This window comes from Vespula vulgaris, chromosome 3, assembly GCF_905475345.1.
Source record: "Vespula vulgaris chromosome 3, iyVesVulg1.1, whole genome shotgun sequence".
Lineage (NCBI taxonomy): Eukaryota > Metazoa > Arthropoda > Insecta > Hymenoptera > Vespidae > Vespula > Vespula vulgaris.
The window spans coordinates 12,227,990-12,293,345 of record NC_066588.1 but is presented as its reverse complement, the minus strand read 5'-3'; the positions used below and the strand labels follow the sequence as shown (position 1 = coordinate 12,293,345).

General features: G+C 31.9%; 5 protein-coding genes and 1 long non-coding RNA gene across 21 annotated transcripts in view; 2 read left to right on the top strand and 4 right to left on the bottom strand.

Annotated features, from left to right (window-relative positions):
* LOC127062265 (venom dipeptidyl peptidase 4) overlaps positions 1 to 2,876 on the bottom strand; it is a 14,207-nt gene extending 11,331 nt beyond the window's left edge. The window contains exons 1-2 of one of the 3 annotated variants that reach the window (XM_050990156.1): positions 2,641 to 2,876; positions 715 to 1,216 (exon numbers count right to left, since the gene is read on the bottom strand). In XM_050990156.1, the coding sequence (XP_050846113.1) occupies positions 715 to 717 (3 nt within the window). In that variant the 5' untranslated portion in view covers positions 718 to 1,216; positions 2,641 to 2,876. The remainder of the gene's footprint in view (positions 1 to 714; positions 1,217 to 2,640) is intronic. The other 2 variants (XM_050990154.1, XM_050990155.1) reach the window with 2 other exon arrangements.
* A 1,806-nt stretch (positions 2,877 to 4,682) lies between these two features.
* On the top strand, positions 4,683 to 24,154 carry LOC127062267 (MAGUK p55 subfamily member 2). 7 transcript variants are annotated; one of them, XM_050990158.1, is made up of 8 exons: positions 4,684 to 5,402; positions 10,054 to 10,169; positions 18,566 to 18,865; positions 19,868 to 20,104; positions 20,500 to 20,974; positions 21,286 to 21,620; positions 22,283 to 22,357; positions 22,495 to 24,154. In XM_050990158.1, the coding sequence occupies exons 1-8, from the start codon at positions 5,261 to 5,263 to the stop codon at positions 22,669 to 22,671; spliced, it is 1,857 nt and encodes a 618-aa protein (XP_050846115.1). In that variant the 5' UTR covers positions 4,684 to 5,260; the 3' UTR covers positions 22,672 to 24,154. The 7 variants fall into 7 exon arrangements, with proteins under 7 accessions (XP_050846117.1, XP_050846115.1, XP_050846121.1 ...); XM_050990159.1 differs by lacking the exon at positions 4,684 to 5,402 and adding an exon at positions 6,978 to 7,999; XM_050990160.1 differs by lacking the exon at positions 22,283 to 22,357 and having other exon boundaries at positions 4,683 to 5,402.
* Positions 24,155 to 26,779: 2,625 nt separating this feature from the next.
* On the bottom strand, positions 26,780 to 40,184 carry LOC127062269 (homeobox protein CHOX-CAD-like). Of its 2 annotated transcripts, XM_050990167.1 has the most exons (4): positions 38,850 to 40,184; positions 37,407 to 37,481; positions 27,374 to 27,519; positions 26,780 to 27,155 (listed from the first exon to the last, which is right to left on the bottom strand). In XM_050990167.1, the coding sequence occupies exons 1-4, from the start codon at positions 39,598 to 39,600 to the stop codon at positions 26,997 to 26,999; spliced, it is 1,131 nt and encodes a 376-aa protein (XP_050846124.1). In that variant the 5' UTR covers positions 39,601 to 40,184; the 3' UTR covers positions 26,780 to 26,996. The 2 variants fall into 2 exon arrangements, with proteins under 2 accessions (XP_050846124.1, XP_050846125.1); XM_050990168.1 differs by lacking the exon at positions 37,407 to 37,481 and having other exon boundaries at positions 38,850 to 40,177.
* Positions 40,185 to 50,384: 10,200 nt separating this feature from the next.
* Positions 50,385 to 63,361, bottom strand: LOC127062260 (phosphatidylinositol 4-phosphate 3-kinase C2 domain-containing subunit beta). 7 transcript variants are annotated; one of them, XM_050990131.1, is made up of 26 exons: positions 62,590 to 63,361; positions 61,793 to 62,037; positions 61,514 to 61,726; positions 61,195 to 61,432; positions 60,993 to 61,037; positions 60,512 to 60,773; positions 60,221 to 60,441; positions 60,035 to 60,140; positions 59,807 to 59,968; positions 59,494 to 59,723; positions 59,317 to 59,416; positions 58,822 to 59,241; positions 58,529 to 58,730; positions 58,276 to 58,449; positions 57,360 to 57,620; positions 57,103 to 57,291; positions 56,684 to 56,915; positions 55,312 to 55,458; positions 54,990 to 55,238; positions 54,478 to 54,914; positions 54,259 to 54,415; positions 53,402 to 53,637; positions 53,119 to 53,319; positions 52,228 to 52,424; positions 51,885 to 52,132; positions 50,385 to 51,763 (listed from the first exon to the last, which is right to left on the bottom strand). In XM_050990131.1, the coding sequence occupies exons 2-26, from the start codon at positions 62,035 to 62,037 to the stop codon at positions 51,590 to 51,592; spliced, it is 5,346 nt and encodes a 1,781-aa protein (XP_050846088.1). In that variant the 5' UTR covers positions 62,590 to 63,361; the 3' UTR covers positions 50,385 to 51,589. The 7 variants fall into 7 exon arrangements, with proteins under 7 accessions (XP_050846088.1, XP_050846087.1, XP_050846086.1 ...); XM_050990130.1 differs by having other exon boundaries at positions 60,035 to 60,143; positions 62,887 to 63,361; XM_050990129.1 differs by having other exon boundaries at positions 60,035 to 60,143; positions 62,590 to 63,358.
* Positions 52,505 to 53,260, top strand: LOC127062272 (uncharacterized). The gene is made up of 2 exons (XR_007781111.1): positions 52,505 to 52,655; positions 52,798 to 53,260. It is a non-coding gene; the product is annotated as an uncharacterized LOC127062272 (long non-coding RNA).
* Positions 63,362 to 63,906: 545 nt separating the features above from the next.
* Positions 63,907 to 65,356, bottom strand: part of LOC127062268 (probable cytochrome P450 6a13) — a 5,114-nt gene continuing 3,664 nt past the window's right edge. Inside the window, exons 3-5 of the mRNA XM_050990165.1 lie at positions 65,279 to 65,356; positions 64,929 to 65,180; positions 63,907 to 64,288 (exon numbers count right to left, since the gene is read on the bottom strand). The exon at positions 65,279 to 65,356 is cut by the window's right edge and continues 144 nt beyond it. Coding sequence (XP_050846122.1) covers positions 64,113 to 64,288; positions 64,929 to 65,180; positions 65,279 to 65,356 — 506 coding nt within the window. The 3' untranslated portion in view covers positions 63,907 to 64,112. The remainder of the gene's footprint in view (positions 64,289 to 64,928; positions 65,181 to 65,278) is intronic.

Below are 65,356 nucleotides of genomic sequence, written 5' to 3'. Positions count from 1 at the left end.
ACATAACATCAAGTTCGTAAACGCATCGTAAACCAACGTGACTTCCGCGATAATGAAAAAGTACGATTTTTGTTCTCGTTTCCTTCTTCTTTTTCCTTTCTTTTTACTTTTGTATGTTTTTTTTATGAACAACTTTATTATTCGCCGACGTTATTATTCGTCTAATAGCCATGTGTCAGTTACGATAGATCGTACGAACGTTATTCGTGATCGGACTCGTCCTTGCCATAATCGAGAATACATATGATTGGCAAATAAGGAAACACGACAACGGGATCTAAAAACAAATTTGGTCGTCTCCGGAAATAACCGGATTGCTATGAAAATAGAATGCGAGACTATACGCATACAGTTAATCGCGATAAAATAATTAAAGGAGTATATAACGTACGTATTATAACGTATACTTACATAAAAGGACTTTGCGTACTACTATCTATCTCCAACGTACATTTATCTCCAACGTATACTTTCTGATTAATGTTTTACATAACGTAATTGAATCTTTCTTTTTCCTTTTTTTTTTCAATTTACCGAAGAACGATAACCGTTCGCCGATGGATTATTGACTCGACAAATTTAACGACGACCAATAGCCTACCTTTTATTTTTCGTAAATATCGAAAAGATGTTTCCCGAAGAATTCGAAGGTAAAAGTATACGAGTATAAAGCAGAAGTAATATAGATATTTAACTTAATGTACGTTCACCTACCATGTTTCTTAGGGATAAAGGAGAACACACGCGTGTCGATTGCGAGGGATCTTCTTCGACGATGATCGAAAAGGCCGACGTTCCAACAGATCCCAGGAGAACGCTGGAGGAAGACTGATCGATCAAGTATTTTGCCGACGTGTTTGTGTTCTCGTGTGCTCCCACCTACTTCGATAAATCTTGTTTTCTTTTTTTTTCTCTCTTTTTCCTTATGTTTTCTCTTCTCTTTCGTTCTTCTTAATCCCTCTCCCTATCCTTATGTTTCCTTACGTTTAGTCGTATATATCGTACGTAACAAACCGATAACCCACATGCGTGTTCTTTCTCCTATTTCTCCCACCCTTTTCTTTTCCTCCGTCTTATCTTCTTCTTTTCACTTGCTCTTCCTTCCTCTTCAAGTTATTTCATAGCCGAGTTTCGATTGGTCGGATCGACGACACACGAGTGACGACCCTTCTACTTTTAAAACTCCTATAAGTTCCTTCTTTCGACGAGAGGCTCTCTTAAAATGAAAAAAATAACAATCTTATCTTCTAGATACCACATCCACATCCGACAAGGCTCGACATTGTCATCGGTGATATAAACATTACGGTTTACACGACTATTTTTCTATATTCGATTTTCTATTGTTTTAATTAAACGATCGTAAAGGCAACGAGTGATAGATATTATGAATTAGAAATAATGATGATCTCGTTTTAATCGTCTTAACTACCGTAATAATGTTTCGCAAGTTTCGTTGAACGATTTATTTATTCGGTTATTCGATCGTTGACTATGACAACAAACGTAGTAAACTTTCACTCGTCATAGCTCATTGTATCTTCAAACGTGGAGCATCAAGGACAGCTGAGTTATCTTAAACGATAAGGGACACGCAACTTGTTCGTCGAAAGGTCTTCTAACGTTTTCAAGGCTTTTAATTATCACTTTATCGGTCACGAAGTGTTCGCATTCGTTTGCTACGTTGAAATTCATCAATTCGTCGATAAACGATTCAAATATTTAGTTTGTTGAAGTTATTCGTTTTTTGTTTTCTGGTTAAACTCCGGCGATATCGTTGCTTTACATTCGTGTGCGTGCGCGTGTGTACTTTTGTGTATGTGTGTTTATATATTTTTTTTTTGTGAAGAAATTAAAAAAAAAATAAAAAAAGAAACAACATGCTAGAATTTAGATTTCCGAAGTTTTTAGGCTCAACGCTTTTATCCAACGAACATATCGTCGTTATGACGAAACGACGATCGTTCATAGATCGTTTGTGGTTTAACGATTGGCACATGACGACAATGAAAGCGAAGTGACTTTATTATTCTCGCGGGTATACTAAATAAAGTTTTACGTGAGATATTAATGTAAACAACTATCGACTGTTATCTCTATTCGTCAATTTTGTAATTATCTGCGATCGTTAATGTTTTAACGCTAAGACCAATAATCGTTCCTGTTACCCGTTATCTGGTTACATTTAACTCGAAGAGAAAAAAAGGAAATAACGAAAGGCCAGCAATTATCAAATTTTTCTAATTATCGGGTTATATTATTACAAACATCGATCGCATGGAGATCGATATTTTTTAATATTTTAATTTAATCTTGCATATAAATGTGAATATAAATATATATTTTTATATCTAACTTTTAGCTCTGCTTTTCGTTCGTATATGCATAAACGAATAAATGAAATTATCGGTTACACTGATAATATTAATATTCCCATTAACTATTCCTAGAAATTTTAATACTTTTGTATATAGACTTCTTTTTCGAATTAATATCAAGCATCTTTCATTGAGGATTTACGAAACAATATCGCTATCATGACATTTATTTATAAATTATGGAAAAGACAGGAATAAATTTTAATAATATAAAAATATATTCTCGTTCTTATCGAAGTGTCTAAATTTATCTGCACCTTACATTTCAAGTAACTTTGATCGAAATTTTTCCGAGAAGATCTTTCTTTTTGCATATCGTTGATCTTAACAATGTCTCGTATTAAAATTGAAATGAACTTCGTACTAGAATTCGTACAACAATCATATCAAAAACACATTTATCGAGTTCCTCACTTTTTACTACGATTACGTTGTAAAAGATGAAATAATGCAAAGGAAAGTCGCGATCTTCGCATCCTAAAGTCGACCTATGAACTGATTCGTAGCTTACTGACCCTTCGTTTCGCTTTCTATCCGTGACACGTGACAAAGTATAAGAGGAGGGGAAAACTTACCAGCCGTTTCATTCCTGCTGTCATCGTTGAACCTATTATCACCGATCATCGTTATCATCGTCGTTGTAACGTTACGTATCAGAGTTGAACCTTTCACAAGTGCAATTGAAAGTCAGCGGCGAAAATGTCGGTCAAACGCATTACGCAATCTATTAATTATTGTGAATAAATTGTAAATGATAACATTATTGGATCATTGATCGTCAAATCCAATCTGTGAAAGTAATCGATTATATTGATATTAATCGATTAAAAAAATATTCTTATATGCATAAAGATTCCGGTCAAAGGTTTAACCGAACTCAACGAGTATATGCTTAACTCGAGTAAACAAATTGGCTCATTACTCTAGAAGCCTGCTGATTTGATTAAAAATGATGTTGCAATGCAAATAGATTCGTTATGGTCTGCTAATGCACTCGATTATCTATTTGGTAAGCACAATGTATGTTCGACAAAGCTAATTTTCTGTCAATCATGAATCATATGGAGCATTATAATTATAAACATGATTATCATTAGTTTTTAACGATTGATAAAAAAGAGTTGAAATAAAAAATAGTGGGTTCAGAAAAAAATGCTATAAAACTATATATATATACATATGAATAAAACTATAAAAATATACATATGTATATATACACAAAATACAACGTAAATGCCCCCTTTAAATTCTATAGATAGATTGTAAAATTTATAGGTTTTTAAATGAATATCATCTATTTTAAAATAGACCGGAAATATAATTCTATAGATCAATTCCATCAATTGTAATAAACGAAAAAAGGCACTACTGCCATCTTGGCATCATAAATCGAGCTATTAAAAATGATCATCTAAAACCAGTTACCGATAGGCCTTAAGCCTCACGGTAGGCAACCTGTTCTCCGTCTTCGTCTGCTACGTTTAGTTTGCCTTACTTACCACAAGATGGCTATACCTATAAAACGAAAGATACATTATATTAAACAAGAAAAGATAAAATAATAATCGTAAAAAAATTATTAATTAATTAGTATTAGTTAATTTCCAAAAACAGTTGAGCGTACTAACAAAGAAAATAATTCTATGCTCTTTCACGTATTAAAAAAACGATATTAGAGCCAAAGCAAGATGTTTCCTCAAAACGATAAATAAATAAATCTTTAAACTAGATCATCTGATCGAAAATCTTTAATCAATCTATATTATAAAATAGATCACTAAATAAATAAAAAAAAAATTTATAAAAAAAGCATAGATACTTGATAATAATAAAGAAGATCGTACAAAATTAAATGCAAAATTTTGAATGAAATAAAAAACGTAGATCAAAATTTTAGTTGTTTCAAATCGTAAGATAGTTCGAAAAATCGATCCTTAGCACACGCGGATGGTCCGAAGTGTTATCGCGAGGTGAAATCGCTAGAGCACACACAAGGAAGAGGTTCAAAAGGCGAATATACGGATTACGAGCAGCACCCTTTCGTGGTCGCGTTTTACTATCGATCGATCGTGAATGGATATAAGCAGGTATTCACGTTGCCACGAGTCGAGGAACCACTAGCTTGCGTGAAACAAGGAGATACAGTATGAGAGAGAAAGAGAGAGAGAGAGAGAGAGAGAAAGAGAGAAAGAGAGAGAGAGAGAGAGAGAGAAGGAGACAAAGACAGAGGGATAGAGAAAGAGAGGGTGGAAAAGCCACCCCCTTGGTAGCACAACGTAGAGTACAAGTGCTGACAGAGAGTCAACGAGTACGCGCGGACTGATTCGATCGTTCTCCTTCTCGAACACCTTCTTTTCTTTTTCTTCTTCCTTCTTTAGCTTCTCTTCGAGATCAATATACCTTCTCCTATATTTTAATCCTTCCGTTCGTCCTTCGTATTCTATTTCTTTTCTCTCTCTTCGGCCGAAGAAGAAGATTTTGGAAACTACCACGAAAAGACGAAAATCTTCGAAAATACTTGTTCGATACGTAACACGTCACGGAGGATCTATGAATAGACCTCGATCTTGGACTTCCGCCATTTTCCGACACGCTTCGTACCATTATATACGCACTCATTCGAGCTTTACGTCGTTGTCGTCGTCGTCTTCGTCGTTTGTTGCTTCTGGTTGATCAGTGTTTCATCATTATCGCGAATCGAATCTCTTCGCGAATTTTCGGCTCGGTTACCATCGGTACAATATCCATCGAAAGGTCATCAAAAAGGAAGCTGGCTGTACAAACGGTATGAGGATGTTTTCGAGTGACCGATTTCTCAAGGAAACCACGAGATCCTTTAGAATTCGAATGGATCGTTCGAGTAGCATCGAGATAAAACGGTGATGCCAATCGACTCACTCGACAAACTTATCGAGCGAGAAATGACGTCAAAAAGAGACGTCATCGAGGATATCTGCGGATGTTCCGCGATATCCTCTATCGTGCAAAGGAAAGATAGTCTTGGACACTTCAAATCCACTTCGGGTGAGTAATTTCTCTTCTTTGAAATCCGAATTCTTTAGAGCTTTTTATGCTTTTTTTTTTCTGCACCTTAGTAAGAGGATTTTTCGATCGATTGATCTTTTATTTCTTGTCCTTTTTTTTCTTTCTTCTTTTTTTCTTTCTTCTTTATTGGATTCTTTCTCTTTTCTTATTATTTTCTCAGAAAAAGAGAGAGAGAGAGAGAGAAAAAAAAAAGGAAGGTACCAATGGTTCTAGTACGATAGCGAAACAACGATGATTAAATTTATTATACGCAGAAGAAGTACTGAATATTCTATAATAATCGCGTAGATCTTCAAGGTCTTCGACACACTAAGTTGTCTATAGTGTCGGACGATCGATATCCATGCACGTGTTCTCTCGCGAATTGAAAAATCGATTGATCAGAAAGAGACCCTTGTTGCGAAACGCTTCTACCGTATTTCAATCTTGTTCTAATCGATCATGTCACTTTGTTGAAAAGAAATTCTCGTTAGGATAATATTTCGTTTTCTCTCTTTTTAATTTCATTTGTGAATTGTAGCTTTGTGAATCAGATTACAAAGTCTTGGATTACCTAGTAACTATATATTTTTTGATATGTGTAACCTATATACCATATTTTTTTGACGATACCATAGAATGGTACTGTCAAAAATTGATATCTCTAACAAACATATCGTAGAATTTTTTTAACAGTTGAATCTTGAATCGAATTTAGCTTTAGAATTTATGAAATATCGTCGAATGGTTTACCCTCGGTTGAAAAGTGGATTTATAGAAGAATCCGCAATAAAATACCCCTTTGTCTACATTCTCCATGTAAAATAAACATAGCCTTCGTTTTGAAACCCCGAAACGTTCTACTATGTAATCTACCTTGGTTTACTAAAAAAGAAAAAAAAAATTTCCGAAACTATGCTTTTCATAAAACTCGATGAATTAAACAATGCACGTTCGTATGTATACATAGAGATCTAGAATACAATTATTTATGTAGATAAAATGAAATTCATAAATGTTGTAGATATTTTATAAGAAATATTAATAAATCAATCGAATTGTAGAAGAAATGAAAAAAATACTTAATGGTGTTATTCAAAATTCACCTATATATGTATATATATATATATATATATATATGAGTTTATAAATAATAAATATATATATTTATATATCATATATATATAAATGTTTATATATATTAATATAATATATAATATATATATATATATTTACCTGTTATTCGACAAAATTCTTTGTTTTCATAAAACAAGCAACGCGACGCGTAGATCGTATTTCTTATTAAAATTCGAAAAAAAATTGCAATAACCTTGAAAGAAAAAAATTTCGGGTTATTAGTGAAACAACATAAGAGAAGATTTCTTTTCTCTAAAGGCAAAGCTCTTCGTAGATTTTAAACGTGTACGAGACGTCTGGCTTTTCGTGTATCGTTTCTATCACTGTTTCCACGATGTTTCTCTTCCACCTTCTCCCCCTCTTGTCTTCATTCTTTCCTTCTCGATTTATTTCTCCCCTCCAAAGATATTCAAAGAGCAGCTGCTTCGTTTCCGAATCCATCGACCCTTCTCGCAGTCTCGAATCTCTGTCGGCAGTTTGAAGCCGGTGGCGCTTAAGGTTTCATTTCTTTTCGAGCCTCTCCGAAAATAATTCTATTTTCTTCAGTTTTTGTTCCTCTCTTCTCTTATTTATCTTTTTTTTTATTTCTCTTATCGTAAGCTGTCAACAGTGCAACGAAATTCCATACGGTGAAACTTTTGATATAAATGTCGATTAAAATTTGTATAATTTTTTTCTTTCTTTTCTTTTTTCCTTTTTTGATATAAATAATCGCGATGAAAGAGATCTATGTTCGAAAAACGTGTGACGAATTGGTGTCGATCACAAATCGATCGACACGCGATGGGTTTTTGTTGATACCATCTTTATAGTGTCCGATGCGCGCGCGAACTTTCTCAAGGTGCACACACTTCCGTAGGGTGTCGCTTTCAGTCCTGGCGCCTAGACCACGGGGCCTCAGGCCCAGTCAGGTATAAGACAGTCTCTCCATTCACCGTAAGGAGGTAACGAGGAAAGCAGTGGCAGAACAAAACGTCGTTTCTTTCAACTTCTCCCACCATTTTCTTCTACTCGCAAGTTCTACTACTCTTACTTACTCGATGTTTTCATTCTCAAGAAGATGAAAGTGATCGTTCAAAAGGATTCGATAACAGAGATTGATCATGGAAGAGGACAATTTTTTTAATTAAGAAGTGACGATTCTTTTAAAAGGAATTTCAGTGTCCCGGAACATGTGGCAGTCGTAATTTTAAGTGACATATTTTATCAAAGTATGAAAGCAATGATCGATAAATTTGAACTATAGCTTCGTTAAAATAACGATTTATATGCGTATTTTCTTTTATGTGTTGGCACAACGTATATACGCAAGAAAACTGAATATAACAAGTTTATGTTAACCTGCAAGGTGAACATCTCCAAAATGGTTTTCTTCGGGAGGAAAGAAAAGATCGAGGATCGTCGATTACTGGCTAGCATGGATGCCGTCAATGGCACGAAAATGTATCAAGTCGAAAACGGTAATATAAATAACTTCGTAGAAAATAAACATTATAAAATGTCATTTAATGTATCATAACATCAAAATGACTTAACGAACGCACTGAAAAATTCTAAAAACTCTAAAAGGATATATCTATATATACATATAATATATATATATATATATATATATATATATATATATATATATATATTGATATATATATATGAATGAAAAAGATAATCAGCAAAATAACGCAATCGTGATTCTCTGAAATCAAAACCATAAAAATATTTCCCATAACTTCCGCTCGACGCACGTTCTTCGAACGAAGGAATTTCTTTCTTAAATATATCGTCTGGGTGTGGAGTACAAATATTATCTTTGGTCTCATCTCTATCATTCTATTTATTCTTTCACCTTCGTAAATATATTTCTCTTACAATCAGTCTTCGATCGAAGATCGCAATAATAATAATTATTATTTTCGGTCATTCCCCGTCTACTTGTAAACGTGAAAAATAAGAAAGGAGCTTGCTTCTTGTAGATGTTATCTCGAGCTAACGTATATACCTAACATTATTATCGTCACGAAAACCAGGTCGCTAGATTATGAAACACGAACATGCGATACGAATATGCAATACTAGCATGTGCATAATACTTAAGTACTTACTTACTTACTTACTTACCTATCTCGGGTTCATCGATGCACTGTATGTATGTACATCGGTGCGCTTTAATCATTCATACGACATAAGATATATAAATATATCGTTGCTCTTTTCTATAAAAATATTCTAACGATTCATTTCCATGAGTTTGCTATACATTACTTCGAAATATATTTTATTCAACTCTACTTCCACGAATAAAAGACAATCTCATAAGTTATTTCACAGCGTGCTTTTATGTAAGGCATACCATAAGAAGATTGCATAGAACTTTAAACGATTTAAATTCATCATGAGAAAAAAGAAAAAATATATATATATAAATACACAAATATAGAAAGATAGATGGAATAAGAAATTTACAATAATCCTAATTGCTTATTATCCGATAGAAACAATCAAGATATGATCCTCCTAGCGTATATAAAAAATGTATGTATATGAAAATGATCCCTCATAGCGTATATATGAAATGTGTTTGAAACGGGAAACATTCCTACTGTATGAACTTTAATATCCAGATAGGTAAAGTTAAAAAAAAAAGGACGAAATACGATAACGGACAGCGGGAAATTTTATCCCGTTACTCCTGAAACACCTTTCGAGATGTATGAAACCGTAGTAACACTAGAATACATAGTACAACGAAAGAGTTAGGTATAAAACATCGCCTAAGGTTTCCGTCCTATCGTTTTCATTACCATAAACAACAAGAAATTAAGTTATCATATTTCGAAGGGAACCGTTCTAATTAACATCTCGTTGCAACCTCCTTAACTAGTTCTATATACATACATATATCGATAATCGAAAACAAAGCTTCGTACGTCATACTAATGCACTCACTCGACAGCGACATAACACGCAATGCTAATAGAAAAGCACTTAGAACTCTATCATTAGTATATAGCACAATACTTGAAAGACCTTGAAACCTTGATCCAAATACGTGCTAATGAGAGCTAGGAAACGCTTCGAACGTATATATTCGCTATCTTGTCTTCTTTCTTAAAAAGAGATAACAAAAAATGGGTGATCAATAACGATCAAAGAGAAAAGAAGAAAAAGAAAAAAAAACAGACAGAAATAAAAAATATCGAGCGTTCTAATTCGAAGAATAAAACGCGTGGTGCCTTAGCCACCTGTAGCTATTCTAATATTGATCCTTGGTCCGGAAGATGGCCACGCCCGAGGATTGGTAAAGAGGGGTAGAAAGAGAGAGAGAGAGAGAGAGAAAGAAAGAGAGAGAGATATTATCGTTGCGATCCCCCATTTTCCACCCTCTCTCGTAGCTGCTGCTACTGCTGCTGCCACCCTCGTTGTAGCTGCTGTCGCTATTGCTGCTACTGCTACCATTATTGTCTCGCACACATAACCTCGAAACAAGTTATGGAAAAGTACGCGGTTACTGTTCCAGCCGCGTTCATGCACGTACGTGAAAATCTCGAGGAACTGGGAAAAGTGGCCAACGACACGGATCTGCTCTTTCTTAAGGGTCTCCTCGACAGCCCTGTTGTAACTTCTCTCGTTAAGGTGAGTCTTCATCTCTGATGATTTCTTTTTTTGTCCTTTTTTTTTTGCCGGCGATCTTCTCATCCGTGTATGTATATATATACATATATATATGTATGTATGTATGTATGTATGTATGTATGTACTTATCGTTTAATGTTCCAAAGATTTCTCAACAAAGTTAATGATTAAGATAACGAACTATTGTTCCGAGGATACCTAATTATCTAGGGTCACTTCTTTTTTGTTTCAATTAACGAAATGTCACGTTTAATCAGCTTATCTATATTAGAATTAATCGTTGGTCTCATGAGTGTTGTATTTTAAGATCGTTGAAATTATTTTTACATTCGGGATGATGACTATTTGTCGACGTTTTTGATTGATTACGTGATGCTTTCTATCTCTTCCTGTGATTGATTAAAACAGGATAACCGATTGACGCGACAGTAATCATCTTTCTTTGTATCTATTCTTTTTTTTCTTTTTTGTTCTTTTTTAATCATTCGAAATTTCCTTTACCAGGTGAAAAGTTGATTAATTAGTGATTCCTCTGTTCAATCAGACAAACGTTTAGACATATCATTGTGTCAGAAGTATTTTCTTTTTGAAATCGATTTGCTTCATCATTCTCACGCTCAATCGATAACCCGCAGTGTCCATTTTCAAAAATAAGTATAGTAAAAGTCGTAGTATAGTAAAGAGGACACGAAACCTTTTTTTCAAAAAATCAGTATGATACAGTTAGAAGCTGTCTCGAACGTAATCGTTTTTTATTCTCTAAAATATTTTCTATAATTCTACATTCAGTAATCGATGATTCCTAAATTTAAATCTATTTCAACAGAACGAAAATTTTGACTTAATCATTACAAAAAATGATCACATTCGAAATGTTGAGAAATTATCCTAAATTTAGATGTTACAAAAATAAACTAGGAACGTAGGATGAAAGACAAAACAGAGAAAGGAATACGGCAAATGTGAAAGAAACTCGTGACGAATTTAGTTCAACATAAACACTGTCTTTTTTATTTTCTTACTCTTTCGAATTCCACGGAAAACGGAAAAGAATGCTTATGTACGTCACGAGAGATACGCGTGGCAGAAATTTTTTGAAGCGTCGAGTGTTTCTCTTTTCTTTTTCATTTTTCTTTGCTTTATAACGTACCACTATTACAAGAGCAGTTTTTCACGTTATTTCAATCACGACACGCTTTAGGGAACTCCCTGAAAAAGGAAAATAAAAACCATCAAAAGTTTCTTTTATTAAAAACTATTACCGCTGACAGAAATCCAAATATCGTTTGATAGCCGAAAGAAAATTCTAAATGAATGAAAGAAAATATACATATAAAAATTTATGAGGATGGTCGAGTTAAAGAATATCATCAATTTGAAATAACATACCCCGACTTACTCGTAAAACGTAAAAATTACGATCTATTAAATGAAACGGTAAAACGAAATGGATAGTATACGGAATAAACCATGCAACTTGATTACCTTTAGATGTGTAACCATTTCAACATTTGAGAAGAAAAATTTTGGTTTATGTATTACGAATAGTTAGCGACCCTGTTTATTATATAAATAATGTAAAACGCAAAATGAAAATTTATTGACTAAAGAATTTAATAAAGAATCGATATTTCATCAGTAACGAATCGTTTTTTGATGGAAACTATTCGTCTCAAACTCGTTTAATTTTCAAGCACTACTCGTAAATTGAATTTCCATGAATTTTATCGCGAAAGAGACATTACGTTTATTAGCTTGGAACGGCATCAAGGAAGAAATAAAAAGGAAAAGCAAAAAAAAAAAAAAGGAAAAAGACTAGAAAAGCTCTCAAACGAAACATTCAACGTTGTTAACCATGGTCTACCTCGTATTATCACCATAACCATAGTTTGAAATTTAAATACACAAACACTCGGAGAATACTTTATTATTTTTAAATCCTCATCTAGAATCCGTGTTATCGTGAACGCGAAACAGACGATATTTTATTTAGCAGAGAATTTTCAAGAGATTTCTTCTCCGTTTTAAGTTTATTTGTGATAATGTAACATTAACTTTCTAGTCAACCTATAATATAGAAGATATATATATATATACATATGAGTGTACGAGTGCATACATCTCACCCATTCGAAAGTTTTCTCAAGAGTCTTTTTAAAGACGAGCTCACACGTTTCTTCGAGTCACCTGTCTCGACGTCGAGTCCACCACATTCCGAAGCTCGTACCTGCTGTTACGATATTCAAAAAAAAAAAGAAGCAGGTAAAAGAAAAAGAGAAGCGTCCGATGCGTGTCTGGTGTTAAGAAGTCGTTAAGTCGGTTCTCCGTTTCCGAGTCTAACCTGGGTTAGTTTAACAATGAAAGGGCGTTGACGAACTCGGCAGGATATCAACACACTTTTGCCGAAAAGTCATCGAGATATTCGAAAAGCTTTTCTTCCATTTTGAGCGGATAATTGGTTAAAAGCCGAGAAAGAAAACAAAAAAGAACTGCCGAAAGTGAGACATAATTTTTCTTTGATCTATCCTGTCGACACGTTTTTCTTCCATTTTCTAACAGAATTACTCTACATTTTATTCTTATATCGGTGTATATCAAAATCTCGATAAAGATTTAATTCGATCATTATTAAACAGGAATTACGTTTATTGTACTCTCTATGATAATTTAAAAAAGAGTTTTATAAATTATGTGAAATTTTACATATTACACGTATATTGTAGAGTATTTCCTTAGTAAGTGCCAACTGTATCTTGATTATTGGGTAACGACGGAAAAGAGAAAATGGATTACTCGTGACGTCAGAATAAACGTCCGCTAATTAGAATAATTTCGATCATTATAACAGAATTCTCGGGTAATGAGAGAGTAAAGTTAAGTTCAAATGACAGGAGTGAAAGTTTCATATATAATTATCGGACATAATCATTCTCCGTCGTTCTAACGAAATCATTGACATTCTGAGGCCGAAATACAAATGGAAATGGACAGGAAATAAGTCCCCCTCGATGCATGGCGTGCGGTGAGACTTAAAAAAGAGAAAAAAGAGAGAGAAAAAGAGAAAAACAGAAAAAAAAGAAAATGAAGAAAGAATTTCAAGCTTATATTCTCTTCTCGAATTTTAACAGATACGTTTGTGCTTGATTCTTATTTGATAATATTCTTATTTATTATTCTTTATTTTCTTTATTCATTCGATCTCTTTATTTTCTTTATTCCTCTTTTTTTTATTAGATTATTTTTTAATTTGATAATATTCTTATTCGATACCAAATATAATATATATCAAGGTATTATCGAATAAGTCGTATTACGTCACGCGGTTAATTCAATCAAAATTTTTCTTTTTAATTCCTTTCGATCGACGAATAAAAAAATATCTCGATTGAAAAGAATATTTGTTTCCAAATTAAAAATTCTTTAATATCTTTAAAGTTGCAGATAAAAAATCGCGTTGCTCGTTCTCGCTAATATCCGCGTAATGTGATCTGACCTCGTCAACTTCGTCACATGGTTAATTCAATCAAAATTTTTTTTTTAATTTCTGTCGATCGACGAATAAAAAAATATTTGTTTCCAAATTAAAAATTCTGTAATATCTTTAAAGTTGTAGATAAAAAATCGCGTTGCTCATCCTCGGTAATATCCGCGTAATGCGATCTGACCTCGTCAACTTCGTCACATGGTTAATTCAATCAAAATTTTTCTTTTTAATTTCTTTCGATCGACGAATAAAAAAATACCTCGATTAAAAAGAATATCTGTCTCCAAATTAAAAATGCTTTAATATCTTTAAAGTTGTAGATAAAAAATCGCGTTGCTCATCCTCGGTAATATCCGCGTAATGCGATCTGACCTCGTCAACTTCGTCACATGGTTAATTCAATCAAAATTTTTCTTTTTAATTTCTTTCGATCGACAAATAAAAAAATATCTCGATTAAAAAGAATATCTGTTTCCAAATTAAAAATGCTTTAATATCTTTAAAGTTGCAGATAAAAAATCGCGTTGCTCATCCTCGGTAATATCCGCGTAACGCGATCTGACCTCGTCAACTTCGTCACATGGTTAATTCAATCAAAATTTTTCTTTTTAATTTCTTTCGATCGACGAATAAAAAAATACCTCGATTAAAAAGAATATCTGTCTCCAAATTAAAAATGCTTTAATATCTTTAAAGTTGCAGATAAAAAATCGCGTTGCTCATCCTCGGTCATATCCGCGTAATGGGATCTGACCCCGTCAACTTCGTTGATTGACCCGATCGTCTTAGGCGCCTATTCCGCGTGGCGTAGGCGTTAGTTTGCTCGCGCGCGCACGAATTTAAAGAGAACACGACATGCGCACTTCTCATGAAAGACAGATAGATAGATAGAGAAAGACAGAAAGAGGGAGAAAAAGAGAGAAAGAGAGAGAAAGAGAAAAACAGAGGGAGGTTGGGAGAGAAAGAGAGAGAGAGAGAGAGAGAGAGACACGTGTACATGTTCTCTTTCTTTCTCTTTCATACACACATATGTAAAAGAGTAGACGTGTATACAAGACGATGTAATTTCAAGCGAAGAGCCGGCTTTTGCAATCACCGATGGAGAGCTATGGGGAGAACGTGCGCGTATGTAACTTCCTTCCTCGATTGTATTTGTAACAGGAACGTAACTACTCTGTCATAGTGCCATAGGTCAACATCTTCTCAAACAATAAGAATTGAAACAAATTTACGTTTTTTGAAAGAAATATTAAAAAATTGTCCTCACGCTTATAGATATCATTGAATTTCACAAATATTTTCCTATCGTCGCTTGAAAACTAATTTGATCAAAATGATTGACTTCCTCTCCCCTCTTCCCTGTCATCTGAAAAATCTACACACGTAATCCTGTTTTCACATAGAATGATATACATTTTCACGAACTTTGGTAATAAAAAGTAAAAAAAAAAAGAAAAAAAATCGCTCTATACAAAGAAAATTAAAGTTTTACTCGTGCGGCTACCTGTTGTTCGATCTCGTCGATATCGTTCTCTCTAAACGAACGATATTAATGGCAACGTAATTAGTTTGCAAAAAGAAAACCAAAAAAAAGACATAAAAAATTGAAGAAGATCATTTAAAATTTTCTCTTGAGCGAAAGAAAGGAGAAAGAAAACAGAAGAAAAAGAAAAAGAAAGAAAACGTAAAAGAAAAAGAAAAAGGAAAAGAAAAAGAAAAAGAAAAAGAAAAATTCGTAAACCATCTCATGGCACTGGAGAATATTTTATACGTCCCTGTTGTCCATGTCGTATGCGAACGTAGCGGTGCGTCGCATGCCAGAGAGTCGTGGCAAAGCAGGAGAAGAAGAAGGGCCCCCACCTGTTTCAGAAAGTCGAACGTACTGAACGGGCTGCCTACGCGGAGGGGAAAAACGTCAGTAGTAGGCGCGGCAGTTTTCAGACGCTGCTACCTCAGCGTACACCTCTTTTACAAGACATTCTTTTCTTTCATTCTTTCTTTCTTTCTTCCCTTGCTTCCTTCCTTCCTCTTTCTCGTTTCTCTTTTCTCGTACGAAACCCTTTTGTCCTCGAAACGAAAAGGAGACCTTTGTCCTGGTGTTAAAACAGTGTACTCTATATAGTATATACTCTATAACGTGAACGTTAACTCGTCCTATCTACAAAAACGACGTCGATCAATATCAACGTTGTACGTTGCTCTTCATCGAGGCCACTGACTCGTTTCAACCAACTACGTCCAGTTGAACGAAGACCCAACGTTAAAGAAACTTCCCAGGATATCCGCAGTAGTCGTTTCGTTTTTCTCAAGTGAGCGCGTCGGTACATTAGAAGCGATCATTGTTGATTCGTTGGATAGAAGAGGTAAAGAGAAAAATCATTCGAGCGAAATTACAAGAGAAATATCGTATATGATATATCGTGTACGGTAAAGTATATTACAGTAAATACGGAGATGTATGTACGTACGTATCGTGAGATCATTTCCGTGGCTACGTGCAATAATGGCTGGTGAACAGGGAATAGAATGAAAGTTGTATCTAGTGGATTACGATCAAACGAATATCGCGAGTGAAAAGTTTACCAATCCAAGAAACACGTGATATACATTGTGTCGAGCACGATGTTTAGTCAAAATGTTAGAACGTGCTTTTACTGAACGTTTAACATTGTGTAGGAGGATTTTCAAATGATTCGGAAACAACGAAAGAAGGATGGTGAAAGGCAATGTACGGAAATAAGAGAAGGATAGAGAGACGTTCTAAAGTTCGATTGAATAGTATTTCTACTTTTATATATATATATATATACGTATGTATATATATGTTTAAACGCGAAAGATACGAATTTAATAAATCGATCGAGTTATAGAGACGCTATGAATTCTATGAAATTATACATTACAAATTCTATCAAATTATTTTTAAAAAGAAATTACAATGATCCTCGATAAATCAAGTTCAATGATAAATTTGATCTCGTTAAAATTGGCAAATCCAGCAAACATATGTCTCGCATATGTCTCGCATACCGTTTCTTCGAATACTTGCATATTCGGTTTACCTCGATCGTCTGACAAAGCGTTGGAACGACATTAACGTTTATTTTGCAACCACGAATAAATCGTGTCGATGAATTCCGTGCACCACAATTTGATTTATGTCGAGAACCTCAAACCTCGATTTCCGTGGGCCAAATTTCTAATGAACGACCGGTAACACGTATTTAGTGATTTTGAAATCTTTAGACGCCGTTTATCTTTCTTAAACTAAGAACCTATTGATAACGAGACAAAGAATAATAACTCTTGTAGAATACATAATGTACGATGGTGAAAGAACGTGATTAAGAAAAATGACCGCAACGTCTAGTCGATCGTGGCATTCATATTACAGTACAGTACAATCGTACGTAGTATGTACTTACTTACTTACATACATATATACATATATTGCGAATGAACGTGATTCAATGGTGAGTCATCGTCATCATCGGATCTCCGAGTACATGTTTAATATACTCGCAAAATCTGTTGTGCGAAATATAGCAGACGTACATACGTTTTAAAATCGACCCTGTGTTAAATCGATTATGTAGAATAAACAAATAATTGTTTACAAACAATAGGATATCAAGTTCCAAAACTAATCGCGAATATATTCTCAACGTGCTTTAATGCAAACTCGTTTCTCTGTCTGTCTTCTTCTCTTTCTCTCTTTCTTTCTCCGTCTCTCTGGATAAATCGATTTCTCTTTCAAATTTAATTGTAAGTCGTGTAAATATCGTTTGATTTCTTTTGCGTCAATACGTACGACTCTTTGTCTAGAATATATTTTTAATAACTTTCTAATTAAAAACGATTATATATTTTTAATAGCTTTCCGATTAGAAAAGTCTTGTCATATTCGATATTTGATTGATTTCAAATCGTTTAATTCTATTTAAATAAATCAAAAGCCATTTCAGATAAACTTATTCCTTAGGAAATATCCATTAGCTATAAAGCATTGTTCTCGCTGAATTACCTCTTGAAGGTGGCTTCGAAGCGCGGTGAGAATGACCCACTTTCGTAATTAATCCATAATTATTGTGACTCTCTATTGACTCTAGACACGAGTCAGGTCCTGACCATAGACATTGACTCTAGAGTTTAATAAGTCTAATGCAATTAATCCTCATTGACATCACCTTCCTTGTTCTTCTTCGATACGTTCTTTTTCTAAGGATTTAAAAATTATTAATATTTCTCTTTTTCTCTATTAATTAGATGTATCGAGTGAAAAATGTGCTTGTATTATCAACATTTCGAAGATAGGGAATAATAAATGACTTTTATCTAAAGGCCATTTTATCTATAACGTGAGGTCATTAAACAAAAATTCGTTGATACAGCTGCGCGATGATCATTACTAGAGTTCTCTTATTCTCATGAAAATACAAAAGCAAACGATAACTATGGCATCTCGCCGTACCGTAATGGCTTTGGAAACCCGTTCTAACTTTCACAACCGGTAAGAGTGACTAGATGAGTCTCACGGGGCTATCTTAATATTGGAAAAGTAGTTCGTATTCAAAACTACTTTAGAGATTAAAACAACTATTATAATGTTGAACCAATGAAGATGAATTATTTTACACATATATACATATATATATTTTATTTTTAAATAAAAATTATCACGATAACCGATAATCACTGATAAAAACGTTATAATCTTTTTTTAGGGTTATCAAGAAACTATAAAATTAGAAATATTTAATAGTTGAAGGGTTAGTTACTTAAACACAATCGATATCGAGAGTTCTTCAGATCCAAGACTCTCCTCTTGTCTCCGTGACTAAAGCTGGAGTATAAGCTACGAACGAAAACCTGTTTTCAATGGATCTTGGTCTGACTTCTGACTAACTTTCAGGTCCAGGAACGTCTCGAAGACGCGCCGGTCCCTGTAGAACCGGTATGTTCTTCTGTTTGTGACATCGTCGACGAAGTCTGCCACGAGCTTCAGTCCTATAGAAACGAGAACGGCCGTGAATTGGTAGCTCTGTTGAGAAACTCCCACTTGAAGGCGCTCTTAGAGACTCACGACGCTGTCGTGGAACGTAGGGAAGCTTCACCGATTTCAGAAACGATTCCATCTTTAGTTATGCCTTCCGACGAGAGGACGGAAGTCATGAGAGTCGTTGGACTTACAAGACAACCGGACGAACCATTGGTAAATAATTAATATTTCTTAGACCATCGTATAACATAAGCCGTTATTTTTTGAAAAAGGACGTAACTCGAATTTTTTCAACAAAATTTTATTTCTTCAATTTGTTTAATTCTTTTTTTAAATTCTTCATTTGATTTTAGCTAGAGATCGATATTTTATTTTTATTAATCGATATTAAAGTCAATACAAAAACAGACTTTTACGGCACTTTCGAAAATAACGATTCATATTATGAAAATTCCATAGGATTGGAGAAAATGTATTTTAGTAAATCTATCTAAGAATGAAACAATATTAATGTAAAACTTATTAGTGATTTATCTAGGTGTTTTATAAAGAAAAATTATACTAATTTTTGAGATTCCTATACAAGTATCTACATAGATGTGATTTTTTATGGAGTTCTCAAAATAAAGCTTAGAGTCAAAATTTAGTTTCTCTTCCCTTGAAACAAGTATCAATGTATCTCTTTCTCTCTTTCTCTTTCTCTCCTCTCTCTTTCTATTTCTTTCTTTCTCGAAAATGGGAAGAGAAACTTTGAAAATCTTTGCCAGACGGGTCTTTCTCTGTCTCACTCTCTCTCTCTCTCTCTCTCTCTCTCTCTCTCTCTCTCTTTCTCTCAGAATTAGAGTCAAAAGGAAAGACGGAAATGCCACATGCAGTTCATAAATAAGTGAAAACGTTTATTATTCTCGCTTCGATCTCGTGCCATGTGGCCAGCAGCAATTCGATTTTCTAATTCTCTCTTGTATCTGGTATTTCGTTACCGAAAACAGCAAGAAACTCGAAATATGCGAGAAGGAGAAAATTCTTTTAAGTATTAATTTTTCAGAGACAGCTTTCGCCCGCGATTTAAATGTACATTGCAAAGATCAGACTTTCGATGAAACGTTCAGAATTCCATGTTTGTTTCATTAATGAATTCCAACCCGAACGATTTGGTTTTAACTTTGATAAATAATTTCAACGAAACAGTCGACTAAAAGTTTGATATTCTTTCAGGGTCTGACAGTGCAAGTTGACGAGTCTGGCAACTTGATAATAGCCAGGATCCTTGGTGGTAGCACAGCAGCAAGACAAAGACTCTTAAGAATAGGCGAGGTGATCTTGGAAGTGAACGGGAAGACTGTTCACAATCCCGATGAATTGCAACAGGCTATACACGAGGCTAAAGAGAATCTCTTTTTAAAATTGGCCCCTGGAATAGCTAATGACGGCAGTAGACCGCTCAAGTCCACGGTAAGCGAACATATTGCATGACGTTATTTGTTCCGCTCTGCTGATCGGCTCAACAACTACAACTTTAGACATTATACATTTTTTCTTTACGTTCACTCGACGACGTAATATCTTTAGTTCCAATCGAAATGGAAATAATCTATGCGATAATTATCGGTAGTTTCTATAATTGGAATAATTATCCATAGTTCTGACAAACAGGAATACTTCCATAATCATTGGATCGTTTTGGTTTGAATTACTTCGACGGCATGTCGAAAGAAACAAATCTTTTTTGTTAACATTAACATAACAGGATTATTAGAGTTCTTGGAAATTAATAATAATTATTAATAATAAAACGAATGAGCGTATAATAAATACAATGCGATTAATAACCAACTTTGTTTTTGCAGTGTTACATGAGAGCTCTGTTCGATTACGACCCGTCAGAGGATACTCTCTTACCATGTAAAGAGATTGGTTTGCGTTTTAACAAAGGTAACGTCCTTCAAATAGTTGACCAAGCCGATCCAAATTGGTGGCAGGCGCGAAGAGTCGAAGGTGATGGGCTAAGTTCAGCAGGTCTTATACCGTCCTTGGAATTGGAAGAACGGAGGAAGGCTTTCGTTCCGCCTGAGGCAGATTTCGTTCACAAAATAAGCATTTGTGGGACGAGAATCTCTAAGAAAAAGAAGAGGAAGATGTATCAGTCGAAATCTAACGGGGAATTCGACGGTGCTGAATTACTTCTTTACGAGGAAGTTGCTAGGATGCCACCTTTTAGACGTAAGACTTTGGCTTTGGTTGGACCACGTGGTGTTGGTAGACGAACGTTGAAGAACAGGCTAATAAACAGTGATCGAGAGAAATTTGGCACGATCGTACCATGTAAGAATTTGAAGATCAATCATTTATCGTTATGATTATTATAAGTGAGATCTATAAAGATGCATGAATGAAATATATCAATTCTTATTTGTAATTTGTTTGAAATTTATAGAGTTATTGGAAACAATAAAGTTAATTGATATTGATTTTATCATTAAAATCTTTTCAAAATGATATTGCGTACACTTAACGGATAAACTAACAATAATTCAAATGATAATTATTTTAAATTATGAACATTTTTTATTAATTTATTTTAATTTATAAAAAATTATTATTATTTCAAATATTAATTATTTTGATATTTTTAGATACCTCCCGACCTCCCAGGGTTCTCGAAGAAGATGGAAAAAGTTATTGGTTTACTGATAGAGAAAGTATGGAAAGAGATATCAGAGAACATCGGTATTTGGAATATGGCGAACATGGTGGTCACTTGTACGGAACAAAATTAGACTCCGTTCGAGAATTGATAAGAGCGGGAAAGATGTGTGTCCTGGATTGTAGTCCTGCAGCATTGAAGATCCTTCATAATAGTACAGAATTTATGCCTTATGTTATCTTCATAGCAGCACCAGGAATGGAGCAATTAAAAAGCTTGTACGATCTTGGAAGATCTACAGGAGCTAGCAGTCGAAATCTGACGGTATCTATACGAGCCGAGCAATATTTTTAATTCGTAAAGAATATAATTAAACGAAAGTTGACATTTTATAAGTTAAGAAGAATATTTATTAGATCGAATTATTTATCTAGTCATTTTGAAATTATCATTCTTATTTTTATCCTTGTCGTAGAATTGTAGTCTATTCCTATACATGATGACGTTGCATTTTATAAATGTTGCAAAATGATAATTATGATTTTCCGATTGAAAATAAGATACGTGTTCGTAAAATATTTCATTGCTATGAATCCTCGTATACATAACTTTAGAAACATTAATTATACAATTGCATGATTCATACAACGACGTTTATTTTTCTTGCATGTAAATTTTATCAACGCGTTTAAGATTGAAAATGATATCATTGTAGAAGTTTAAACAAAAAAATAATCAAAAGCCTAAGTTAATTATCGATATCATTAGCGTCTCTCATTTGCATATTAGACGTATCTGTGCAATTCCGAAGCAAGATTCTTCCAAAGTATTTAATCGTATTTCACATAGAAATAATTGCATTTGTTTTATTGTAGAGTCGTCGATCTCCTTTTCTTTTTAATTTAAAAAATTTTAGCAACTATATGTTAAGCTTGATCATCCTATTTGATTTAATCCCTTACATGTATTTGATGTTCGCTTAATAGTTTGACCGGCAGAGTTCGATAAGGTACAGCTCGAGGAGGGCCAGAACACTAGAATCTCTTGCATCTTTATATGAGGTTTGTGTTGCATGATGCATCATCGTTATCTTCAATCGTATTACATTTATAGTAGTTGATACACATTTTGAACAAATTTTTGTTTTCTACGGTGCTGCGATACGCAATAATATTAACAATATATTCGATGATCACAGGAAGACGATTTAAAATCGACTCTGGAGGAATCAGCGGCTTTACAAAGGGCCTACGAAAAATACATCGATCTCGTGATCGTCAACGAAGATTTCGATCAAACCTTTAGACAAGTGATCGCAGCTTTAGACGCTTTGGCCACTGAACATCAATGGGTTCCAGTCAATTGGATATATTAATTGAAAGTATGAATCGTGACGTAAACGAAGTTTTCGTCTTTCAGAACAGATTCTCACGAGTTTCGGATTAACAATTACGAGTGAGAACGAGCGAACTAATAATTACTGCCGACTATACGGTTAAAAACCGTGAATTTCAATAGACTACTTAGTAGGAGAAAATCAAGCGAAGACGATTAAAATAACGCTTGAACGATATTCGCTATCGATCATCGGATCGATTCGTTCAATCGCCATATCTGATAAGAATCGACACGTGGAATCTGAAATTTCAAAATGACGTTTACTTATTTGAAAGAATTTCCAATGACAGAAGAATAATTATGATTTCGTCATTAACATAAAAGATTATTATTAATCGGTTGCATTTATTTATTAATTTTGTTAGAATTATTTATGAGAATATTAAGTATAACGTCTGAAAATAGGCCATGTTCTATAAATTCGTCTATAAGTAACAAAACTTTTATGTCTCTTATGATTAGCAACGTATTGATACATTATAGCTCTGATAAGATGCGCATATGAGTATGTTGCTATATCGTAAGTAATTGGAAAAACCATCAGGTGTAATATTAAATATTCACATAAAATAATTTTAAATCAGCCATAAAAAATCGTTCAAATCAGTTTCGTGTTTCGAAAAGTATCGATATAATTTTCTCAACTTCGTGCTGGAACGTTTCATGCCGTTGTAGGAAGTACAATCGTAGAATTTATGTTAATTTTTTTGTAAGTTTATAAACGAGATCATTTCGCCATTATCAAAGCATTTATTCGAATTTATACCGTCTTGTAGATACGCGATATTTTTAGTCTTGTAACTAAGAATATTTTGCGATGATTTCTTTTTGAGATTTTTATAAAACGATATTGTAACAAGCAGGCGAAGTCTTGTTTTTTAATCAAGTTTGGTCGATTGGATCGATTGAACCTAAGGATTAAACCGCCGTCCAATTATTTTTAAGATAATATACGTTTCGTATTTTAAGTTAAAATCATCTTTCTGTGCAGGATCACGTACTTTGTACTTCACTTTGATCGAAAACGATCACGTTCTTTTTGTAATAGATAGGTGAAATATTAATTGTAAGGTGCCGTTGATTAATTTCATTTATTTTTTCCTGTTTTATATATGTATATTCTATTCAAATCGCCTTCGATGCTCATACATGCTAAATCATATTCCTGGCATATAGTGCCTTAAACAAGCGCATTCTCATATTAAGAGTTTGACGCGAAGACCTACTTTTTTCAAGATAAATGTCTTATGTGCAGGTTTTACGTAAGTATTAACATACATATTTTTTAACGTATAGAGCACACTCACAGGCATACGTATACAAATTAAAATAAAATCATGCGCTTGCGTATGAGGAAATATGATGAAAGAACGAAATGCATGTATCGAACGGTGCGATTTTGATCGGACCAAATGATACGCGAAATGAATAAATTTTATCAAGTATTTGTTATGGAACAAGGCTCATTTCATTTAATCCGATTTATTCTTTACCTAAATATGTATTATTACTTATGGTTTTGCCTCTTATAGTTCAAAGTTATCTTATTTCAATAGATTATTATTAAAAATATTTTATAGAAATCTTAGATTACTCAGAAACACATTAAATTTACAATAAATTTCCCAGAAGAGACGATCTATACCTTCATATTATCCTTGATCTTCTTCTAAAGAAAGATGGAAAATTTACATCTATCGATTAATGTTACTCTTCACGTGAAAGTTACTTTGTACGTGATAATTTAAGTTGAAAAAATAAATAAAATAGCAGATATATTTATATTTTTTAATATATTAAAATATTTGAACAAATGTTCTTATTTATTCATTTATTTTTATTATTTCTTATGAATTCGATAATTAACTATTAACATAAATGTTTTTGATAACGTTAACTATCGATATATAAAATTTGTAAACTTTATATAAGCGCAATACTCTTCATTTCATATCTTTTATAAATTTATTCTATCGTATAAAATTTGATGCTGCATTCAACTTTGTGCTATATCCACTAGATGTCAGCGCTGACTTCTTTAACATCTTTACTTGAATGTAGGTAACGAAGATATCTTCATACTCACTTATTACCTATTATTAAGGATTAGAAGTTTCTTATTAGTTTTTTATTAATACTCCTAGTCATAATTATTGACGAAGTATGGAGTATTACTTATGCATAATTATAATCTGTAAGACTGTTAACAAAAAAGAAAGAAAAAAAGAATAAAGTTTTTTCATATTATCGTTACAGTCTACAAAGTCACTATAAAGACGGATGAAGATTAGTATGTTAAAATAAAAATGTTAATAATAATATATAACGCGTAAGGAAATGGTAAAAATAGATTTCCGCTGATAGGAAAGATACCTGAGTAAAGAAAGGACACCAAAGAATCTCTGCAAAAGGATTTTGAAATACATCACGGAGAGGACGTTTTATTACAGTTTTCATCCGCAGATTAGCCCCTTTGGAACCATCGATACTCGATTCAGGAACTTTATAACCCTCATAAAAGTATCTATTTGGTGTTTGCGACTGGACCGACTAGCCCGGAGAAACTCGAACAAAAAGGTCTCTCGTCCGCGTATCCTCACGGAATTTTTCTCAGTATACGTAAAACGATGTTACGTTTCGGGGTCCAATTACGCCTGACTGCCGACCAACCTTCCTCTTTTCAGCTTCTTTTAGAAGCTGACCCATCCCTTTTTCACTTCTTCCTTATCCCGATTTTTTCCGAGGTAGATGCCACAGATAAAAAGGATAGAGATAGTAGCTGTTGGTCGTAAAAAAAAATTTTCTTCTGTAGTACGTTATAGTAAATAAAAAATATTTTCTTCATTTCACAAAGTCACTTATCAACGACAACGAATTTCAACGAAGTTCGCTAGAAACTAACGATATTACTTCGCACGTTATGTATAAAAATATTATTTTTATTAAAACCTTACGATAATCTTTAACATTCTTAATTGGAGATTCTCAAATAATAAAATATTTAGACACGATACGTGTATTTTCTTCTTATCCCTTAAATTCCTCTTTTTTTCTCTTTCTCCCTCTTTCTCATTAGTTTCAAGATTCTTGTTTATCCCACGATCAAAGGCATCTTCAAAAAAAGAAGAAAGAAATCATTGTCGAAACGCTGTGGCACATAGTCACGGAAAGTTCAAGTCGAGCGATGGTATGAGAGAAAAAAGTTGAAGAAGGAGGATATAGATGGGTGGAGGTTGGTCGGTTCGTTCACAGCATCACGGTCGTCGAAGTACCGGGGGGTTGGTTTCAGGGGATGAAGTGGTCTGGGGTCGGACATCGATCTGGTAGTTAACTTCAGGGCTCCCGCGGGACTCGTTGGCACCTACGTAGCTTTACCGCTTTTTAGTGTGCGTTCTTGTGGATTTCTATGTTTTCTACGTTTATACGTTTATCTACATGTACATGTGCGTCTGGATATCCATGGCATTCATTGCCATCGGCTATGCGCTAGCATTTCAAACACTCCGCATTACACGCGTTTATAGGTTTTTATTTATGTATGCATAGATCTAACACAATCGTAGAATGGGTTTGAAAAGTAAATGAGAAATATCCTCGAATATATTTATTTTAAATAATACGAAATTATAAATGGAAAACGTTAAAAAAATCTCAAGTTCAATATCTCAAAATCTCAATTTCAAATATCAAGTCTCTTTAAGAGTTTAGTAAATACATAATGCATCAGGCATTACTCGTCGTTATACTTGTAATTACTCGTAATTACGCGTCAGAGTTTTTTAATTTACAAAAAAACAAGAAAGAGTAATTTTGTTATGGGTATTAAATTATAATATATCACTTTTACGTTTAAAAAGTTTTTTATAATAAAATCACAAATCATTACATTGCTAGGTTTTAACACTTGGCAACTAAATGTATAAGACTATAATTAATAATTTATTACACGTTATTATTCTCTTCCCTTTTTATGTGCACTTATATACAACTATTTTGCATTGGAAGTTTCTTGTTATTGTCTAAAATATCATTGAAAATTGTTTTAAACTTTATATTAATAATGTGAATAACTTACTTTTTATATAAATAACAATTCATTTGCTTTCCAAGTTTAAGAACAGTATATTAAAATTCAAAATTTAAAATCCAATGCAAAGACATCGTTAGATCGATGCCTTGATACATCCTAACTACACGTGTCATAAATTACTAAAGTCTTACATATATTCATGTCTAATATATATATTTATATATACAGTGTTTACACATAGTTGCAAAGTGCATCTATTTATTTTCCTATTTTTATTGCAGATAACTCCACCAGATCCTATCTTCCACGCGTGCTTTCCTTTCGTCCAAAGTAAGTGTTTCCGTAGTTTTTAATAATTTTTGTTCCATTTCTTCGCGTTTTTTCATTTGTTTTCTTTGTTTTGCTCGTCTATTTTGGAACCAAATTTTTACCTGTCAACATCGCAAAGATATAAATTTAAAATGATCTTTAGAATTAACAGAATTTATATATAAATGCTATTCATTACGCGATATTCAATATCAAATTATCGAGAATTATTGTTTAAATTATTGATGTGTGTTTTTTTTCTACGATTTAGTTAATTAGCGTGATACTTTTCAAATGATAAACACCTGTTACAATATAAATCATTATTCAAAAAAATTACCTGACGTTCAGAAAGATTAAGAGAGCTGGCGAGTTCTGTTTTACGTCGGATCGTAATATAACTGTTAAAATGAAATTCCTTCTCAAGTTCTAGCCTTTGATGATCTGAGTAGACCACTCTGTATTTGTCTTTGGTCCGAGTTTTTCCTGAAAAAGAAAGAGATAATATATAAAATAACGTTGTTAAACTTCTCGCTTTTCTTATTTCATCTTCGGTATCGTTCGTCAAAGTTGATAACGATTTTTATTGTTCGATTAACATCGTTCAAAACTACATCACAAAATACGTTATAGAAACCAATTAAGTATATTAAAGAATATTATAAAATCTGTTGGTGTATATAAATTAACGCGCATTTTCTTAAAAATAAAAAATAAAGGAAAGAAGAAATCATTGAAACAACGAAAAAGCACGAGTATCTATATTCTTAGAATAGATTCGTTGGCTAGAAGATAACGAAACGTTATCGCGAGTATCGTGAAAACTTCTTTATCCCTTTCGCTCTATTACTATCGTTATTAAACTGCGCGATAAGCATCCATTGTGGATACTTATATTGATACTAAGAAAAAAAAGAAAAAACCAGAAAAAAGAATAAAAGTTAATTTTCAAGCTATTAATTATCCTACTCGTTCGATGATCCAAAAAAAAGAGAAGAAAAAAGAACAGGTTTTTTCAGCCGACGGGAAAAAAATTTTTTAGGCTGTAAAATCAAAAAGAAAAGAAGAAAAACGAAGAAGGAAGTTGACTGTGGTATTGAGCACGACGTGTGAATATCTTTACGCGACGTGGCGTTGTAAGAGAACCGATTACATTCGTATGGAATACGGAATGGAAGAGAGTGCTATGGTAAGAGCAGCTAGGTATAGAAAGACCGACTGAAAGAGAGACAGAGGGAGAGAGAGAGAGAGAGAGAGAGAGAGAGAGAGAGAGAGAGAGAAAGATAGAGAGAGAAAGAAAGAGAAGTAGAGAGAATATAAGAGAAACAGAGAGAGGAGAGAGAGAAAGAGAGAAGGAAAGAGAATATAAGAGGAACAGAGAGGAAAGAGAGACCGATTAGATAAGGCTAGCCGGCGAGATCAAAGGCGTGCACGTTAATCCACCACTCCTCGATAAGAGGACTCGAGGTCTTCGAGGCATCACGAATAGGCTTCGACCTTAGATTTTTTGACCGTTCAAATAGGTGGATCCAGCATGGCTGGCTGATACACTGAATTTCTTGTTTAGAAAAAAAAAATCAACATGGATTTTATTGAAAGATTATAATGTATTATTTTGTACGATGTAATAATAACGTTGTAAATAACGACGTCAGGTATAATGATTCATCATCCAAATGACGTTGAATTATCATCAACGTCATTAATTATTATTATTATTTTTTTCTTTTTTTTTTATACTTTGTCCACGCCACGATATGAGTCAAGAAACGATATCGAAGGATTTTTGCCTTTAATTTTATAATAATTTTAAATTTATACTCTCCTTGTGAGATACCATTTAAGCCAACGAAAGTACGTTTAGAGTATATTAGGCTTACAGAATTTCAAGTTTTCGAATCTCTATCGGGATTATTAGAGATCGTTATCAAAACGTAAGTACATCAAGCCGCCTATCTCATATCTATGATGGCTCTCCTATCCAGAATCACGGCAAACGTACGAAATTCCTCGTAATGCAAGGGGACTTAGAAAAAAGAAAAGAAAAAAAATTGTTGAGTATGTTAGTATGTATCTAACTATCGTTGAACCGACGACAATGACGTTGAAATCATGATCCTGAAGACGATAAATCCTTCCCTTTGACGTTTACGCATCTTCTCAAAATCTGTAAATATTTGATGACGTTTAAAGCGCGATCGTCTTCGGCTTCATTCGATATAATGCACGTAAACACACGTGTGAAATATTCGTAAACCGTTATCGAAAGACAGACTTTATCTTTAAAGATCGTAATCGAAAATGAAAAAATTCCGAGTAGCATACACAACTGTGTCATATATTTGAATTCGTTGTTTCATTTCTTTCCCTTCTTTCTTCATTTTTTTTCTTTCTTTTTTTTTTTTGATATCTAAAGAAGCTTTCGAGCTTTTTATTTTAAATACAAACCGCCCAAAGTGCAAAGAAGTAACAAAAAAGAAAGAGGAAAGAGTCAACGTGGACGAAGTCGAGAAGGAGTTTGTTGTTTCACGAGATTCGACTTCCACAAACCCGTCCAATTTCCACGAAATGTAACACCTGAACTTTTCAGATCCGAAAACGTTTTTTTGGTTTCTCTCTGGAGACTCGCATGACACGGATGTGGTTGTTTGAAAGGGCAGAAGAAAGAGAGAGAAAGAGAGACAAACGGACAGAGAATGAAAGAGAGAGAGAGAGAAACTAGCTATGTCGTTTCAACATAGTCCTATGTGAGCGTTTGCGTGACTCAGTAAGGGATTACCGTCGGCCTTTTTCATCTTTTCGATATCTGAACTCCTCGTGACGATTATCCGTGAACGACTCGTCAAGGCTGTCGACGATTATACCATCACCATAATCACTCTATCATCGAAACGTTATGAATATATCATAATTGTAAAGAGTATTTCATTCCTCAAACAGAATATTTATTTATCATTTTACGTTACAAGTGTATCATTTGCCAACTCTTTGTCTCGTATTTACGGCAACACGGCCGTGGAAAAATTATGAAATTCGGTGCTAGACACCAATGATAAGGATACATCCCGGTCGTTGATACCAGAAGTCTCGGATGGAAGAATTTTAAAGGTTGTGTTTGTGAAACGTATACGCAAGCACGTCGTGCTTGTTTATTCGTGGATTACCGGCTGGTGTACGTTTAGAATCACGGACATAATTTTATGATCCCCTTCTTTTTTCCTTTTTTTTTTTCATATATTTCGCGCTAACGAATCTTTCAGAACGCAGTTACACCTTTTGGGAGTAAGTGAGGTGGGGGTAGGGTGGAAAAAGAAACGATATCTTATATCGAAATCTACGATATAATTACTTTAATTATTCTCCATTTGTCATCAACCGATAAGCTATCATTCTAAGTAATCATTCGTCTCATCATGAACGTCTCGTAGATCTTTGAATATATCAAGAATTTCATAATCTTTATACTTGGAATATCGGGAATCATCGAAAGGAGATCAAGGCGAATCGTATCGCGATAAAAATATCTGGTTGGAAGTGCATCCATGAGAAAGAGAAAGAGAGACAGAGAAAGCGGCAGAGAGAATGAAAGAGAGAGAAAGATTTGAACGAGATGACTGAAACGTGCTGGTGTTGCGTGTGATAAGAGAGAAAAAGATAGAAGAAGAAAAATAGAGAAATAGAAAAAGAGAGAGAGAGAAAGAGAGACAGACAGAGAACGCAGAGAGACAGTCGAGGGAGAGAAGAAAGTGCGCTCGTGGGACCCGTTGCCACCCCATTATAGCATTTGCTCTTCCATTTCGAGCTACGAAATGGCAAAAGCGCGTGCCCTGCTTTCCCTGCCAAGACTGAACCCACCCCCGTGTCTCTTCAACCCCTCACGGAACTCTCCGACGTTCACGCATCTCGCCGGGGTCCTATTCGTCAGTGGCATCACAATTACTCGTATTGTGCCATCTCACATTTGTATACGAGTAGATATGTTTCAAATAGCCCCAAGAGTTACAACCAACAGGATTCTTTTCGATAATCTCGCGAAATGTTCCTGCGAAACGTTATACACTTTGCAATTGACTGACCTGATAATAAATGACGCGATTAAACGAAAGAAGGAATACGTATATTGTCTGTTATTACATCAGACCATAGGTATAATTTTTATTTCTTCATTTTAATAATTAATTTTAATAATTAATTTTAGATTATTTCATCTGTCTGTTGTAAATGATAAATATTTGGAATATAAATTGTATTATTAGATATAGATTAGAAGATATTATTTTTCTTGCGTAATATAATAGTCTTTTGAGTATAGATATTTTTCTCGATCGAATCCTACTTTTTCTGATTTTCGTATAATGTTAAAAAAGAAAAGAAAATAAATGTAAGACTATCTGGAATATAAGAATTAAAATGTATTATCTTTAGCGGTAAATACCGTATGATTATTTCCCAGAAAGTTTTCCTTTTGCAATCATTATCACGAGAAACATATATATTGTTAATATCATTATAATAGTTAATAATAATAGAATTTTTCCATTCTGTTTGATGTTCTCTACAAATCATGACGTTTTTTCAATCAAAGTGTTTGTGTCGGTGTCTTTATATGTTAACTTTTTTTAACTACGATGTATCAATAAAATCGCTAGTTCAAAGATAATAAAATCTTGCATGCAAATCTCTACTATCGTGAAAATTGTTAATGTCTAAAATTATAGGCCAATCGTTTCAAAATATTTAAAGTAATATCCGTTTAATTATAAATTCCTTTGAACTGGAAATTAGCAAAGTAACCGAATCCAATTTTATTTCAATTTTATAGAATACTTTTGTAAGATATGAAGGTGTGAAGATGTTTTGCTTAACACGTTTTTTGCCAAGCCATTTTTGAGCAAATTTCATTTTTAGTCCATATGTACCGCTAACATGTACCATATGTTCCGACTAAATGTGTATCTCTAGCGATTAATTTTTATGATAAATCTATGCTTGTGTACTAATTGTCGATGTTTATTGTACAGAGTTTTCCTAATAAATGTTTTTATAATTTAATCTTCTTTCTCGTCTCTGTTTTTTTCACGATAATGCAAATATTTAGCCAACCAATTGCAAAGTAAATGCTTGTAACGAAAGAAAACTGCATTGCGCAACTGACAACTCATCACTACGCCGTATGTACCCGTTATCGGCTCACGGCTTAACAAGTATTGCAAATATCATCATAGAGTATAAAATAGTAATATCAATAATTGTTTTCTTACATTTTATCAGTAAATGACAAAAATATCATTTGGCCTGAAAATGAAGTTCATTGTGTACCGAAAACAATGCATCTGGAAGAAAACGTGTTAACCCTTTCGTTCCGACGGAAACATAAATACACTCTCAAAGATATAATAAGTACAAAGGGCGTATAACTATTACAAAAGTCCTTTTATAATATATATGTATACGTCAACTATATGCATACATACTATATTATATTTCATTTCAAGTAAACTATTTCTGCACACGTAAAATATTATTGTCAACTAAATATTCGACAATATTGGATGGATTAGACAGTAGATTATCGTTTGAAATAATAAAATATATCAGTATTTATAGATATAGGGTAATTTTAGGTAAAATAATCCTGTAGATAAGATGATTCGATCTCATAAATGTTTTATAGATTAGATTTTCAAATATTTTTAGTAATAGAACTGATAATTATTAACAAAACTTATGAGCAATATCCTTTGTTTGTTTTCAATTAAGAAATTAGGCGAATTATTTTTAATATAGAAATTAAATATTCTCTGCTGGTTTTTTACATCATAATTTACTAACAATTAACCGAAACGTAATGATTTTTTCTGGATGCAGTGTATCAATGTAGTATTTTAGTAGTGTTTTAGTAAAGTTTACGTTTGTATTCATACGATGAAATATTAATGAGATATTAATATAGTATTATTGACAAGATAAATGAATCATTTGATCAAGTAAAGATTCTCGGGTTAAATAATAAAGCTCAAATTTAAAAATGTTATGGAAAATTCATCTTCGAACGAAAATATTTCATATTTCTTAGCCCAAAAATTTGAAAAAAGTTTTGATGTAATACTGAAGAGAATGATACCGAATTTGTCGAGTGTAGAGAGTTGTGTAGTTTGGACATCGAAATAAAATGACTGTGATTCAACGTGTGAGATGTGATAAGTGGTTTCACGAAGTACATTCAACATTTTTGGATTTATGTGATTCTTGTATAGAAATTTTATACAAGCAAAAGAAATAATTTTTTTCCCGTTATTTGTTCAAAATATTTTTTTACTTGGATACTGAATCACGAATCTTTTGTCTGAGAAACGATTTTTTTTTCTTATAAAAAAATTAAGATTATTTTTTAGTTTTATTCCGATATTGTAATGTCTCATTTATGAATATATTTTTCTTCTTTGAATATCGATTAAATTTACAATGTACTGAAATTTAAAAGAAAAAAAAAACGTCCATCAATCATCGAATTACTCTATGAGAAAAACAACGACGAATGAAAAACTAAATTTCAAACTAAAATGGATAATAACGATATGCAACGTTTTGTCCAAAGGCAATTTTTATCTCTTTACACGAATAATTCGGCAACAAAAAGTAATTAAGTTCGAAAATATATTATTTGTGCTAAGAAAGGTATGTTAAATTGTTGTTGGTTAAATTTGTAAAATCGAAATATTGTCCTAAGTGCTATTTTAATTTATCTGCCGTATCCGTGTTTTGAAACTTTTTCCACAAAAACTGATTATTATTTTTTTATTTTTTTTGGTTCTTATAATTTTATCACTTTGTAATTGAAAATATCACATATAAATTAAAAATGAGAAACATCTTGCAATTATTTTCATTAAATAATACTTTTAAATAGTACTTTCTTCTAAAAACAATTATTTTTCAAAAATAATCAAACAAATGTTATAGACTTTGTCATAAAGTTTGAAGAATAGAAAATTCTGTCCTATGTCATAAACAATTTGCTCGTCAGTATTTCAGTGTCGAGTCGTCGGCGATACGCGTTCAATTTATTGCAGTTACATTTTCTTAGAAACGTGTTGGAGTGAAAGAATTGAAATATCAAATAAATTGAAAGATTATTTGCAAAATGACGTTCATTTTATATACACGTGTATACTAATAATGTTAATAATAAACAAAATTATTGATCCGATTCCATCACAATTTTACGCATATGTAAGTATTCGTCAAAATTACAAAATTACCGAATTAATAACATTTGATTAACTTGTTAATTAACTCATCACGAATATTTCACTTCTCTTCTAATAAAAGAATTATCTATTTTATATTTCTAAAATATTATATATCTTAATTCATCATTTTATAATTCATTAATTAATTCATAAATTAATTCTTTTTGTGATTCATTAATTTATCCAAAGTTTCTTATTACCATTCAAACCATTTTATTTTCTTATATATCCTAATTCTTTATTTTACGCGATTCATTAATTTATTCAAAGTTTCTCGCTACCATTCCTGGCATTTTATTTTTTTAATCAGAAAAGTATCATACTATCACGGTTACTGATCGAAAATTTCCCTGATAATCAGATTAATAGCAACGTGCTAAAACCTTTGACGAAAATCTTAAAAACGATTATATCCAATATTTTCTTGCATTGCATTATATAAAAATAAATAATCAATGCCCAAAAAGAATTAACTTTCTTCCCTTTAAAGAAAAATCTCTTAAAACAACCCCGAAAAAGTGCCGACAACTTCCACAATAGTTTTTACTAAATAACTTGAAACTTTAATCTAGGAGAACAATGAGAGTAACTTTAAGTTTCAAAAGTTATACAGTATCACGTTAATAATAAACAAACACTATCCCCTTTCTTTTTTACTCTTTATTTGAATAAAAATTTGAAAAACTACTTGAAACTATTTTCCTTCAACTTATAATGGTATTAACTATAGAGTTTCAAAGATTATGGCTAATGTTTTATTCAAAGTATAGAATTCATTACTATTTGTATATAATTCTATATACAAATTCTGTAAATAAAAAAAGATACCTATCCATTCTATCTGTATTCAGACATCGATGAGATATCTAACAGAGTCTCGAACATGACCGACGGCGAGAAACAAGTAAAGTAAAAATGCAATAAAAGCATCAGAAGAAACTAAATCCCTCAGACAAAATGAACGATGAAAACTTAGAAGACTAACGAATTTACGAAATAAATGAAATTAACATTTATTGTTGACAAAAGAAATCATTTGTTAAAGATATGTTTTAAGGATTATTTACAACGCGAATGTCAATGAACGACGAATAAAATGAAGTTTTTAAAATATCATTTCCGATTTTGATTATTTCGTTATTTTTTCTCAAGCATATATTATATTTTGAACATAAATTGCCTGTATATTTAAATCGATCAATAAAAACCTTTTAATAGAATATTCAAGAATTTCTGGCGATTATATTCTTAATAAATTCTTGTCAAATGATATTTGATTTTAAAAATTATATAAAAAAATTTTCTTCTATATTTATATCACGGAAATGAGAAAGCATCGATTTTTGAAATATACAATAGGCGTCCTTTGAATTCTATTTGATCTTTCGATTTACTTTTCTTTTGCCAGTAAACAACTATAAAATTATATTAAAACGAAAGTGGACGACGTAATAATGTATTGATATAAAAGTTAATATAAAATGACATCTAAACGGACAAATAATTTACGACATTAATTAAATCGTTCTTCAATCTTATACAACACTCGATGTTGTAAGATTTAATTTTACGACCGACGGCTTCAATCAATTTGTATGAAACTTATATAAATATATATATATATATATATATATATATATATATATATATATAAATACAATAAGAATAAAGAATATATCCAATACAAAAGATCACTTAGCTACTTATATTCGCAGATACAAAAATGTTTTCCCATTCCGTCGCGTTACAGTCACAATCAAAATCATAAATGATTTAAAACCTACCGTAACGAGGAGTTGCGTAATAAATTCGCACGAGTTTGCATACGCCGGGTCCCTACTTTAATAAAACAACACGTAAGAACATCTATCGTGGTTAAAGAAGAAGAAATATTATTGCAACGTCGGTTTTCTCTCCTTTATAAAGGGTTAACGATCTCTCGATTCGAAGAAAACATTCGTAGTCTTCTCTGTTCACGATGTTTCATTGCAGGCAGTGAGATACCAAAATGGCGGCCGCTACTCGATTCAAAGATCGAGCGCGTGTTATATATCGACGTACTCGAAAAGAAAAAAAGGAACAAAAAGAAGGAAAAAATTTCGTGGCCAACAAAAAAAAACGATGTTTCTCTCGTCCGTTTGTCTGTTCATCTGCCTGTCCGCTTTTCCAAGCAGAAAGTAGAGGACAAATGATTTGCTGCATCGGCAGGTATACGAGCGTACAAGTTTTAAGAACGAAAATCGTAATACTGTTTTGAATCGTGCGATCCGATGTTATACGATGCAGCGGCCGCCTGCAATATAACCATAAAATGCAGATAATAACCGTTGGAAGGTATCGGAGGGTCGCACGGTCATGAAATAATGCTGTCTAAGAAAACGAAGACAGAAACGAAGAAGCAAAAAAAGATCAGGTCTAGAAAGTGAAAAAGAAAATAAAAGGAGGAACGAGAGATAGAGATGGAAAAGAAAAAAAGGGTGAGAAAATCTAGGTAATTGCGAACGATTCCGTTACAAGGCGGTACGCTTTTTCGTGACGCTAAACAAGAGAAAATGTATTTAACTACTTGCACGATGATCATAGAATGAAAATGATTGTAAAAAGATATCGTATAAATAAAATCTTTATCATTCGATTATAAGTTATTATTGCTAACTAATTAAAATATGTAAGATATAGAAAAATACGTCTTAATCGAATCAATCGATTCGATAGAAAAATAATTACTATTTTCGTGAATGTAATTTAATTGGAAAGAAATTTGTTTCTTTCGAGAAAATTTAACTCTGTTTTTTTTTACTTTTTTCGTTAGACTTCTATTCTACATGTAAAATACAAAACACACGTGCGAGATACGTCATTTCATGCTACTAATTATTCTACCGATAATTATACCACTAAGAATCTATTAGATCGACCAAAATCCAAAAAGGAAAAGCTAAAATCTATTTATCGAACATGCCATAACATTTCTCAATGCTTCATGCAACACGAAAAAAGGTATCTAATTTCAATTGAGCTACAGAACCTTTCCTCATTAGTTTAATAAAAGGAATATAATAGATCTAGAAAAGAAATAGAAATGAAACGGTACGATAATTATTAATAAAATTTTCGTACCGGTGCCGTCGAGGGTGCAGAGCTCGTGAAGCGTCGTAGCCTGACTCGCGTTGCAGGCCGTGGCTACGTCACACACTGCAACAGTACAAGATCAAGTCGCAGAACTAGGACAAATCTCGTAAAATTTATCTTAAATCTCACGAGATTGCGAGGATTTGTAAGAACCAAGAAAAGAAAAAAAAACAAAAAGAAAGAATACGATGTTAGCTATACGACCTCTCTCATAAGACGTAAATACGTATAAACGTTAGACGGTAAATCAACTTTGAAAATCGTACGATCTTTCCTATAAATTTCTCCGCTGTTAATATACTATATATAACCTTCAAAAATTATTTACGAAAGAATTTTTCAAAAGTTATAACGATCGACTATCGCTCACGGAAATTTTTCGTTTAAATTCGATGGAAAAATATTTCTAAAGGATTGATTTTTTCCATCGCCTACGCTTGTTGATTCAGGATCATCCGCTGGAAATGGACGAGAATCTGTATGGTCCAGTAAAAAATCGAGGTTTACGAGAGACGAGAGACCAGAGATTATCTTACAAATATTTGAAAGCAATTAGATGTTTGCCCTTCTGTTACCGTGTTTACATTGTTTCCCGTATCTAGTCCGCCCAGACGTATTTATAATCGTACGTACATACGTGATATGGTCGAGGTCTTCTCTCTCTTTCTTTCTCTTTCCTCTTCTAAATTCATTAATTATTAAAAAAAAAAAAAAGAGAGAGAGAATCGTACGTATTGTAAAGTTTCCAACGCATTTCTCTCATTGTTTTCTAGCTTTCTTATAAAACTATTTCGAATTATCATTACTTATTGTGATTACTATTTCATCCTTGGCAAATTTTAATCCCCAGATTGGTTCGATCGTTTCTTTACCCGATATCGAAACCTGAGATAAGATAAAAAAACAAACAAAAAGCAGCGCGAGAAACGAATAAAGAGCTAGAAGGAACGTCGGAATACCAAATTCACCAGAAATTGAAATATATTTTGAATTTTCAAATTGTTATTCCCCGAGCTTACATTATTTACCTTTGTAATGTCACCGAGATAAATAGATATTAGGTTGGTACAAAAAACTTAACGGTATATCACATTTAAACAGGAATATCGATAATATTCGAAGAATGTTAATCTTTCCGTTTGTGCTCTTAATTTAATATATCTGCTTATCGGTACTCGCGAAAAGTATTTCATTTCAATTAACATCATCGATCATGCATAATGTCGACTAAATTTGTCATAATAAATTCTTTGGAGAAAGTTCGTTTGGGCAAAGATAAGAAACACCGAATTTCCTTTCAAATAGACTTCTACCTCAATTTACAGAGCTTTTCGATCGAAATATTAAGAAACCGTTTCTTAATCTTTCGATTCAGAGTTAAATCAAGGAAAGTAGAAGAATTACAAAGAAAAAAAAAAAGAAAACACTAACCTGGGTTGGGTTGACTTTGATAGGACGACTTTTTCATCCATTCGTACGGGCTCCTGTTCATTCCAGGCCTTGTGTTGTTCTCCTTATTACTATGTGTGTTGTTTACATCAGTATTACAACTATAACTATTATTGTTCATGGCCGGTGATACGGATTGTGCACCAGGACTGCTGATTTCGCTACCGCTAACGGTAGTAGGCGGACTTAGAGGACCGACCCAAGGTGTAACACCTGTTTGAGTCATTTGTGCCTGCTGTAGAATTGGTGACCTTTGAAGTTGAGGTTGTTGTATCATCGGAGATCTCTGTAATGGGACTTGATGGTGATGGTGTTGTATTTGCTGCTGCAAAGGTTGTTGCGGTTGTTGTTGCATCTGAGGTTGCTGATAAGTGGAATGATGCTGGTATTGGAAGTGTGGAGTGTAATGATGTGTGTGAGGATGAGTCGTCCAACCCGTGAAAACATCCGCATGGTCGAAATATTGTTGCGATCCGGTATTCTGATGATGATGGTGCGTTGTCGGTTGAGGATGTCCGTGAGGGTAGCCTGTATACCAATATTGTTGTGCGGAATCCGTTGCAGCTGCTGCAGCCGCCGCTGCAGCCGCAACAGCATGCTGCTGTACTTGTTGCGTGGGTGCATGCTGTTGAATTTGTTGTGGGAACCCTTGCTGTGGCGGGTATTGCTGCTGCTGACGGTAAACGATGTGATTGTAATATGGAACCATACCAATACCAGGGAAATCGGTCATTGTGATGATTTTCTCGGAACAGTTAAAAGTTTTTGCAACAAAACAAAGACGTTGGAGTCACTGATCAAATCGTTGTTCCGTCCAAGTAACTTGTTACTCTTCCTTAGAAACTCGGAAGAACTTTAAAATGTTTTTATTTTTTTCGGTCTTCTACCGTGAAAATTATTTATCTTTTTAAAAAAATATATATATATCACAAAATTAATAGTTTATCATCAAATTCCGAAGATGATTTATAACAAGAAACTTTCACCGTTAACACACAAAATATTATTATTATTATTTTTCTATATTCACCAACAAATTTTAAAACAATATTTAAACAAATTCCTCTATTAAATAAAATAATCAAAAAGCAACAAGAACGAGGAAATATTTATGTTAACTGCTAAGAAAAGCTACAGACAACGAATGATAAATAAAAAATAATGAACGGTGACGGTAAACGATTGTCAATAATTTCTCCCGGATATGAGTGATGCTTTACGAAGGACTGGATCGACTCATCTGTGAGGACAACTGGGTGCGACCGCTTTTTAAAGGATGCCGCCTCCACTGACGCTCTATCCCCACCATTTCGAACCAACCAATCCGATTGCTCTCTGCTTGTCGACCAACCGAAATGGCGCCTAATGGACGTCCCGACGGCCGTACGATAAAGAGACTTGCCAGGCGGCTCCCACGCCTCTACCACCACTACCACCACCATACCACCATTACCACCACCACCACCACCACCAGGCACTGCTGACGATTGCGACGTTCTTCTCTTACTTCAAAACAATCCACGAGAGACGTTTCTCTTCTTATTAGAAACAGAATTCTAAACATAATTCTAAACATAAAATATTGGAAAAATATTTTTAACAAAATCAACAAATCGATCGATTTTTATCTACTTCTTTTTTTTTTTTAATTTTTCTTTTTTTCTTTATTTCGATGATACTTTTTTTTATTTCGATAAACTCGTTTTAACTATTTCGCTGAATTTCAATTTTATATTCATTAACTTTATCCAACTATTTTAGATCTAGTCTGGTTCTTAACTTTTATATATTTTTTTATTTTATAAAATAACTTATAAATTTTATAATTATAAAATATAAAAATAATTATAAAGTAGCCTCTAATGTAAAATTGTTATTTTTTTATGATTAAATGTACTCTCGTCAATAACATTAGTAGATTAAATGTAAAATATTGCGTAAATAGAATAGCAACATGTTCTAAATATTATATTATTAATCAGCCGTATATTTTTGACGATAAACGATATTATGGTTTTCATCTGTTTTTATTGTTTTTACATAAGTTTTTATCTTAAATTGAATTTTTATAAGATGACTTTTTTTTAACTTTGACTAATGTTTAACTTTAACGTTTATTAACTTTTAATCAGCGAAGAAGAATCAACCGTTTATATTTGACATAATATTTTATACTTTGACTTTACGCTGTTAATTAGTTATCAACGTTATTCACAATTTTTTATTTTATAACGTTCGGCTGAATAATTAATTTATAAATATCATATATTAGACATTGCAAATGCTATTAGACTTGAAATATCACAATATCATTAAGATCATCATATCAACATTGAAAAATATATGACGTTATCGGCAAATTGAAAAGAAAAATTCAAAAAATCTGAATTACTTATAACGTTATCAATCGATTTGATTTTAGATATAAATTCAGATAGAATAACCGATCAAGCGAAATTATTATTAGAAATACACATAAGTTGCCAATCTATTTTGATAAGTAAATTAGCTTCGGTTCGACTTAAATCTGTAACATTTGAATGAATTAATAATCATACATGACATTGAAGAAGATATTATTGTACATTTAGTTGGATCGTTCACGTATAAATTATTTTGTATTATTAAAACCGAAGAAAACTATTGGAATAATGACAAAACGAATCATTGAAAAACCGGCTAGCTTTGATCAACAAAAATTGTTTTATATTGTAATATTAAAACGTCAGATCTTTGTAACAAAAACAATCCAAAAAAATAAACTTGCTTGCCTGAAAAGTTTTACTACATTCAGTATTTGAATTATTTATTTATTTACCACATCCATATTCGCTATTTAGATCATTTATTTATTTATTCATTATATTATTATTAATAGAATAATTAATCTAATAATAATTACTATAGAATATTTATTATTCATTTATTTAAATCTATGAAACATCTCATAAAAAATAAAAGATTCCGAAATGAAATCAATGATGTTTAGATTCATCCCGAAATGTAGTTTTTCATTATAGATAATATATCTTTATAAAAGAGTGATTGAACAATTACATGAGAGATTACAAAAGTGGATAATTATATGTAATATAATAAATAATTATATATGTAATTCGAATATATAAGTGGTTGTAGAAAAATTGATTGAAAACAGAATTGGGCTTAATTGTGCGTTCAACTTTGAAATATCTCATAGATTTCAAATATCTAATCCGATACCTCTAATATAAATTACGATGATATAGAGAGTCCATAAATCTTTAGATCATAATTTAAATTCGAGAATTCTTTATTTATCTTAGATATGATTAAAATCGATAATCATCATTTATAGAGTTTACTTATAATCTCATAGTACGACTTCCGTACACTTGCCGATCAGGGATCTACATACTTTCGATTATTTCTTCAAATTCCTAAATCATAATACTAAGATTAATAAATTAGATAAAGAATCTTAAATTTTTATATATTTATTTTATAAAAATAACATCAAAATATTACATAAATACGGTGTTTAATATCACTTGCTAATTATTATCTTTAATAATTGTCGCCAATTAAAATAGATTCAAAAGATCAGTTTTTAATCCAACTATCCTGATAATCAACATTTTAATCGAAAAAAGAAAAACGAATATTGAAACATCTATATTCCTTTCATCTTATCTTCTATCTGTTTCGTCTTATCTAAGGAAAATAAGTTGACAGGAAAGAGATTCAAAAATTACGTATATATATATATAGTATCGATATGGATATCAAATCACAGCAATGGCAAAATGTTACGATATGAAGTCTATTGCATAGGTTGTAGAAGCGGCAGATAATCTTTCGGTATAATGGCAGCTGACGGATCCAACGACAATGTCTTGTGTCACAATATTGACTCTTTTGCAGCCACCACTGGCGGTCCCTTAAGCCCATTTTGCTTGCCGCTTCGAAACGCTCCGCCTACGGTTGTCTATACCTTCTCTCTCCCTCCGTTTCTTAATCCCCTTACTCCTCACATTCCTTTTCACTCGGTCGTTTCATTCTCCTTCCATCCGGACCAAACTTTATTCCCCCTGTCTTCTCCGATCACCTTTGCTCATGCGCGATGTCTGTTCTTGTCAACGAGTCATCTTAATTAGCCAACGGACGATAATCAAGCAGTAACGTCGCTTTAATCTTTATTCCTTCGGTTTCGTTGAAATCGTTAGATTCGTTAAAAAAAAAAAAAAGAAAAGTTTCCTATAGGTATTTGCATGTGAAATTTTTTTTCAAACGAGTATGTAAATATGCGTTTTATGCGTCCAAAGTATGTCAAAAAGAAAGAGAAAAAAAAAGACAAATTATTCGTTTTACTTTTCATCCAACGTGATTTTGAATCGTTGTTTTTTATCTTACATTTTCTAAATTTTATATGACAGAATCGTCAAAAATTTCTCTCTTTAGATCGTTAAGATTAAGAAGGAAGATTTCTTGTTTATCGCAGTTGTATTTCTTTCGTTATTATATATTACAATTTATACGATGTCGTGGCATTTTAAACGATCATTATATAATAATTTTATAAAAAAAAAGGATAGAAGCGTGTCCATTGTAAATACTGACTGACCATTTTGTCGCTTTACTTTATCGAAAAAAATATCATGAGAGCAAAAACGAGAGGAAAGAAGAAGAGTAAAATTCTTTTAGAGTTCCTCTGGAAGCTACCAACTTCCTTACTATCCAAGGTCGACGGTAGTCGTATTAAATTACCGCTATTAGTTACTCTATTTACGACTCTTAAAGATGCGAAGATGTTTATGGCTATCTCGTTGACAATGCAGTGAAAAAATATTTCCGCAGGTGGCATATTTGATTTCGGATAAAAAAGAAATAGTAAAATAGAAAAAAAGTCCACGTTATCATTTTGATAGCACTATTAATTTCAAAGCGATATCACAAACTTATCGAAATTATCTGTAAATAACATGCACTCTTTAGAAATACCGATTGTGACTGAAATCTCATGAAAAATTAATACAACAAATTATCGTAACCAAATTCTAAACCACGTTGAAATGAGTAGATAGGAAAAAGAAAATCATAATTTTTTTATTTTAATCATTAATTTTAATAGTTATATTCACGTTTTAATACCACATATATGATAATTTAAATTCGATACTAATAAACTATAACTTTTGATTATGTTTACCCATTGAAATGTATATCAGAGAATATATTTGAATTAATCATGCTTATACGCCGACTTAATCTCAAAACTGATATGGTTCTATAGGTTTTATTTGAAAGAACGCTTACTATAACATGTCTTACCTCGTAAAATATTATTATTTTAAATAATATTTAATATATATATATGAATATATAAATATTAATATATATATATATATATATACAAAATATATAAATATTAATGAAATGTTTACCAGGTTGTAACTTGTATCTACATTATTATTTATAAATTTTAATAGACACAAATAACACATCTTATTAGATGTAATCATAAATTTTATAATTATAGATCTTTTTATATATTTTCATTTTGTTTTATAATTATAGATCACTTCTTGAAAAATATTTTGGACTTAACTGTACTGCAATCATCCGTAATAAAGCAATTAAAAAGGTCCGGCTTCCCGTCGAGCTGGAACATAGCGTGTTACGCTCTTTAAAGGTATACATAGTCCGTATTCTTTCTAATCTCTTTTCTTCCTTTATCCTTAAACATTTTACACCTGTACGGAACAATCCTGTATCCTACGGTGAACCTTTCTTTACCATTATTCCTGGTCTCTTTTATGTTACCTTATCTTTCCCGAAGTCCCTTTCAAAATATCGTATATTTTGGTCCTAATAATTTCTGCATTTTCCGTTTTTCAGAAATATAATCTCATCCAAAAGGATACTAACAGATGCATAGATACTTTATCAGCATGAGAGAACAGCAGAAATTTACATTAGAAAAAATTGTTCGATTATGTATATCAACTGAGAGACAATTTCGTTATGATTTTAACGAATGTCGCGTTTGCATCATATATTTGATCATTAATTTGTAGGTTTGAATAATCAAGACTAAACTATGAATGAATGATTAAGAGACATTAATGAGAAAATAAATACTCTGTCGCCTGAAGTTTTAAGTGAAAAATGTTATAAAAAGAGTTCCAATTTGTGAACAGTCGAAAGAAAATCAATGAATATATTTTGCGATATTTAAAAGCAATTTAAACTAACAAATAATTTTCCAATTATAATTGTTTCTATTTCCACTTATTTTTAAAATATTTACTATACAAATAAATCAGAAAGTGAATGAGTAGACTATAGTTCGGATAGATTATTATAAATAACATTTTTCGATGATCGTGTTAAGAAAAAAAAAGTCGAGAAAAATTATCTGCTTGTTATTTCTAATTCTGTCTTCACAATTAATATTAATCATCGATTTCACTCAATCATTAAAAAGAAGAAATATACCATACGGTATGATCATTTAAAAGAAATCGACGTAAGACAATTTTTATCGTTTAAAAAAGAATTAATTACCGATAAAAAAGAAGAAAAAGAACATTAAAAGAAAAGGCTTCAGAGTAGCGCCGTCTAACGTTAGAAGAATATATCTCTCCCACAAATAAACTAAGAATTTATTGACCGCCATAAAAATAACATCCGTCATCTATGGACAATAAAGTATCAAATTATTATACGCTCATCAGGTGAAATACTGGTTTACGAACTTCGTAATTGAGAATATACTTTGCTGATCATACACTTTTCATCGACTCTCGAAGAATCTTTCTATTATCTTATAGAATTCTAATTCTAATTCTAATTCTAATTCTAATTCTAAGTATCAATGACGTGGACTTTATCGTTTCATAACGAATTTTAAATTACGAATGCATTATCATCATCAGAGTAATTCTTTTTCTAACTTTTCGTTCTACTATCTTTTTCATTCGCATTCATTTTAGCAGAATTTTATAATTCCTTACGCCTCTGTACTTCCTTCGCTACGAATTGATATATAAAGAAAAAAAAATACTAACAATAAATAAAGAAATAGATAAATAAAAAAAAAAGAAAAGGAAGAAAAAGAAAGAAAAAAGAATCTATCTGATAGCGGCTCGCGACTCGCCATACTCTTTTGTCTTCTTTCGCGAACGTTTCATGAGTTATAAGTTGAGCGTGGCTCAAGCAAACATTAATTGGCGGACATCTTCGTCGCTTCGCTTCGAGTCGGCTTTAATGATCAGCTCGTAAAAATGTTTTTTATTTTTATTTTTTTATGACGCCATAAACACTTCGCCCCGAGAGAAATGCTTGTGCGTACTCTCAACGTTGCACCGCCGCACTTATGCGCCTTTCTCTCTTCCTTTCTCCCTCTCTCTCTCTCTCTCTTCCTCTGTCTATCTCCGTCTCTCTCTCTTATTTTTTTTTTTAAATAAGTATCCACCTATTTCGAAATTAAAGTTTAAATTCAAATCCGAATCTTTTTAGAATATATTACTCAAGAATTATTAATTTCGTCGATAAAAGAGTCGGGAAAGATCAAAAGTTGGAAAACGTGATTACAAAAAAAAAGAAATAATAAAAAAAGGAAGAAAAAGAAAGAAAAAGAAATGGGAGAAAAGTATAGCACGTTATTTGTGTTTGACAACGCTCCAGTATTCTTTCTTGAAACATTGAATCTTGTTTACTCGCGATATCTACACGAGAAAGAAAGAAAGAAAGAAAATAAGAAAGTAAAAGAAAAAAATTCTACTCGATGTTCCGCAATAAAGTACATTTCGTTTTTGCTAAAGTCTCGAGGACGATTCGAAATTCCTCACAGAACATTTAGTTATACTGCGGGCTTGCGACTGCGAATCGCAAACCTTCTGATTATTGCACCTGCGGGAAGACGTGATAGCACATCGGGGCACCGCAACGTCTCATAACTTTACATAAAATTAGTACCTAAAAGCCCTTTGCCTTCATAGGCCCCATCTACCAACCGTACCACGACTTAACGCTATGTTATAACGCATTCGCGTTAGTATACTTAATCGTTTCGCATCACTATTAAATTTTAAATTGTAAATTTCTTTGCAATTTTATATCGAAATAGATCAATTTAAGTGCGAAACTTGAACGATAAATTAACATTACGAATTTAACGTAAAACATAAAATCGTAAAAGAAAATTATTTCAATGGGTCTTCGTAAATTATCGTTCCTTATTTTATTTTGTTAATTTTAAATAACATTTATTAAAAATAAATGTTCAAGAATACATAGAAGCATCATAACGAAGAACGAAGATCTACTAAATCTTGATTGTTGATGTACGACAGCACGTATTTGGTGATAAGATCGTCGAGTAGGTACATTTATACTCGCTTACAGATAATGTTCGTAATATTTGCTCTTAGTTTGATATAATCATCATCATATAAAACCTTACTAGAACAAGCGTTCGTCAAACTTACAAAAAGAAATTTGTATGCGTATATGAATGGATGAATCAAACTTCGGTAACAAGTATAAATCGATAAATATAATTGTATTGTCAAACAATATTTGAGTACTAAACTCATAAACAGTGGCCGAAGGTGTGAATTATAGTGAATTTCGGCGTCAATTATTTATGACCCTATATCTTCTGTTTTAATAACGTAATATACTAAGTCATCATTAGCAATTATTACGAATAAATATATCTTTGAATGCTCGTTGAAAGTAGAATGATTAGCAATAAACAATTTAAACTCAATAAAGGAAAAATTTAATAACAGTCTCATCGAAGTTCGATCATCATTTTCTTTATTATTCAAAGGTAAGGTTCTTTATTATTCAAAGAATTTCAAAATTTACTATTCGGAAACAAATGTATAATTTATACTTCGTAAACATTGTCACAATGGAATAGTAGATAATAAAACAAAGCTATGCCTCTTAGCTTATTTAATTTGACGTTTACAAAGAATATTGACAGACATAGTGAGAGATATTTTTTACTTAAATCGATGAATTTTAACTACGGATATTTCCTTCCGTCTAATTTCAACTTAACTAAAAAAAAAGCGATTAGCAAAAAAAAAAAAAATAATAAATCAATTAAAACAAACTAATATTTTTTTATTTAAAAAAAAAAATTACACTATCTTCTCGATAAGTCCTATCGTTTGCGCAGACTGTATCACTATTGTTCCATAGTTTAAAGATCAGATAAAGAAAAGAGAGAGAAATATTTGAAAAAGAAAAAGAAGAGAAAGTATGTATTTCTTACAAGGATCAAAATGTACATATTTTACAAAAGATATATAAAAGAAGAAGCTTTCGGAGGTGTTAGAGAAAGTATAACTGGTAATAAAAGATCATGCGTGCGTTTCGTGTCAAAACATGTTCATAAATGTTCACACTAGGATGGTAGAACATTGTGTGTGCGTACATTCCACTTTAGCCAACTTCCCTTTAAAGAATATTTACTTGCAATCTGCTGCGAGAACTTAAGAACGGTCATAGCTTATTCTTCTATGTTATCTATAGGTAAAGTCCCGAAAATTTTACGACATCCCTGACAGAAGAAATTCGGCCTTTTCAAAGCAATTAAAAAAAAAAGAACTTCTTGTAAGGTTTCTTCAATTTCTTCTTCAACAATGAAACAATAGCAACCGATGCGGCAACGGCAACGGCAACGGTAATGGCAACAGTAATGGCAACGGCAACAGCAAAAAAAAAAAAAGGTGGAAGGAAAGATATTGAAGAATACTTTTCCGCTTATTTCAAAGGTTTTAAACTTAAGAATAGGACAGTAAAGTAAGTTGTGTCGCTTCATCAATAGCAGGGAGAGAAAGAAAGAAAAGAAAAAGAAAAAAAAAGAGAAAGAGAGAGTAAGAGGGTGAGAGAGAGAGAGAGAGAGAGAGAGAGAGAGAGACAGGGTGAAAGAGAAAAAAGAGAGAGAGAGAGAGAGAGAGAAAGAGAATGAGAGAGACGAGAGAGATATATATCCCGATAATCCTTTGTGTTAATGCGTGAAATACCAGTCTGCTGTTTTATTTTTTTCTTTATTTTTTTCGTTTTCATAAAATGTTGCGACCAAGAAGTATTTTTTTTTTTACAGTAAAAATATTGAACAATAGAGAAAAATTTTTCTGACAGAAAAAATATAGAGGAAAAAAATATAAAGGAAGAAAGAAGGAAAACCAAAATTCACACTTCAAATGTAGGATGTAAAAGACACTTTTAAAAGCATTTTTCATCATTATACAGGAAATTTTCTGTCACGTAAGCAATGAAATATATTTCTTTTATAAACATATATTTTTAAGCAATTTTTTAAATAAATAAATATATTTACGTTATGCGTTTCACTTTCATGTGTTTCCTAGCGTTAGATAAAATAAAATGAAATGTTCTCAAAAATTTTAATACCGGAATATTTCCAAAGTTTCTCAAAATGTTTGAAATTATAGATTAGTCACGGTTGAAATTAGAAAAAAAATGTGTCTATATAAATCCAATTTATCTATTGTAACTGCTATAAAAGCTTAGTTCTGCTTTAAAAATATTAACAGATGTTGAAGGTATTTACCTGAGTCTTTTCATATTGCTAACATGGAAAAATTCGTGATGGGCGTAGTTCAAGGTAGAAGCGTATGTTAGTTGGTTGGTCCTTTGAACGACCAACCGGTTCATACATTTTTAAGCGGAACTGATTTTAGCATTGTGGTAGGATACCTGACAATGAAAGGAACAGAGAAAGAAAGAGAAAGGCGCATTGATTTTAAAAATGGAAGATGTTTCTTCGTTTCTTTGGATACTGCAACAATGAAAATAATAATTCTTAATGTTTTAAATATTTGCACTGACTATCTGTTAAATAAAAATATATTCTATTAAAAAAAAATAAAAAACAGAAGTTTAAAAAAAAATAAAAAATTATTCATTTTTTAATCTATTCTATTATCCAGATTTTAGCTTTGAATGTTAATCACGAATTTGTTAAAATTTTTGTAAATATACGGATAAAGTATTATTTTTATGACTTATACAATATAATTCCTCCAATATCGTTTCTATAAAATATATTCTACTGTAGTTTTTTAATAACAGTAATGAAATTTATCGTTATATTTTCAGTCGAAAGTAAAAAGTTAAAAGATAAAACGATTATATTTTATACTACTTAATGTTATAAGATCTATGATTATTTACTTGTTATTTTGTAACACCTAAATTGCATAATATAGTAAAACAAAAAGGAGATAATATTTATTAAATATACTTTCTATTTATATTTTATAACATATAAAAATTAATTTTTTGAAAAGAATTTTTTAAAAGTATTTATTTAATGTAAGTGCATATATATACATACATACATACATACATACATATATATATATTTTATATTTATATTAGAGTAGTATTAACTTGAAGTAAAAATATATGTAAGAATATAAAAAAAAGTAGAACATAATGTTATGTGAAACTGTAACTAAAGGATGATGAGAGCATGCCAATAAAACACGATTTATATCATTGAAATAATATTCATTAGGACACCAGAATAACTTACTTTACAATATTAAAAGTATTAATTATCACTTACTAAAACATGTGGTATGTAAAAAATACTTTCATGTGAAAACATATGAAATAGTATAAATTTTTCTAATTACACTTGAAAGAACATCTCTGTAGGAACAACATGATTATCGTTAAATGAGACAGTCATATACTTGCCGTATTTTATTTTTTCGTTAATCTACCGACTTATGTTTGCTCATTCAAAAGCATCGCGTACATTATAGGCAATCGTATTAATTTTTTTTTATAATAAGAAATGATAATTTATTACACAAATTCGATAGTATATTTACATAATTTTGTTTCTCTTTCACGCAGAGAAAGAATAGTATCACGGAAATTAACAGTTTATATAACTTATATCTCATTGTTAATTTACGTGTTATGACATAGATGAATCACTTAATTTTTTAAATGTTAAAATACGAAAATAAAAATATGTTGTCTTATATAAACTGAATCTGTTCTACAGAAAATGTTACGTGAGAGTGTGTATGTGTATGTTTGCAGCAATGAAAAATATGAATATGTATATACCTTCGGTATTCTATTTAGAAGACAGCCATGTAAAAATATTACTTTTAATGATTCGCTGTGTAGATTACATATTCAATTCTATCTATGTACAATTAAAAGGATAACTATTGATTAGTAAAAAACATTAAATAAATATCTGTGTATAATTCATCTGAAACAGCATCGTATAAATGCAGATCCATCTTTCCATTGATAATAGTTAAAAAATCTACGCGGCTCTTCTTAATATATCTAATCTTTACAAATTCAATTATTAAATTCATTTATAAATACTATTTTTAATCATTCATTCACTAATTATGAAATTTCAAATAATTTTTGTAAAAATTGAATAATTTTATGAAATACACTTGCCGTTTTATACTTCGTATTAATGTTAATTAAAATTTCGCGAGATATGAGCGATAATGAGCGTCTATTATACCTCGACGGTATAAATATTTTGATTAAAACATTAGTCATCCTTAATCCCTTAGTTACGATAGCAGAATATTTTTAAAAGCAATGCCTTCTCTTTGTGCGGTATAAGAAATAGCATTTTGAATTATTCTAATAGTTATGAGCATTAATATTATTAACACAGTCTTTCTATTTTTTTTCTTTTTTTTTTTTTATCGAACACTACCCAATGAAAACCATTCGATTATTTCGTTTGTTAAATCCAGCCGACTGAGTGGTAATCGAATACCACCAAGAAATTCGTTTTCTTGTAGAGTATCGTGATTCCAAATAGTAGCTTCCAAAGCTCTTTCCTTGATTACTTCGAGTGGCATTCGGTACTCGAGCTAATCAAAAAATAAAAGAATATTCAAAGATATAATAAACACTAACAGTTGCATATTATTTAAATTAATTACGTATAATTATTTACGCGCATGATTATTTAAATTATCACGTGTGATTTACCATTTCCATAAATGAAGGATGACAATTCTTTTTAACAACTTTAGTTTTACGTTTCGTCGCTTTTGTAGGATCGGGCTTGAGATAAACTTTCACGTATGTATTTGGCTCTTGGCCATTTGCCACTTTTGGCAAACCTCTGGCATGATAAACCATTACTGATAAAGTGCCACGAGTGTAATGAAGGGATAATTTTATTTGTCCACATTGTACGTTTTCTCTGATTTTTTTCTCTGCCCACCAATTACCAACTACGAAGAGTATATTAATTTAAAATGATTCAATTCCTTATTAAAAAATCTAAAGGAGATACATCCGTATAGACATTAATTTTTAAATTATATACCTTTTACTTTGCGTAAATGAATATCTGCATTTTGTTGATCTCGTAACAAAGGATGGAAAAATGTATACACCAAATTACTTTGTGATATTTCTGGAGCCATTTTGAACAGACTTAAAAGAAACTTTTCTATATCTGCTCGTCTTTTATCCGCTACCTGCTTTATGTTCGATCGTCCAACGCTTATACCACTTGGTAAGCTAAATAAATTAAATAAAGTAATTATATATGAGTAATATATTGTTCTCGGTATTCAGAAATAATGTAGAAAAAAGTCCGCACGATGTCGTGCGCGATTATTAAAATTTCGATTGATAAGATATAAGAGAATGCAAGATAACAATTTCTGGACAAGACAGTAATTTTTATATTCAAAAGAAATGTGTACGTCAAATTAAATTCTCGATTCTACAAATCAACCATATTCGCAAGTAAGTCATATTGATATTAAGATAATAAATAAAATAGGATAATAGATAAATATGAGAAAATATTATCAAATGAATCTTAAATAAGTTAAGCATTATTTGTAATAGAAAATATAAATGATTTATCGATATATATATATCATAGGTTAAAAAGAAGACCAAAATGGGTTTAAAACGATTTCGTGCTCAATTGAGTATAAGAAAAAAATACTACAATACATCCGATATGGGAACTTATCGTGCAATATCTCATTCAAATTCGATTCAACCTACAGAAAAGCGTGAATCAAATAATTCAAATCAACCTATTAAAAAAAATGAACCGAATAAAATTGACCCTAACACGAGTTCTAATAAATCCTAATAATAAAAATATCATATAAGAGAATCATTTAGAATAATACCAAAAACAAATGCAAAAATTAAAGGATAAGAATCGTAACAAGAATATATTATGCTTAATTACCTGGCTACTTTAGCAAGAGGAAAGTGTATACATAATTTTTGATAAAATTCGCAAAACTCTTTATACGAGCGAAAAAGATACGTAGGATCTGCTTGACCTTTTCTTTGTATACGTAAAATATACATATAATACTTTTCTGGATCATATCTCTTTTGATATCCATGTACTTGTACACTTGTCAACTGACCTTCCTGTTGCATACTATAAAAATAAGAAATATCCATATTTTGTTCTAAATTTATATTACATTCTGATGTTTTATAAGAAATTGATCCGAACTTACGTATATGTGCGTGGAATAAAAGATAATAATGCTCCATCGTTATGATCTCCAGAAAATCTGAGTTGTGCTAAGTTATGCAAAAAGAAATTAAACTGTGTAAACCAACTCTTCAACGAACTCTCTATCATTCGTGCAAATGTTGCTGCTGCTTCAGGATTAGTTTGTCCTGGAAGCAATGCTTTTTGTACATAACTAACAGCATCCATTGTAACACCAGAGATGCCAGATGAAGTCATCTGTGGAGTTGTATATTCGTTCATCTTTGATTTATTTAACAATTCTTTTAATTCAATGTCACTTAATTTTCGTTGTATAATATTTTGTTTATAAAGTTGCATTATGAACTCCTTTTGTGATAGTAAATTTTCCATTGTGAATTAATAATTAATATTAACATGCATGCAATGTGATATTTTTTTCGAGATCCAAATTTTACTTGAAATTATCCATAATGTAATCACAAATTTTTACATTTTTACAGTAGAGACAAACACTATTCAACGACTGACAAATTTCTCCGATGCTTCTTATAATTTAATTATTCGAACTGTTCCGACTGCGACGTTATAAGGACTCGAACGATAAACGTTAATTAAGTACAATGCGTACAATTTAGTACGATAGCGGGCCGCTTTCTGATAAAACTTGTGGATAAGTCTTTCCGTTGCGGTTTAGTTGTTTTCATAACAACGCATATAACTCATAAAAAAGCTTGCAAGAGTATATTATTATCATAAACGGAACACATCATTTATATTTAACGAATAGATGAAAGTTAAAAAAAGAATGCCTTTTCGTTCGTGTACCTATGAGAATAATTTATAAATAATAACAATTTAACATTCAATTGTACTTACTAATCCAAAAAGATGAAGGATAAGATTGCCATGTTTACGTACAACATTAAACGCTTGACAACATAAATCTACAAAATGATGAAATTTGGCTGATGGCTTGTCTCCACCGTTTATTACATAAGCCATATCAGAGGTGAGAACAAATGGTGTTCGATCCCTAACAAAATAACAAATGCATGTAATAACTATCGTTATTATTTCTACAATTATTATCTATACCTTTTGAAATTTCCAAACATTTGAGCATCCCCGAGAAATTTTCCAAAATCTATGTGAAATAAGTGACCAGATGTTTTTAACATAATATTATCATTATGTCTATCACAAATTCCTAAAATGTAAGTAGCAACGCTATAACCGGCACATGACGCGGTAAAATTTTCTACTGCCCTTTCATATTCTAATTCAGAAGGATTATGCTTTGCTAGCCATTCTGCAATAGGTCGATCTTTGAAAGATCCGGTCAAACCAAATTCAACTTGAATTTTTCTAAGTGTTTCTGCATTTGTGACCATTTCTATCATTCCACGTTTGTGACCAGTAGGTACACATGCAAAAGTTACCATTTTTAAATCAAGGCCTTCCTTCAACCACAATTTATCCATAATACGGACCATTTGTAAAGTCAACATATCTTGCTGCAAATCATCACCAACCTGTGATATAGATAAATATTATATTTCTAATATACTCGATAATATTAGAAAAATGTTATTGCGTAAATTAAATACCTTAAAGATTGCAGGACTTAGTACATTATCACAGCTAATGAAGTTAATTTTCAATGGAAGTGTAAATGATGGAAAATACGAGCAAATTTGTACATTGATACCATATACTTGTTTACTAGGAGACAATGGTAAACAAGTACCATTATCCTCCATTAATTGACAATGTATATTTTGTAATGCAACTTTGAGCGCGTCCATTCGTAATGATTCTTTAGTAGCTTTAATATTCTCTGCAATCTCATTTAAATTCTAAGAAATAATACGTTCGATTATATAATAAATAATGATTATATAAAACAAAATATCTAACAAAAATATACACCTTAACTAATAATTGTTGAGTAAGAAAACTATTCCTTAATGCATCCCCTATAACTGCTAGCAAAGCTCGTAACATTAGTTGTAATCTCCTATGATACCTCGCAGAACTGATACCTTTTTCATCTTCTGGTACAATTTCTGCAGAATTCTAAAAGACAAATATGTTATATTAATTAATATATTAATTCATTTTTATTATTATGCGAAGTATGAGAAATATGAGAAAAAACTGAACCCCTTCGCTATTACAAGGATAGAGACGTATTAATATCGCGTCACGTGAAATACATTGTTTTTTGTTAATAATGGAGCATGAAACCTCAAGCAATAATTTTTCCGATTTGAAAGAATATATAGAAAATCTTGTAGAATTTTTGACTTCGAATAAAATGCGTAAATCAATTTGAATATAAAAAATACTGTACATAATAAATGCTATAGAAAATAAAATATTATAGAAAAGAAATTCAATTTAGCAAAATATAGCGATTTAGTAAGAAAAAATTGCAAGAAAAATATCCACAAGTAGATATAGTATATTTCAGAATGGCTAAAGATGAATTTGAATTTTTGCATGGCTTAATTGAGAATGATATAAGACTTTTTTTCACGTCTCTTTTTTGTCGCATTTTTTAATCCATATAATCTAATGATCATATCGTTCCATAAACAATTCTTTCATTTTTGAGCTCACGTAACGATAAAATTCTTAAATGCCGTGAAATCGTGTGCTTTCACGCATGACAATGAGCGTAATAATGTGAACAGCGTGACGTGATTATAATTTGTTTCCAACAGATTTATTACAACAACAGAAATGTGTTGGCCTACACTCTGTGAATGTCATGTGAAATCATATAATAACACGTGATTTCACATGACGTAATATTAATACCTTAATCTGCTTATACTTTAAATCATTCGCCACGAAACGTTGTTCACATACTACTAACGATCAAAGTCACTCGATATATATATATATATATATATATATTACAGAAATAGTAAATATACATTTGTATCAATGTTTCGTACTTATATAGAATATTATTATAAATATCTAATATTAGAATATACTTATTGGAGTATTATTTGTTGTCCTTCTATTCCTTTATTTTTATTATTTTTACTCCAATATTTTTATTATTTTATTATTTTATTATCGTTATTATTTTTATTCCTTTATTTTTATACGATCTTAATTCTTATTACCAAAAAAATTTTAACGCACGTGATCGTTAATATGCAAATTGTATATTTGTGTCACGTGCAGTTTCATTCAGTGGCGTTTTTTTTTGTTTTAATTTCCGCCATTAAAAAAATAGCGAAAGGGTTAAGAAAAAATAAATGATATATGACGACGACTTTCCAACCTGTACCTGGGGACTTTGTCCCGGTAATGCTTGTGTTAATAGCCAATAAATATGATGAGCTACTCTCGGCGATATCAAAGCTCGTTCCAATAAAAATTTAGCTAAAGGAGAAGCTTCGTACGTTTCATGTTTCAATGCTTGCAACAACTGTGGTAAGTAATCTACAAGTTCGTCATTACTTAATTCTCTGATCCATCCAACGGCCATTTCTCGAACTTTCATATCTGGAAAACTAAATAAAATATTAACTTACAATTAACAAAAAATATCAACCCTTTGCACTTCGTTTTATTTTACACTATCGATAAGCTACTCTGACACACTTTCGCAAGTTGCATTATGAAATATATTACGAATGTTATCGTAATGTTATCAACAAAATGCAAAGGGTCAATAATTATAACAACGATATAACTTACCATGGTAAAAGTAATTGTAAAGCTTGTACAGGTGGTAAAGGACTCCAAACTCTAAGAGATGCATGCAAATCCGGTAGACATGCCCAATCCCAACTATGTGCAGCTAATAATACTTTTGGTAAAGCTTCTGGTTTGTCATGTAAATAATGTCTTTTTTCCCACAATATTTCTCTTTCATCTATGGGAGGCCTAAAGTTATAAAAATATAATTGTAATCAAATCTAATACCCTCATAATTTATATATTTACATCAGTACCTTGAAAATGTATCTTGCTGTGTAATATCCAATAACAATTCCTGCGTATTTTGATCCAATGAATTAAAATCTAATGATTCAACATCGTGATCTCTTAATTCTGTTGGGAATAAAACCTTTCCTCCATAATCTGGTAATTCCAACCCTATAATAGGATGTGTATCACTATGAGGATGAGTTCCGGGTGCTGGTGCAGGACCTAATCTTCTATCCGCGATAGCAGGCCAAAGAGATAAAAAGAAACTTCCTTGGCTCATAATACTAAAACAATATTAAAAAATTTATATAAACATAGAGCATATATATATATATATACACACTGTTTATCGAAAAAGTTCTGAGACTGAATTAATAAAAAATAGAGAAAATTTAAAATGGCGATTTCAATGCTGTAGGTCTTCTCTCTTCTACAGTCTTCTCCCACTCGACTACAATGCACAGAATGCTTATATAACCATGTGAAACTATCAGATAAGTCCTTCTTTGGGATGTTGTTCAACTCGTGTGTCACGGATTTCTTCTTGTTGCACAACAATGCGCTCACACGACTGCAGTTGTGTAGTTTCTAGCGCAAAAAACAAGTACCAGTTCTCAACCACTCTCCATATTCACTCGATTTGATGACAAGTAACTTTTTTTATTCCTCAAAATAAAAATTCACATGAAGCCTCAATGTTTCGACGACATAATCGATATTCAAGCCACTGTGACAGGTGAGTTGAACATCTTAAAGGACTTTTCTGATAGTTTCACATAGTTGTATGAACATTCTGTGCATTGTGCTCAAACGGAAGAAGACTATATAGAACCATTGAAACCGCCATCTTAACATTTCTCTATTTTTTATTAATCCAGTCAAGAAATTTTTTGGACAGACGATGTATATATTGTCCGCTGTTATTTTATATTTATTTACCCATCATAGTTAAAGAACTGTATAGCAGCCCAACCAAGTTCTTCTTTTCTCATAGCACCTTCTGATACGGAATTTGATTCATGTTCAGTTGGTTGTAACGTACGTCCATAAAGAACTAATACTAGTCTGGCTTCTCTTGGAACTTGACATACACTGGTCCCACGGAATTCCAACCTAGATTGATATTAAACAACACAATAATAATTGTATAAAATATTTCAGAATATATTAGAATACACGTTGCATTACTTACCAAGAGTTAAATAAAATTCTGGGATAAAAACTCAAGCTTACTGTTGTAGGTTCTGATAAAACAGGATTACCGACAGGTCTTGTACCATGAAATATTTGAGCTGCAATAATGTAATCGTCGTGTTTCCAATTTCCTGGTAATCTATGTAACGATCCAACTCGTACAAGTACGGTATCTATAACTTCCGAAGATACTAGTCTATCTATTAAATTGTAAATAAATATATATACATATATATAGTCATATACATAATCTATATAGATTAGCTATATAAATAAAAAATTTGTATTTACTTGTGGAATTTTCTCCTCTGCTATTCAATTGAAAATCAACTCTAAAAGCATGACAATAAGTTTCTACAAGATCTTGAATTGCATCGCGAATTTTATGACAATGGGAAGTGATCACATCAGGAAACTTCGTTCTTAACGTTACAACCGAATAATCTCCATCTTCATGTACAATTTCAGGTTTCTTGCACTCTATGTTTGTAGTATGAACTTGAGGCAAAAACTGACAGCAAGCATTTACAAAATTATCTACTGCTTCTGTGATTTCGAAAGTCTCAATGTTTCCCATCAATGCAGAAACTGCCTTTACAGCTTGAATTACACCTTGAGGTTTCAATTGAGGTAGAAGACCAGAACCATGATTTGTTGTTGCTAATTGTATCGCAGTATTTTCTACGCGTTCCATTTCTTTTTCTACCGTTTCTGCAACATAAAAAGAAAATATTTTAACTATTATTATAGTCAGATGTTTATTTTTGAAATTGATTTAAACTATACCTAATAAGATAAGCAATGTATCATAAGAAATTGGTTGTAATGGTTCATTAGGAAGTATATCTTCTAATTTAAGACATTGATCCTGATTATCATCTTGAAGCTGAAAATGTATAAAAATTATATTTTGTATGGAATATTGATTAGTACTACATAATTCATAAAAATTAAAGTATTTACTGTGCGAGCTATAGATTTTTTGATTTGTGCCCTTGTCATAATAGCTAATTCAATATCTTTTTCCAACTTAATACATTGATGAATATATTCGTATTGTGCTAATGTTGTATTAGGAGCAAAATATTCTGCTAAGCCCCAAACTCTTAAACAATATTTCTCTACGTTTACTGTATCTTCATCCTCCAGAGAACAAGCTACATTCAAAATAACGTGTTCAACGCTACAATTCACTGCAAAATATATCGCAATTAAGATTTTGTTAAAAGGTTTTAAAAATATTTACGTTTTATGAATATCGCGAAAATAAACATACCATTACAAGTAAATGAAATGGACGGAATAGAATCTTTATCGTTATCTGACAATTGTGGATGCACAACTAATTTTATACTTGTGCCTTCAGGATATAAATTTTCCATTGTTGGACTTATTACATGACCAATATTTGTACTAGGATTGTTAAATGGAAATTCACCTATATAAATTAAATTAATTAATTTATTATTGACATAGAATAGAAAATCATACTTTTCTTACGAACCTCGCACAGATTTAACCATTTGATGAAAAGCACTCAGGTCACCATCGTTACTAGATGGCCTAGTTTTTATTACCGTTACATTTTCATATAAACGCGATTGTTTTTTCTGCTATAAAAAATATTGCAACAATATCAAAATTGAAAATATATCAATCATATATATATACACATATTGTGTAAACTTACACGGCGGTCCAAGGATGTTCTCCTTCTTTCAATAGTATTCCATGCAGATGAATTTCTAGGTGGCAGTGGTGGTGGTGCAGCCGGAGAAATAGCTGGAGATTTACCTGACTTTTCTACTGCTACATATACTGGATCTGAATTTACACTTTCATTTGTGCTATACATGTAATCAAAAGGATCAAAAGGATCATATACAGACCCACTAATTTGCGATTGAATATCTAAAAGAAAATAAATTCAATTAACACATTGATATAAAGAATTTTAATCAATATAAAATTAATAACATACCGTCCTTAATATCCTTCATATATTCACTGTTATCATCAGTCTTAACAAGTAAAGGGTCAAATGCTTCTAATACACTGACTCTAACATTTGTTTTATCCTCTATTTCTTCACAAGTACTCAAATCTATAAGATTACTATTTGGCTTTTTTTCTATCACTTTCAATACATTTAACTGCTCATCTGCACAAAATGTAGGTACTAACATATTACAGGTAGCTGGTGCTGTAATGCCAGGTCTGTAATTCAAAGGCAAGGGAGGAATCTGAAATAAACAATATAATTCATTATGTATATATATATGTCATAATAATACCTATTTATACCAATTTTTTTTTATGTATTTCTACATCCATAGTTTAATATATGATTAAATAACTAATACAACTAATTTTTAATATTCAATATTATGTGTAATAATTAATATATATATATACAATAAATAATTTAACAATTCAACCTTTTAACATGCAAATGGATGTACCTGTGGAAAGAAATAATTCTTAAAAGCAAAAAAATTCCATGCAGGCTGTAATAAAAATAATATATTAAAAGTTTTCAAGTCCAGAAGCTATCAAAATATATACAAACGTATGTAATACAAATAGTACATATATATATACACACATAGAAACATATATGCTTATATAAATACATTAAGAAAAATATGAATAGATATTACTTGCCTGTGGTGTAATATCAGGTACATTGCTATTGCTACTACTGGCCCTTGACAAGATAGGACTAATTCCCGGCGTTCCAGGCGTGCAAGGTGCAGTAGAAGACCTAGGCCCAGGCGAAAGTGAATGGTATCTAAAATCTCGAGATTGATAAGATCCTGCAGAACTATTGCTTCTTGAAATCCTTGCCTGCTTTTTTAATAAAGCAGGATGAGTTTCCCACTTTGGTTCAATTTGCGCTTTCCTATGTGTATAAATATATTAAATAATCATAGATAATTGTAATAAGATCTGTAATTTTCAAAATAAACATACTGCAACTTACGGAGGTGGTGGAGGTGGTGTACAATATTCCGATAAACTATCCTGCTTGATTGGGCTTGTAAAATTAATTAAATCAGTTGATGTTTCTTGACTGGACGTAGCGGTTGTTGAATTTCTTCTACATGGAATTGGTGGTGGTGGAGCTAACAATGCAGCATTTTTTGATTGATTTTTATTAAAAGATCCGGGACGTGGACGACTTCTAAATTGTAACCTATTAATAACCATAATAAATTAGTTTTGAATATTATGCTATGTCCAAAGTAAAAAAGCTGCTTACTTGTCACTTTGTAAAGCACCATCCGTCATCGTCGAGCCACTACTTCCATCATGTGAATTGTTTTGCGATTGATACGATTGCTGTATATTATTATATTCCAAGCGCTGTTTTTGTAACTTAAATTTTTCTAAAGCTAAACTCTCCAAGCTCAATGCTTGAGCACGCTCCAAATCTTCTTGGAATTGACGTTCATAGTCTATCACCGAAGATCCCTGCGTGTGTATATTTCTATTGCAGTTTGACATCTATAAATAAGATACTAAAATCAATGACAAATACCGATAAGAAAAGCATGAAGTAATGTCATAAAGCTTCATATAAATAACTGATGAATCAACATTCGGAATCATAGAAAATACAAAAAACTTAGCATATAACCTATAACTAAACATAATCAAAATGAGATTCAATCTATACTTAATAATACTAAATCTATATGAAATCAGACCATTCGGTATTATCGTTTACAACGTTACTAAACAAATTAACGTAGCAAACAAACCAGCTTTCTATTCTCCACTATACCTAGAAACTATAATTCAAAGAAAAGTTAACCTTCTAAAATCAGAGAAAGAGAATAATGTTTACGTTAGTAGACGGAGTGCTGGTTGCGATAAAATCGAGGTAGATGCGTTCACTGATAGACTTCCAAAGAAGTATCAGTATGAGTGCATTTAAATGTCCTTATCGTGTTCCGGACTAATGCTCTCTTCCGCAAAAGGAAGAGACGTAGAATAATTAGAAAGAGCGACTCTAAATGTGATTCTATCACAAAGATATTTCAAATCGATGCTCACCGTGGCATTATTTTTGTTGCAGTTTTATTGACAGATGTTACACGAAAAGTCGTAGAGTTTTTATAAACGGGCAAGAAAATATAGATTCGAAGGCGGAAACACCGTTATGATCGGAGACGTGACATCTCGGGTATATTTCTTTCTTCTTCTCCCCCTCTCACCACTTTCGTCAAGTCTTCCGACGATGTCGTGTCGGGTTATGTCGGCGGGCACGATAAACTCACGTCGCCTTTTACGACTTTCCTACCTTTTCTTCTCTCCTTCTTCCTTCACGACGAAGAAAAAGAGTATACCTACTTGAAGTTTGTTGTAGAAGGTAAGGACAGTGACGAGGAAGTCGATGACGGCAAGAGAAACGCGCGTAAACGCCGCATAACCAACACTATCACGTTCCCGTACTTGTACATCGTGCGTTGGTGGCGACTGGTAGCGGCCGCCGACACGCCGACGCTTTAATAAAACTCGATCGGATGTGCGGCTTTGTAATTGAAAGCGGCTCAAAGCGACTCCATGACGCGCGAACGTAATGGTTTCCGGAGCGTTGAGCGATCAGCTGCTGGATCTCGTTGCTTCTCTTACTCTCTAGATCCATGTGTATATATCTTTCTCTCTCTTTCTCTCTGTCTCTCTCTCTATATCTGATTATCTCTATTTTTGTTTCTTTCTCGTACTCATCTTTCCTTTCCGTTCAATGCTACAGATTGTTAACCACGTAAGCGTATCGATTGAGCTTTGTCAAACACTTTCACTAATTAAAAACTCTTGTAGAAAGAATTTATGTGAATTTCTTTTTTTTTCCTTCTTTCACTCGAAGAAAAAGAAAGCATTTGAAACGTAAATGTAAATTGTGTTTTTGAAAGATTTATGATATATATTTATTTGTTTTTGGCTTAGGTAGTACGCGATACGTCGTTTGATTGTTGTTTTCCACGGATTGTAATAGATTATTTATTTATCTTTTCTTTTTATATTTTCAATTAACGACGACTTACGAAGTAGAGCTTGTTAATGAGTTTAATTTTGTTTCTCTCGCGCGAATATTTTTATTGAGTTGATTATTTATCTTATCGATTGGTGTATGAAATAAATTATTTTCTATAATTGAGATTGTTTTATTATGAATATAATTCATTCATTAAATATTGATATAAAAAGAATGAAAAAAGAACATTCGCATAATTTATATACTTTTAATAATTAATAGAGACATGTGATAAATAATGCAATAATTGCAATCCCGTAGAAAAACCCTTCGGAAATAATTAATTGTTTTGTAAAACGATCAAAGTTATGTGTTAAATGTAAATAGAAAACGTATAAAAATAAAATATCATATATTTTCTTATCGATTCTATTTAAATATCTTTGTCAATTAAGTTTTTTTATTTTAATAATAGCAAATAAAATTTCGAGTATATCAGTCTGTTTCTATGTGGAGAATGACTTAGAAATTTAGCAAAGTGCAATGATCTTTACCAAGAAAAGAAACATTAAGTACATCAAACTGTATGGTTGTAAATATTTTAAGAATTCTCCGATTCTGAGGTAATATTAAGCCAAAATCCATCTTCGCTCGTAGTAACAAGGCTGCGCCTGCTGAATCTTATGGGATGAACCGTTTTATTGGAAACCTGAACTCCATGATTTCTCAAGAAGGAAATTATTCCAATTTTAATTTGCAGCAACGCGAACCGGATTCCTGAAAAACGATTGTAATATATTTAATATGCATGTGTTAACGGAATGTACGTCGTAAATCCGGAACATAATAACATGTTATCGTTATAATAATATATCATTTTCAAAAAATATCTGAGTATATGTGTATACCCATAACTGAATATATGTGTATACATATATATATACCGGTCATTTAACTTTTTGAAGAGAAGATTAGAGACAAATATGTTATTCACGAAAATAAAGATATTATTAAATCATCGAAAGAAAAAAACATATTATCGGATCACTCTAATAACTCTAAGCCACTTGTTTAAGTAATTACTAAAAAAACGATGATAAGCCTTATCTTCATACGGGCTTTGCGAGAGCGTAAATGTCGGTGACGTAAGTTTCGATTAAGAATCTATGGTATGCAGAATTCCAACGATATAATTGGATTAACGATACAGCGTTTATACCAATGAAATATCCATCAAACAGCACTTACTTTATGTTTTACTACTTGGCAATCGATATATACAATAAAACCATTAAACTAACAACATCATAACAAAAGATAATTAATACACTAGTAAATATAATCTCTCTGTAATGAAAACAAATACCCTCATTAAATTTTCTTTTATTATCCGAAAAAGAAATTATATTTAAGGTACCTATACAAGCACGTGGACCCTCTCCAAACGGAAGATACGTATACGGATGTCTCGTTCGTTTATTCTCGTCCATAAATCTGTCAGGATTAAACGTTTCAGGATCTGGATAGTGGTCAGGATCATGATGGAGACCATAAATCGGTATGACCACTCTCATTCCAGCCGGAAGTTCGACTTTGCTTCCAGGTATTTGATATTTGTATTCGCATCTTCGAGAGAGTAACGGAGCTGGTGGATATTTTCTAAGAGTTTCTGTAGTGAAAAATCAGTGAACGTGTGAAAAGTAAATACAGTTCTGTTTTTCCTTTCTTTTTTTTTGGTTTAGGTTCGAAAGAAACTAACGAGCTCACCTAGTATCACCAAGTCGAGATATTTCATATCCTGAACTGCATCGTAAGTTAATTTCCCATCTCGTTTCATTATGGAGT

Coding starts and splice junctions, on each gene's coding strand:
- LOC127062260 (XM_050990130.1), bottom strand. CDS start 62,037: ATGTCAAACTGCAATAGAAATATACACACGCAGGGATCTTCGGTGATA. Junction 59,969..60,034: donor AATGGTTAAATCTGTGCGAG/GTTCGTAAGAAA, acceptor TAATTTATATAG/GTGAATTTCCATTTAACAAT. Junction 54,416..54,477: donor ATGTTTGGAAATTTCAAAAG/GTATAGATAATA, acceptor TTATTTTGTTAG/GGATCGAACACCATTTGTTC.
- LOC127062269 (XM_050990167.1), bottom strand. CDS start 39,600: ATGACCGATTTCCCTGGTATTGGTATGGTTCCATATTACAATCACATC. Junction 37,482..38,849: donor TCAAAGTCAACCCAACCCAG/GTTAGTGTTTTC, acceptor GTACTGTTGCAG/TGTGTGACGTAGCCACGGCC. Junction 27,156..27,373: donor TTAATCTTTCTGAACGTCAG/GTAATTTTTTTG, acceptor CGATGTTGACAG/GTAAAAATTTGGTTCCAAAA.
- LOC127062267 (XM_050990158.1), top strand. CDS start 5,261: ATGCCAATCGACTCACTCGACAAACTTATCGAGCGAGAAATGACGTCA. Junction 18,866..19,867: donor GACAACCGGACGAACCATTG/GTAAATAATTAA, acceptor ATATTCTTTCAG/GGTCTGACAGTGCAAGTTGA. Junction 21,621..22,282: donor CTAGCAGTCGAAATCTGACG/GTATCTATACGA, acceptor TTCGCTTAATAG/TTTGACCGGCAGAGTTCGAT.